Genomic DNA, 72,089 nt, shown 5'->3' with positions numbered 1-72,089 from the left:
GGTTTCTTGAAGGAATACCTACAAGAACTGCAGAGGTCTCCGACGTCAGCAGCCCCAACAGGAGATCAGGGGCACGAGGTGGCCATCCACGGAGAGATCAACACAATCTCTGGAGGATTCTCAAGAGGAGGGTGCACCGTCTCCTAACGCAGGAAATATGCCAGAGAAGTGATGGCAGTAGAAGCCCAGAAGTCATACCAGACACCCGAGCCCGACCTCATCTTCACCAAGGCCGACTTGCAGGACGTGATCCCACACGACAATGACCCAGTGGTGATCTCAGTGGTAACGGTGGGAAGAAAGGTACACCGTGTTCTTGTCAACTAGGGAAGCTCGGCCGAGGTAATGTTTTGGTCGACCTTCAACAAACTGCAGCTGTCTCCTGACCAATTGAGACCTTACGATGGCTATTTGTATGGTTTCGCGGGAGACCAAGTAGAAGTGCGTGGATACGTAGTGTTGAGGACAACCTTCACTAACGGCACAACTTCCCGCACTGCTAACATAAGGTATCTTGTTGTTAATGCTCCCTCAGCCTATAACATACTTTTGGGCAGATTCGCTTTGAACAAGATAGGAGCAGTAGCCTTTTCGAGGCATATGAAGATGAAGTTGCCTTCCCTTGAAGGAACATTGATCACCATCAAATTTGATCAGAAAGAGGCCAAAAGGTGCTACGAGAACAGCCTCAAAACAAGAAGAAGAGTGTACGCCGTCACCACCCAACCTCCATGGGAAGAAGGGGTCACCCGTATCGAGATCGCCCGAGAAAGACTACCCGAGCCCGTAGAAGAAGTACCGGAGAGGGAGATTGGGGGTAAAATGTTCAAACTTGGAAAGTCCTTAGGCGAAGAAGTGTAGGACCAGATTGCCGAGGTCATAGCACAACACTTAGATGCCTTCACATGGTCTGCCTCAGACATGCCTAGCATTGACCCCGATTTTCTGTGTCATCATCTCACCATGGACCCACAGGTCCGACCTGTCCGCCAAAGAAGGAGGAATTTTAACGATGAAAGGCGTCAGGTCATCCGGGAAGAAACCCAGAAGCTGCTGAGCGCTGGCCACATCAGGGAGATCCAATACCAAAAGTGGCTGGTGAACGTAGTGTGAGTCAAGAAGGACAGCGTGAAGTGGAAGATGTGTGTTGACTTCACGGACTTGAACAAAGCCTACCCAAAGGACTCTTATCTGTTGGCCAACATTAAGCCCTGTTAGACAACACGTCAGGATGCAAACTTCTTAGCTTCCTGAATGCCTTCTTTGAGTATAACCAGATCCGAATGCATCCCAGGGACGAGTGCAAGACGACGTTCATGACAGAGCTCTCTTGTTACTGTTATAAGGCAATGTATTTTGGGCTCAAGAATGCAGGGGCAACCTATCATAGGTTGATGGATAGAGTGCTCGCGCCCATGATAGGGCAAAATGTCCAAACATATGTGAACGACATGGTGGTCACCTCCCAGGTGAAGGACCAGCACACCGCTGATTTGGATGAGCTATTTACCACGATAGCCAAGTACAGACTGAAGTTAAACCCCAAAAAGTGTGTGTTTGGGGTAGAGGCAGGCAAGTTCTTAGGGTTTCTACTCACTGAGTGTGGGATAGAGGCAAACCCTGAGAAGTGTGCCGCGATTATAGCCATGATGATCCTAATCTCAGTAAAAGAAGTGCAACAGTTGACAGGGCGGATGGACGCTTTGTCCAGGTTTGTCTCAGTAGGAGGGGATAAGGGGCATCCCTATTTTCAGTGTTTAAAGAGAAACAACATGTTCGTATGGACCAAGGAGTGCGAAGAATCATTCCTCAAGTTGAAGGAATAGCTAGCCAAACCTCCAGTACTATGCAAGCCACAACTAGGTAACCCGCTTCGTTTGTACTTCGCCATCACAGATCGGACGATCAATTCGGTCCTCATCCAGGAGCAGGATCAGGTGCAAAAGTCGATATATTTTGTCAGCAAAGTCTTGCAAGGGCCTGAGGTAAGGTACCAGGCCATAGAAAAGCAGCCTTGACAGTTGTGTTTTCAGCGCGAAGACTTCGCCACTACTTCCAGAGTTTCACCGTAATAGTAATGACAAACCTCCCCATTTACAAGGTCTTATAGAAACCTGATGTGGCAGGACGAATGGTGCGTTGGGCGGTTGAGCTATCAGAGTTCGATGTGCAGTACGAACCAAGAGGACCTATCACGGGCCAGGTTTATGCCAACTTTGTAGTAGAGCTCCCCTTGGCAGCCACACACCAAGAAGAAGCAAATTTCATATGGGTCTTCTCCGTAGACGGGTCCTCCAACCAATAGGGTAGTGGGGCTGGTGTCATCCTAGAAGGACCAAATGGGCTGTTGATCGAGCAGACCCTACGGTTTGCCTTCAAGGCCAGTAACAACCAAGCAGAGTATGGGGCCTTGATCGTGGGAATGCTATTGGCCAAGGAGATAGGCACTAAGAGTTTGTTGGTAAAGAGTGACTCCCTGTTAGTCACAGGGCAAGTTACGGGAGAATACCAGGCTAAGAACCCTCAGATGGCCGCATACTTATAGTATGTCAAGATTCTAAAGGATACTTTTGCGGTGTTCAAGTTAGTACATGTTCCTAGAGAACAGAATGCCCGAGCTGACTTGCTACCAAAGCTCGCCAGTTCGGGCAAGGGGGAAGACAAAGGACAGTCATACAGGAGACCCTGAGGACACCTCGAACCACCACGGGTAGCACAAAAAAAGTCCAACAAATAAGCACCTCGGAAGGCGTTAAGAGGAGTCACCGGTCGTTGACTCAAGAAACGCTGAAAATGCCCAGAATAAGCGCGTACACATTATCAAGGGAAGAGTCGTTGCACGTTTGCCTAGTTGAAGGAGGCGAAACCTGGATGACACCCTACATATGCTACTTGGCTGATGTGATACTTCCGCTAGAGCCCACAGAGGCCAGAGTAGTAAAAAAGAATTCAAGCAGGTATACCCTTGTGGATGGGAACTTGTTCAGACATGGGTATATGCACCCTATTTTGGCCTGTGTAAGTGGTGAGCAATGCACACACATCATGACAGAGCTCCACGAAGGGATATGTGGGAGTCACATCGGCAGCCATGCTCTTTCATCAAAGACCATTCGCACAGGATACTACTGGCCAACCATGAGGTAAGATTGCATGAGGTATGCACAACGATGCAAGCAGTGCCAACAACATGCTGACTGGGAAAATGCGCCCCTAGAGGAGTTACGATCGATCCACAACCCATGGCCGTTTCATACCTGGGGATCGAAATTATGAGGTCAATCCCTTTAGCGGTGTGATAGATGAAGTACCTTGTGGTTGCGATTGAGTACTTTACGAAGTGGATAGAGGCCGAGCCAGTTGCACAAATCACAGCCCACAAGGTCCAGCACTTTGTGTGGAAAAACATAGTATGCCGTTTTGGAGTCCCAAAATGTTTGGTGTCCGATAATGGTACCTAGTTTGTGAGCCAACAGTTGGGCAAGTTGTGCACCAAGCTTGGAATAAATAAGGTGTTTGCATCAGTCGAGCACCTCTAGACAGACGGGCAGGTCGAGTCTGCCAACCGAGTTCTGCTCAGAGGTCTAAAGAGAAGGCTGGAAAAAGCCAAGGGGGCCTGGGCAGAAGAGGTTCTTAGAATTGTATGGGCTTAGCACACCACTCCCCAGTCCACTACCAAGGAAACACCCTTTAGCTTGGTGTATGGTTCGAACACGATGATTCTTGTGGAAATCCAGGAGAGCTCACCACGTTTCCAGAACTTAGTGGCTGAAGAGTCCAACGAAGAAAGAAAGGTGAACCTAGATCTACTGGATGAAGTCAGGGAGGAGGCTCGCATCAAGGCTGAAGCCTTGAAGAGAAAGGTGGAGTACAAGTACAACTTCAAGTTGAGACCTCGGCAGTTCCAGGTCACCGACTTGGTAATGCGGAAAGCCCACCCCTATCAGCTAGAGAACAAGTTATCACCCAAGTGGACTGGTCTATTCCGTGTGACAGAGGCACTTGGGAACAAAGCAGACAAGCTCGAGACCCTCGAAGGTGGGATGATCCCTCGAACTTGGAACGAAGCAAATTTCAAGTTTTATTTCAGTTAATTATTTCATTGTACACAGTTTAGGGGACACTCTTTTTCCTTTATCAGGGTTTTTTAACGAGGTCACCCAATAAAATTTCAGTTAAAAATAAAATTTTGCAAATGTATTGTATAACAGAGTAAAGTGAACCTCTCCCTTGGGTAAAAACACCAAGATTGCAAATAGTATGGTTCTTAGTGAGCCTCCCTCTTGTGTTAGAACGCCAAGGTCGAGAACAGTATGGTTCCCAACTAAAACCCTCCATTGCCTCTATACGGCAAGGGCGAGGTTAGTAAAGTGAACCTCTCCCTTGGGTAAAAACGCCAAGATCGGGAATAGTAAGGTTCTTAGTGAGCCTCCTTCTTGTGTGAGAACACCAAGGTCGAGAACAGTATGGTTCCTAGCTAAAACCCCCCTTGCCTTTATACGGCAAGGGCGAGGTCAGTAAAGTGAACCTCTCCCTTGGGTAAAAACGTTAAGATCGGGAATAGTAAGGTTCTTAGTGAGCCTCCCTCTTGTGTGAGAACGTCAAGGTCGAGAACAATATGGTTCACAGTTAAAAGCCTCCCTTGCCTCTATACAGCAAGGACGAGGTTAGTAAAGTGAACCTCTCCCTTGGGTAAAAATGCCAAGATTGGGAATAGTAAGGTTCTTAGTGAGCCTCTATCTTGTGTGAGAACGCCAAGGTCGAGAACAATATGGTTCCCAGTTAAAAACCTCTCCCTTTTCTTATAAGACAAAGTCGAGAACAGTATGGTTCCCAGTTAAATATCTCCCTTGCCTTTAAACGCCAAGGTCGAAATCAGGAAGGCGAACCTCTCCCTGGTCTTTACAAGTCCAGGTCGAGAATAACATGGTTCAAACCGAGATGTCTCCCTAGTCCTTATACACCAAGGTCGAGAACAACATCTTCCTTATATGTGTTTGACAAAGGATAGGGCTAAGTGAGAATTCAAGCAAACACCACCTCTACCTTAATGCGTTGAAGAAGGGTAAGATCAAGCAGGTGGTAAAGAAGCGTGCTACTTAAGTAGGAGTGGCCCTAAAGCGTTGTTAGGCTAATTCGATACAATCAAGACATAACCAACAACAAACACAAGAAGCGAATCAAGAAGAAAGAAAATTTCATAAATAGAAATATATTTATATGTAAAAATTCAAGTTCACCAAGCTACCAAATAAATACAAGGGGAATCGCCGCTAATCGACGTCCACTAACTTTCTATCCGCGATAGTCTTCGTCAGCTCGGTCTGGGAGAGATCCACCCTAGGATGCACACAGGCAACCTAGGCTATGGCATCTTCGAACCCCGCTGCGTAAGACTCCGCGGCATCACAAACAAGTTCATCTTTGGTATGAACGAAGAGTTCATCCTTGCGGGCCAACTCTTCCCTCAGCTTGGAAAGCTGCTCTTCTAGTTGGATTGATTTCTCCCTCAGCTGTGCTGATTCCTCCTTCAGTTGGACCACCTCTGCTTCCTTGCTCCCAAGCTTCCCCATCAAGTCATCCACATCAGCCCTCAGATCAGTATTCTTGGCATAGAGACTGAGAGTCTCTTGGGACTTCTCAAATAAAAGCTTCTTAGTCGCTAGGTCAGACTTGCGAAGCTCCGCCATCTCCAAGATTTTGCCAGTCTCGCGGCACGTAAGCTCTTTGATTTGAAGGGCGTCCTGGTTAGCTACCTTCTTCAACTTCTGCATCTTAGACAAGGTGAGGTTGGATGCAACGAGAATATCCTCAAGGCACTTTGACGCGTGCTCCAGCAAAGGGTCCTCCTCCATGTTCTCCAGCCTCTCCTAATTCTGGAAGGATTGCAGGGCTCGCTGAAGGAAGGCAGGCAGGTCAGTAGGAGGTGCACCGCGATCGCCCCCTAAAGCACTCTCCCCCCTACCCTCTTGCACCACAAGGTCACGAGGGGAAGAGGCATTGGGAGGGTGCTCCTTGTAGGTAGGGGCACGATCGTCCGAGCCTGAAGGCACAAGAACCGCAACTTTAGCCTTCTGTTTTCTCTTGAAGATGAAACCTGAGCAGGTGTCTTTGTCTTCGGAAGTAGTGGCCTTAACCACCCCTTTCCGCCTTTGGTCTATGAGGGATGGGGCAGAAGGGTCTGGAGCATAGGTATCTGGGGCAGAAGGGCCTGGAGCAGAGGTATCAAGGGCAGAAAGGCTAGGAGCAACCTTGAGTTGTGCCGCCACAACATCCAACTGTCTCCTCTTTCAGCGTTAAGTACCATACCTGTACAAGAAGAACAAAAGAACGTAAGAGTTTAAACCAATCAAACACACAACTAAGGAGACACTTAAACAAAGGCAAGGGGAAGGGGAATACCAATATAACTCTTAAGGGATTTGGGGCTATACTCAAGCTTGATCAACTTGACGGTGTTAAACACCCCTCCCAGGTTGGAGAAGAACTCACACACTTATTGGTCACACGGGGTCAGGTCCTCTAGGCACCTAGGTTTCTTGAGCCCAGGTTCTTTCACCCAGAAGAGAGGGAACCCGTCCAACAGGGTGGGGTCGAATTTGCTGCAACGAATTTTGAAGAACTTCCCTTTGAAGCCCTTGTATAATTGTTGGAAGAGGGATAACAGTACTATTCCAGCTGTTAGAATGTATGACTTTAAACTAGAGGGGGGTGAATGGTTTAAAGAGGGTTTTCGCAAACTTTTTAGTCTAGAATGAAATTCCTTTAAGAAAACTTGATTCAGAATTCATTTGGCCAAAAACACAAAGCAATTTAACACAGCACCAGAAAAACAATCAATTGTTTCGCAGAAACAATCAGTTGTGTATACCAGTTAAAACTATACAAACTGAATTTAAAGAGTTTAAGGGAGAGAGAGATTGCACACACAATTTATACTGGTTCACTCTTAAACCAAGAGCTACATCCAGTCTTCCCAGAAACCACTGGGAAATCCACTAAGTAACCAAACCTAGATTACTTACTCATACCACCAAAGAAGTGACCTTGATCCCCTCAAGACACACACTTCCTTTGGCTCAGCACATACACCACCAAGAATGTTGATCTTGACAACCTCAAGAGCACACAACACTTCTCGGCCTCACACACCAGAGTTTACACAAAGTACAAAAGGATTACACTTGTTACAGAATTATCTGAAATCAATACAAATGAAAATTCTATACCACTCTCTCTTGATCAAAGCAATCTTTAACTCTTGAAAGCAAAATCAGTGAAAAACTCAAATATGTTTTTCTATGATTAAATCTTAGTTCTTGTTTGTTACAAAAGATGAACAAATATAGCTTTCAAAGACTGGTCAAAGCATTTAAAACAGGATCGCATTCAGTTACAAAATCATTTAAAGCTCAGTCAATGCACAAAACAGTTTTCTGTTATAATTTGAAAACAAACAATCGATTGAATGTGCGAATCAATCGGTTGTTTTGGTTTGACAGCAAGTCAACCACCAAAAACAGTTTTCAACCTTTCTCAAAACACCTAAGAGTAATACAATCAATTGTTTTGACAAAACAACAGGTTGTTTTTCACTTAGTTTGAAAAACACTTTCAATTCAAAAGGTTTGAAAATAGTTTAAGCTTTGGATTCAATCAAGAGTGGATTTACACAGATAATCTACCTCAGATCCTATTCTAAAGCACCTCAGCAACAATAAGCACATCCAGCTTTCCATCAAACTCAAAGGATTTGGATTCTTCAAAGCTTGAACACAGTTGATTCAACACTAGCGACCCCTTTGAAGCTCATCAACAACTTCTTCCCTAAACTCTTAGCCTCGAAGAAGTACAGAAAGACATCCACAAGTAGCCTGATGAATAGAGAAGACCCTGATGAATGCCCAACTATTGGGATGTAGCTGGGCAGGGGCCATGTTGACCTTGGTAAGAAGGGCGCGTTCGAAACCAGTGAATTGTAGGCGAAGCTTGAGCCTTTTGAAGACGGTGGAATATATGAAGAAGAAGGGACCTTCTGGGTCCGAGGATTCATCAATACACACAGGTTCGCCTTTCTTACAGGGCAGGACCTTCACGAACCTGTCATGCTCCTTTTCGAAAATACAAGTTTTATGGCTAGTGTCGCCCTCCTTATATGTTGTTATATCTTCAAAGGAGGTGATGTTGGAGGTTTCAGTTAGAAGGCTGTCAGGAGCCTAGTGGTATAGAGATTTGTAGTCGATGGAAGGAGTTAGGTTTTGAGTAGGTTTTGTTGGAGCCATCTCGAGAAGAAAAGCTAAAGAAGGGGAAGGAAAGAGGAAGAAAAGGGCAGAGTTTAGAGAAATGAGTTGGTGCGCTTTAGAAACATTCAAAAAATAGAGAGATGCGAAAACGAAGAACATAAATCATAAAGTGCAGAAAACATAAATAGTCCCAGAACAGTTAAAACATGTTATGAACAAGGGAATAGTAAGATAAAGAAGATTATGAGATAAAGGGCATTCCTTGGAGTGATCCTCGTGGGACAAGGAGTTGACCTAGATACAACCTATATAAAGGGTGGTAAGAACCCTAGAAAGGTACGTCGTTTCTAAGACTGAAACTGCTTTACATATTTACTGTTTCTTAGCCCAGTACTGACTTGATCGTTGGAGTGCAATCAACAGGTCAGGCCCCCTCTGTTTTAACGGAGCCACTCTCGACCACTCGAGGAGGGAGCAAAAACCACTAGGAAATAGGAGGAGCCACCATCTGCCTTTGAAGTCAACGACGGTTGAGTCAACCGGCAAGAACAAAGGTCCATTATCATTTTTATAAAAAGTTTGAATATAAAAAATATTCAAAAATATTTTTATTCACTTTATGTTGTTCATTGCCCAAACTAGGCAACAACACCAGAAAGTGTTTTTTTTTTTAGTTTTTCAGAAGAGTTAACAACATGATGTAATTGGAAAGAAAAGTTCAAACTATTACAATTTCCTTTTAAGGATTCTTTCTTAGCTATTGATAAGCATAATTCTAATAATACTTAGAGTCCCGATATTTGGACAACTCCAAATTGGAGTTCCCCGGATACAATTGCCCATGTGGCAAAAAATAATAATATTTTAATTATGTTGTGGGGCCCACAAAATGTGCTGTAATATTATGAAAATATTTAAAATTTGGGTGCTTGGAGTTACGTTCTAAATTTAGGTTAAAACATTTTGGGGGTTACGTTATGAATTTAGTTTGTCCAGTTCTTCTCCACTTCTCCAACTTCAGTGCCTTCTTCTCCTCCAACATCTGTTTGGTCTTCTCCTCGAGCTTCTGTTCTAGGATCTCTTCCACCGTCTGTTCTAGGTTTTGTAGGTCCTCCACCTTTCTTTATAGCCTTTCTCGTTCATCTTCTTCCTCGTCAGTGTTGGCAAGCGGGAACCTAGGCATCCCTTTTCCCGGTGGTTGGGTGGCGTTATTGGTTGCCTGACATTTAAGTGTTCTATTTAGTTTCACCAAAGGTAATACATATTCTATTAATTGGTTTATTAAGTGAAAAATTGATCTTATTTGATTTTTGTTGGGTGATGAATAATCAAAAGTGTGTGTCCCTGTTATCTGCCTTGTGGTGACCCTTGTAACATTATAGGGTGATCCTTGTAACATTATATGGTGATCCAAAGTTTGTGTACGGATGTATGTTTTTTCTCCAAGAAAAGGCCTTTTCTGAAGTTATGATATTGTGAATTTACTCAGTGTTGAGTATACAGAGAAAGAGAGCGGTCACTACATATTGTTACCGTAGATAGATAATCATGTGAGTGATTATTGAATATATGTGTCTTGGTGTATAATTAATGCAAATTCATTCTTTGTAGTCTTAGGTTGATCAAGTACCAAATTTTTTAAGGAAAATATTTAATCTTGACTTGGATAAGAAAGGTAAAAAAAGAGTGTTAACAGCAAGACGATTAAAAAATATTTATTTTTAGCTAACAACAAATTTAAAACTTATTTTTCTGGAAATTTGAAGTTTGTGTTCCTGTTGGTTGGATGGGGCATGAGGTGGGCAAAAAGTTAGTTAAATGAGGTGTTTGGATGCCATGAGGGAATGACATTGTCAACTTAGAGAGTGCCACTATGTGGTGACCTTAGTAGGAATATATGGTGACCCACATTACTCTTCCTACACAGACCTAGAGAAGATTTTTCTCGTAATTTCAAGTTAATGTTCCTGTTGGTTGGGGTGTGGCATGAGATAGGGAGAAATTCAGTTAAATGAGGTGTTTGGAGGCCATGAGGGTATGGTAGTGTCAACTTAGAGAGTGCCAACATGTGTTGACTCTAGTAGGAATATGTGGTGACCCATATTACTCTTTATGCACAAACCCAGTGAAGATTTTTCTGGTAATTTCAAGTTAGTGTTCCTATTAGTTGGGGTGGGGCATGAGGTAAGGATAAAGTCAGTTAAAGTAGGTGTATGGAGTCCATGAGGATATGACAGTGTCAGTATGTAGTGACTCTAGTAGGAATATGTGTGGTGACCTATATTACTTTTCTTACATACATGCAGTGAAGATTTTTTTGGATATCTCAAGTTAATGTTCCTCTTGGTTGGGGTGGGGCATGAGGTGGGGAGAAAGTTAGTTAAATGAGGTGTTTGGATGCCATGAGGGAATGGAATTGTCAACTTCGAGAGGGCTAGTATGTGGAGACCCAGATTACTCTTCCTACACATACTCAGTGAAGAATTTTCTAGAAATTTGAAGTTAGTGTTCTTGGTGGTTGTGGTGGGGCATGAGGTGGGGAGAAAGTCAGTTAAATGAGGTGTTTGGAGGCCATGAGAGTATGGAAATCTCAGCTTAGAGAGTGATAGTATATGGTGACCATGGTAGGAATATGTGGTGACCCACATTACTCTTTTTACACAAACGCGATGAATATGTTTTTGGAAATCTGAAGTTAGTGTTCCTGTTGGTTGGGATGGGGCATGAAGTGGGGAATAAGCTAAATTGTTTGTCCCTGTTATTTGCCCTGTGGTGACCCTTGTATTATTATGTGGTGACCCAAAGTCATTTTTTTATAAAAGCTCTCATGTTAGGCATCACTATGAAACTTGACATCTCAACTAGGCTGACACCTCAAGTAACAATAATCATCTTCCACCACATGAAAAAAGATTATTAAAAGAATAAAAGGAAATACAAGAAAATATGGGAGACTAGACCAAAACCCATGTATTAACAAAAACGGTACATATGTAATCTATACCTATTAATAAAGAACTCTAAGAAAAGACTAGATGGAAGCCTATTATACCAATAAAAATACTCTCTATGAATAAAACCGAAGTTAGCAAGCTTATCAGCACATGCATTCCCTTCACGAAAAATGTGAGAAACCCTAAACCTGATTTTCCGCAGTATTTAAGACAAGTGTTCCACCTATTACAAAGCATCCAAGGAACATTAGTCCCAGCAGTAAATGCAACACAAACCAAGGCAAAATCACAATCAAGCCATAAACTAGTAAGACCCATTTTTGAGCTTGTTCAATACCATGTATAACTTCATAAAACTCAGCAATCAAAGCATCCTGAACACCAAGGAAAGAAGAGAAACCACCAATAAATTCCCCCATACTCTCACGGAAAATACCTCCACAAGTAGCAAGACCAGAAGAACCCTTAGTAGCACCATCAATGTTTATTTTAACCCAGCCTGGAGAAGGAAACTCCCAGCGAAAATGAAGAGGAGATAGAACTTTACCACTAGGAGTATTAATACCAAAAAACTTAAGCACATTGAATCAAACATATAATTTCACATAGAACTTTTAGACAAATTACCCACTAGACAAGTGAGATCTTTAATGACTGAAATGACCCTAAAAACATCAATTTTAACCTAAAATCTACCATAATTCCTCATGCGCCATATCATCCAAATAGAAAAGGTTATCACAACAAATTTAATTAAATTAACCAAAGGACTACCATCACTTTTAATAAAAGAAAGAAGATCATCCACATTAGACAAATGAGAAGTAAGGAAAATTTGTCGAACCCAACTCCAAATATGCATAACATTAGTTCAAAAAAATATATGGTGAATAGAGTCGTCCTGCTTTTCACAAAGCGTACACATAAAACATATATGCAAACTTATATGCTAAATATATTGATCTATAGGTATTCATGCATGAAAAACTTTCCATAGAACTAGAGTTTTGGAATGAGGTATATATGAAGACTAAATGAGTTTACCTCAGCCACAGGGAATTCCAAGATCCAAGAAAAAGTCTTAACTGACTTAAGAGTGAAATGCCTAGAATCTTCCAGAATCCAATTAGAAATATCTTGTTCCAGCCTAATCATGATATGTTCAAAAAATGAGGCACCTGCCGTAATGGCAAGGGAATACTCCAATCACTACCAGTCCAAAATTGAGAAGCTGTATCCGAGATTCTAGAACCATTAAGTACCCCTGCAATGATTAATAAAGAAGGAGTGTAACACCATTTATCATTCTAAAAATTGTACTTGTACCAACAGTCCAAGAAGTATGTTCAAGAATAGTGTCATAAAACTATTTAATCCCAAGCCATATAAAGGAGGATCTATAAATCATTCTAAACTGGTACTTTGATTTAAGAACTCTAACTTTCAAGAGAAGAGACCAATGTTTATTACTATAAGTAAAATTCCAAGTAAGTTTAAGAAGGTACGCATTATTTTCATGATGGAGATCAATAATCTTCAATCATCCATTCTCAAAAGGAGAACAAATCTTAGCCTAATTAACTGTAGTTATGCCTTTTTTCATAATATCACCAGTCCAAATAATTTTTTTGCTCCACTGCTCAACTTGCTTAAGAATAGAAATCGACCATTTATATATGTTAAAACTATAAGCTAGAAAATCAGTAATCACTATATTAACCAACTGGATCTGACCCATCATGCTAAGAGATTTCCCTTTCCAAGATGCTAACTTCAATTTGAATTTATCAGCCAAAGGTTTAAAAAATCGACACTTTGGATCACCAACAAATATAAGCACCCCTAAATAATTAAAAGGTAAAGCTCCACGACTACAAGAAAGAAGACATTGAACTTTGGTAACAAATCTTGCAGAAGTATCCATGATGAAAAAACTACTTTTAGAATTATTAACATATTGACAAGAAAAATTACCATAATTTTAAGGAAGATACTCAAATTTCTAAGAGACTTATTATCTACCTTATAGAAAACAAAGATGTGATCAACGCATAAGATGTGAGAGGGAGTGAAGTAACCTGTAGGGCTAGCCATATGATGAATCTTCTAATCATTCACAAGCTTAGAGATTCCTCTACTCAGAACCTCCTATGTGAGGCAGAAAAGCAAGGGAGATAAAGGATCACCCTGTCTCACACCTCTACTACAAAGAAAAAAACCCACCAGATTGCCATTTATCCTGATAAAAAGCATATATGAATGAAGGATTGTACTAATCCAACTGAGAAATGAGGAATGAAAATCAAAGCGTGTTAAAAATAACAATAAGAACTTCCAATTCAGAGTGTCAAATGCTTCAAAGTCAATTTCTTGCATACACACATGTACAAAATACATTTTCTTTGAATTGGTTTATTTTTGAAAGATTCATGTTGTTTGATTTTTTTTGGGTTTTGAATGATGTATTCATTGTTGAATTAATATGTTTTTTAGGATATAATGACAACTAATGAAAGTATTCATGCAAAATCGGTTGTGGATGATAAGGTTTGATTTAGAAGATGGTTAATTTTTTAAGGAAGACGATGACATCACATTCTTAGTAAATTGTATATGTATTTATGAATGCATGTGTTTAGGCATTATTGCAGGACAAAGTTTTTTGGAAGTTTGAACAAAAGTTTAGGTGCTGAAGAAAAATGTGATATTCAGTCAACCCCATTTGGTTGGCTAATTTTGTTGGATGTGAAGCTGAAATTGAGTCACTGCCTTTTAAGGGAGTTATGTAGTAGGTGGGTGGAGAGGAGTCATGGTTTTGCAGTCAAGTCTACACTTGTCCTATTCATTGTGTTAGATGTTTTTTTAGGTATAGGTCTCAAAGTTGTGGGAGAGAAAATTGACTTAGCAAAAACAATTTTTTTTTAAGAGTATGAGTTTTTTTTCAAACAATTAATGTATCTGTTAAAATAATTTATGGTAAAATTGTCAAACGTCGCAACCAAGGTTCCATAAAGGACTTTTGCAAGTTGTAGATTTTGTTAGGAACGTAAGAGGTTTTATTTCCAAATAGAATGGGTTTAGTTCTTGGTGGGTTGTTTAATGTTGTGGATGATCTGAGCCAATTGGGTAGGTTTAATTGGGGGGTTTAGTTTATGACTTTCTAGTTGATAGTTTGTTTTTTGCTTCTATGTGTATGAGGAGGAAAAGTAATTCGTCATATATCCATGTTGGTGGTTGTGTATACTTGATGCAGGTAATTTAAAAGGTTTAGTTGGTATGTGTAATGATTTCTTATCCATTTTGTGGTTACTAACATGAATTTATGACATGAACTATGTAGATATGGGTTTTTGAGCATTTGTTCCCTTACAAGCGTCAGGTGCCGAGAAGTGGAAATAAATATCCTCGTCAAACCTTAAGTATCACTGAATAACATTTTTTTTCTTTTTTGTACACTCATGATGTAAAACTGTAAAGCACTTCCTTAATGTTAAGCAATGTTAATGTAAACCATGACACTATTTTCGAGGTATTTATTGTTGTTGGCAGAAAAGTTACATAAACTTAATGGTAGTTGGGTTGCAATAATGCATCTCCTTTCCTATAATTACCATTATAAATTGGCTTTACTCCACACATGAGCCAACATCAAATTGAAGAATAGCGCCTGCATTCTCATTTTCCAACGTGTTGCATTTAATTTTCTCTGTTGTTCTTCATAGCGGCACCCACAAGTTTTGAATATCTTCAATCTCCACCTCCTTCATTCCATTTGTTGCAATCACGATGGGATCCATGGGTTTTCAATAAATTTAATACACATGCATTTATTAGGGTTCTACACATGCATTTATTAGGGTTCTACACATGCATTATTAGGTTTCTTCACATGCATTTAAATATGTTCACAAAAAAATGATTTTGTTGGTGCATTTTAATGACAATATTGAATGTTTGGTTGGAGGTGATGCATGTAGGTTCATATTTTTTGGCAAAGCATGAGATAATGGACATTTGACTTCCAGAGTCAAAATAATCCCTTCTTGTGATTGAAAATAAAAACCCTAGTTTTTCACAATGTGTTAAAAAAGAATGTGTTAAATGTGATGACAATATCAACTTTGGTTGCACATGATCATGTACCTTACTTATTTTTGGAAGCAACTATTATGGGACATTCTTTGATATTTTCGTTGCACAGTCAAAAAATAACCATAGTTTTCATCAACTTTTGCATAATCTTGTTAAAAAAAATAAGATGTGTTAATTGCAATATCATATGTTTACAATGCAACTTTGGATATATATGGATAATATTTCCCTTGATGACATTTCCTTGTTTGAAGATAGTCAGCCTTCATAGGAATTTAATAATATATTTGTTGATGTTAAGGATGTGATTGAATTGGTTCCTACAATTGGCATGTCTTTTGATAATACAGATGCCGTTAAAAATTTCTATAGAGAATATGTCATCACAAAGGTTTTTGGAATTAGAACAAGTTCAAAGAAAGGACCAGACAACAAATTAAGATACTTTATGTGGGTTTGTGCAAGAGCAGGAAAATATACGTCATCAATTTCCACCACACCCTTCCAACTCAGAAGCATGAATGTCCAACTCGTATTACTGTTGGCATAAAAGACAGGAAGTGGTATAAAATGTCGGTGCACGAAGAACATTCACATGACATCAGCCTAACCAAGTCTAGATTGGTTAGAGGAAATAGAAGAATAAGTTTACACGCAAAAAGAATGCTTGATATAAATGATGATGCTAGAGTTCAAATAAATAAGAGTTTTCAGTCTTTTGTTTCTGCAGCCGGTGGGTATGACAATATGGAACGATATATCCGTAAAGAAAGCATTGGGGAAGGAAGGGGATGACAAAACACTTTTAAATCATTTTTATCGTATGAAGGAACTTAACCCCCAATTTTACTTCGACATAGATTTGGATAATGATAATCACATACATAATGTATTTTAGGCAGATGCAAGAAGTCATGCATATGGGATAGTTTGGGAGATGTTTTTTGCTTTGATACGACATATTTGACAAATAAGTATGATATGTCATTTGCATCATTTGTCAGTGTTAATAATCACGAGCATTTTGTTGGGATGTTGACTCCTTTCTTCTTAAGATACTGATGCATTCGTTTGACTATTTCAAAGTTGGGTACATTGTATGTCACACAAACCTCCCCAAGGCATTGTCACAGATCAATGTAGGGTAATGAAAAATGTAGTTGACGTTGTCTTTCCCAATGTGCAACACAGGTGGTGCTTGTGGCACATATGAAAAAAAATACCTGAAATGCTTCAAAGATATACACAATATAAACAAATGAAACATGATTTGAAAACGGTTGTGTATGAGTCGCCAAATATTGATGTTTTTATGTCCTTGTGGGGTAATTTCATAAGTCATTATGAGTTAAGCAAGAATGATTGGTTGAATATATTATTTGAAGAACGGGCATGTTGGGTTCCTTGTTACCTTAAAGGCTTTTTTTTAGCAAGCATGTCCACAACACAACCATGTGAGAGCATGAATGCATTTTTTATGGGTATATTAATTTCATCTCATGTCTCCAACAATATGTGCACCAATATGATAATGCACTGGAACATAATGCAGAATTGGAGTGTGAAGAATGTTGAAGATGGATGAAGCTTCTTCTCTGCCAAGTCTTTGTGTGTGTTTGGTGTAGAAAATAACTAGTTTGCTTTGAAGGTTGTAATGTGTAATTAGGTGATCTTGTATATAGGTTAGAGTGAGTTTAAGGTTACCTTTTGCTTCGTGACCTACCCTATATGGCTAATCAAGGTGGTAAGATCAAGCACAAAAAGTGATTCAATGTTTTCCAAAAAACTCCTTAATGTTTTCTCATAAAACCAGGTTACTGCACAAAAATAAATCTGTTTATTTGTGAAACAATAGATTTATTTTTTATCTGATGAAAGGTTTTTCAAAATTCTGTTAGGGCGCCAAAAAGTTTGTTTCATGGAGTTATTTCAGTTAAGATGAGCTGACAGTCCTTCATAAAACAATCTGTTTGTTTTAGAATTAACCTGTTCTTTTTATAACAGTTTTCTAACTGTTTTTTAAAAGTTGTTAGAAACTAATTTCTATATAAAGAAAGACACTTATCACATGAAAGGTGGTTGAGTTTGTGTTGGCGAAAATTTTATAACTTCAATTCACCCTTTCCCTCTTGAACTCAGACTCTAATACACCCAACAAAGAAGACTTTGTTTCTCTGGACACAATTATTCCTTGTAGGTTTCAAGCATAATACACTTGCAAAGTTCAACGAAGTCCAAGCTGAGTTCTCAAGAAAGATGAATTGTGCTATTAATAATTTATTTGTTGTGGACACTCCAGTCGGTTCAATGTTATGGAAGAGTCATTCTGAGATGGCCGAACAAATCACTCAAATTGTGTAGTGTTATTTGAGCATGAAAACTATGATGTTCGTTGCACATGTTTTTTATTTGAATTTAAGGGAATCTTGTGTCGCCATTGCTTTGTTGTCCTTGCACAAGAAAGAGTGACAAAACTGCCGACAAAGTATAATTTGATCAGGTGGAGTAAAATTGTTCGTTGCAAGCACACATATATAAAAGATTCATATGGGAGTAAGGATAAAGATTTACAAGTTAAACGATATGATGGGTTGTGCAAGAAATTCTATGATATAGATAAAAGTTCTAGCAGGACAAAGAATACAACAAAACTTTTGCACAACCATCTTGATGCTTTTGTCGTGAACCACGATCAACCAATACACGACAATTCTAGAACAAAAACAATGTTGGCCAACACTCATGCTTGATGAACATGGACAAAAAATGTCATATACTCGTACAACTTTGAATTTCTCCGTCATTGAAGTGTGTAGCCCTATGGTTGTGAAACGAAAGGAAAGACCACACTCGACACGAAAAAAATCATGCTCTAAAAAGGGTGGAAAATGGAAAATCAGAACACATTTTGATTATGCACTTACACAACAATTCCATAAATACAAGAGATAGAGAAAGGATTACACCTGATCAATATCCAAAAAGAAAAGATTACAACAATCCTATTCCACTCCTTTGTGAAAATCCAAAAGCTTGATGCAAATCTTGAAAACTCAAAACTGTTTTCTCAAGCTCAAAAAGTTTAAAATGTTTCTCAATTCTTTAGGAGCGTAAAACAAACTTTATATACTCCAAAGGTTTGTTAAACCCATTTAAAGCAGGAGCCAAAACAGTTAGAAAACATTAAAAGCTGATTTACAAAGTATAACATAATTTTGTTATGGATTTTCAAAAAACAATCAGTTGAATTCTCAAAACAACCAATTAAATCGGTTTGACAGCAAACTCAAGCAAGTCAAACAACTTGAAACCCTTTTCAAAAACCACTAAGTGTCAAACAAACGGTTGAAACGACAAAACAACAGGTTGTTTTTCTACTTGTTTGGAAAACACTATTTTTCAAAAAGGTTTTGATTCAAATCAGTTATAGATTCAAACAAGGAGTGGATTACACTTTAATATACCCAGAACCCACCCACACAAGCAGCAACTCCAGCCTTCCATCAAACATAATGGATTTGGAAACATCAAAGCTCAAGATCATCCTTGATCAACAATCTCCCCCTATTTATGAAGACAAATCCCTGGTTGCTTGTGTTGAACTGTTTGAATATGAGTCAGCACCTGCAAAACATAATATATGCAAACACATAGCATATATAACAACAGGTTATGAAGGCACACAAACCAGTTTTCTGCATAACCAATTTGAGCAGAAAAACTAGTCAAAACAGTGTGTGCAACAACAAATTTAACATGTTGAACAACATAATATAAACCATTCAAGATTAGAGTTTTGCAGCAGGTTACACAACACATAAACCAACACCTTCTCCCCCTATTTGTCTTCACTAATAGAATGAAGAAATGGTAAAACAAAATCAAGAAAGAAACTTTCCAGAAATTTAAAGCAATAAAAGCATAACACATCTTTAGTCTTCCTTTCCATACTGCAACTCAAATAACTGGTTCTGCACAACTTCTATTTGCTCATCCAAGTTCTAAAAACGTGCATCCATGCTCTGTAATCTGTCATCAAAGTTCTGAAAATTGGTAGCACAGTATTCATGGACATTCCTTTGGTTCTCTGCAAAGTTGTCCATCCTGTTCACCATAAACCTTTCAAAAGGAGACATTGATGTTATGCGATCTCCTATGTTCTCAACACTTGGTCCAACACCAAAATCAGCAGTAGGTTCATTCTCTTGAGCATCAATTCCAGCACCTTCAGCAACAACAACTTGTTTTTCCCCTTCATGTTCAGCTTGCACACAACTTGAGGAACCACCTTGGTCTCCATCCTTGCTTATCCATTTTCCACCAATTTTGGTGAATCCCCATCTTACTAAGTGAACCATTGTTCACTTCATGTGATGATTTCACCACTTCAGTTTGTTCTTCCCCAAGATCCACTTTGCTTGAGTATTCTTCAATCAATTTTTATTAAACTAAATTTGGTTAAATTCTTCCACCACACCAATATTTCCTTTATTAATTTAGTCCAGTAATGGCATACCAAACATCATGTGTAATTTCCATCTCAACTCCTTTAACATGAGATACAAGATTATTACCAACAAATTGAAGGTTGGTGTAGAAAACCCTCACAAGATCAAGATATATGTTTCCTGACATTTCCAAGAACCTCTTTAGCAGCTGCTCTATGAGAAGACTCCTCACCTCAGCCAGCTTTTGCTCCCTCAACCAATTGAAAGAGATGAGCTTTGGATTATTTATAGCTTTCCTATTTGTCTCATGTAAATATTTCTCAATCTTTTCATCTTCACCCGAGAACCATGCTACAAGACGTCCTCCCCTCCTAATTGCCCTAGTTTTGATCCTTTTTGATGAAGGGGATGTGGAATCCATGGAGGTATCCTTTCTCCTTTGAATTTTGTTTTCTTTTGTTCTCATTGTTAGGACACTCTGCCTTGATGTGTCCCTGCTCACCACAACAAAAACAGGTATACTTATTAGGATTGAAATCATCCAGTTTCTTAGAACTGTACCTTTTAGAAGATTGGCCTTTGTTGTTCTTCTTCAAGAATTTGCTGAACATTTTTCATAGCAAACTCATTGTGTCTTCTTCACTATCACTTGAATCTTGATGGCTTCTCTGGCTAGCTGCTTTCAGGGCTATCCCTTTGTTGTGTTTATCCTTACTTTCTTGGACAACCAACCGGTTCATTTCAAACTCATGTTCCCTTAACTTACCAAACAATGAGGCTCATGTGACCTTTGGCAGCCAAGACTTGTCAAGCCACTTTAAAATCTTTATGTTCAACTCCTATTTGTCAAAGCTTTTTCCAAGACTCATTAGGTGATTCACAATGTGAGAAAAACGTTTCTGCACATCAGAAATTGTTTCCCCTTTCTGCATCCTGAACAATTCATATTCTTGAATGAGAGCATGCTTTCTTGCCCTCTTCACAACATTGGATCCCTCATGTGTGACCTTAAGAATATCCCACTTTCTTTTGTAGAATTGACACCCTGAAAAATTCATCACAGCTCAAAGCAGAAGTTATAATATTTTTTGCAATCTCATCAAACTTAGCTTTCTTGCTGTATGACTTAGTTCATTCAGATGGGGGCTTATCAACAAACACATCATCCTTTTTTACTTAGGGAATAAAAGGTCCATTTTCCATTGCTTCCCAAATTCCTTTATCTATAGAGTGCATAAAAATCTTTATTCTAACTTTCATGAATCGATAGTTCACACCATAAAATAAAGGTGGTCTATTAATAAAGGCTCCTTCCCCAGAAGGTAACTTGTCAGCCATTAAAATAGTTTTGAAAAAACAGAACTTGAATAAATTTCAAGAACTTAGCTCTTGATGCCAATTGTTAGAATTAATGGCCTACACAAGACGGGGTGAATTGTTTGAAAAAAGATTTTTGCAAAGATTGGCTAAGAATGAAGATTTATCAACAATCACAGAAAGAGCAATCAGGGAAGCCAAAAAATCAAAGCTGTTAAAACTGTTTGTAGAAAAACAAACGGTTGAAATTTCGTTTTCACCGGTTGTTTATAGCAGTAGAGACAAAAACCACATCAAACAGTTTGTAATGAGTGAGAGAGAAAGAAGAGATTACACAATCAATTTATACTGGTTCACTCCTTACCAAAGCTACATCTAGTCCCCAAAAAACCACTGGGTATTCCACTAACAATCAATCTAACAAATTACAAACACTCAACACCACAAAGAGGTGATCTTGAAGACACAAGAACGCTCACCATTTTTGCCTTTCACACAACCACTGTCAGAACAATCCTCTGACCTCACAGTTTTACAAACTTACAAGTTTAAAAAAAAAACAACTACTAGAATTAAAAGGAACAAATTACACCTGGTATTCAGGAAATCACAAAGCTCCTAAAATCAGTTCTTGAACCAATGCACAACCATTAGGAAATCTTGCAAAACTTTGAATCAAATCTCTTCTCAAGAAAACATTTTCAATCTTACTTTCTATGTATTTTTTAATATGGAGGGTAACCAAATTTATAGCTCTTAAATCTAGTCGGTTTAGGCAATTAATCACGAGCCAAAACAGATTCAAATCAATTCAAAACAGATTTAACAGGTTTTTCAAAAGATGTTAAGAAATTTGAAAATAAACCAGTTAAAATGTCGTTTTAACTGGACGAATTGGTTTTGACAGTTACTCAACCAAGTCAAAATCAGTTTTGAAAACCCTCAAACAAGTTGGGTGTAAAACAACCGACTAAACCGTGAAATAAACCGTTTGTTTTTCACTTGGCTTAGAAAAACATTTTTATTTTTCAAAACAGATTGATTCAGCTGTGCATTGGATTAATAATGATCTTTAAAAAAATTCTAAACACCCTAGAGCTAAGCCCCAAACAAAGCAACACATGCATGAAGCTCTCTTCACATATTTGGTTTCACCAAAGCTTCATTTTCTACAGAGAATATCTACTGAACTCCCCTGATTCAGTAGTGTCTTTATAATGGTGAATTTGTCAATATCAACTAATATCACCATAGAGTCTTCCTATGAAGGGTCGACACCTTTGAAGTTCTCATCGGTGAAGGTGATGGGTGGCATTCTCGGTCGAAAATAAATGGTGTTCACTTGTTGTACTACCCTTGGGTGTTTCTTTCTGGCCGTGTTGCAACTTCCTCCTGCAGTGAAGCCCCCGACAATGGTGTTGATGATCTCTCGGTCATCTCTTCCTGCTCCTTCCTTCCATGAAGGCTCCTCCCTCCTTGGTCGACGCTCTGGTTGGCGATCATCCTCTCTTGTCCTCTGAAGGGTGTAATCCCTCCGTCCTTCTTCCTCTCTCCATGGATACCGTTTCAAACCCCGGTCTCTTTGCACAAATAGGAAGAGATGCCCGGCCTAGATAAGATATTCAATCTTATCCTTCAGCGCCTGACACTCCTCGATTGTATGTCCACTATTCCTGTGATACCGACACCTACGAGTTCGGTCGTTGTTATCAGGGCTTGCCACCCTTCTTGATGGTGGGATTAACTCGATGCTCAAAGCTTCATCTAATATTCTCCCCCTGTCGGTGGTCAAAGGGGTGTACCTCGTGAACTGGGAGCCCCGATTATCCTTGTGCCTATCTCCCCGACCGGCACTGGGTCAATTCAAGCGTTCATTCTCTTTGTCTCTCCCTTTTTTACCTCTGGCCTCAACTCTGGCCTGATTTCTGAACTCTCTCAGCTCTTCCAACTGCATGAACTTAGTAGTTCTCTACCTAAGCTCATCCAGGTTTGCAGTTGGCTCCATTCACAGACTATCAGCGATCGACCCTGACCGTAAGGTAGTGATCATGTGGTGCATGGCCACGTCCAGACTCAGGTTCTAGATGTTCAGGGCTATTTTATCGAACCTCTCCATAAACAGCCTTAGAGACTCTCCCTTCTCCTGAAGAATGTTGATCAGGGCGACGGAGGTTAGGTGATGCAATCGGCTAAAAGCGAACTGCGTTCCGAACATGGACACCAGCGTTTCGAAGTAGTCAATAGAATTTGAAGGAAGCCTCGTGAACCAACTCAAGGCTCCTCCATTCAACGAGGTCGGAAACACTCGACACAGGACTGTGTTGTCTGAGGTGTATAAGCTCATTTGCGTGGTGTACACGTTTATGTGCTCATTGGGGTCAGTCGTCCCGTCATGCCGATCCATGTTAAAGCCTTTCCACACCGTTGGCAGTTGTGCCCCCATTATGTCATCAGTGAATGGATTTCGGCGAGACACATCGAGGGTGTTGGTCGTACGGAATGACTTGTTCATAAAGGACTTGTTAGGTTCAATAGTATCAAAGTTCAAGGGGGGGGGGGTGAAGTGAGCTTTTAAAACTTTCGCACAGATTCAGTTTTTATCACAGTACAAACAAAATAAATCGATTTATTTAACAATGAACAAATTTATTTTTTATACTGCTTATGTACATTAAGGTGTTTATCTCAGTTGAATGATTTTTTATTTTAAGATTGAGTTAGATGATATGTAGGCAAAGTTCAAATTGATTTTCACAAGATAAAATCAGTGAGTTAATCACAACCTTTGAATAAAAAATCAATGCTTGTTTTTAAAACAATTTACAGGTTGAATTAATTTTCACAGAACATGAATTCCAATTATGTTTCACAACACATATAGATTTACACAGAAGTTCTTCAGAAGGTTTTCCAGAAACTCAAGAACAATATACACGTACCCAGAAAGAACAGATTAAACCCTAAACACAATTGAATATATTTATTTCTTGACAGATTAGTTTGATCAACGATTATTGAGTGCAGAGATTAAGAGACAATGAACACAAAACAATTATACTGGTTCACTCAAATGAGCTACATCCAGTCTTCACCTAATCCAAGGTGAAATTCACTAAACCACAATTCAAAACAATTACAAAAACCACTGTTCTTGAACCCTACAAGAACATGGCATACCTTGTTGAAAAACACTATTCCAGCACACACAACTCTTCAAGAAACCCTATCAAGAAGAGTTTACAACCACACTTTACAAGAAATTGAAGTATGAAACGAATACACCTGATAGACAATGCAGAAATTTGCCTTAGACCAGTATAACAGATTGCTCACACAGTGACAACACCTCTAACCAAGCCTTAGAACCAACCAAGAACAAACACACTTTGTGATTTGAAAAATCTTTCAAGAACTCGTGCTAATCCTTTGAAATCTCTTATATCTCAATTGTAAAACCAGTTTTCCCAATGACATGAACAACGTTTTAAAGTCAGAACAAACTCTCTTTTTATAGGAAAACATTTTATAACAAACTTTCAAAAAACAGTTAAAGCTGTTACAAAAAGAACAAATTGAAAATAAAATGAACAGACTTATTTTCAAAGGCAGTGAGAGATTTTGTTATATGTAGGAGACTTAGTCAAAATCCTTGGTGCAAGGATAAAACAGTGAAAAACCGTTTAATAGAAACATGGCACCAGACTAAAAAGAATCTATTTATTTACAGAAGAGCAGATTCATTTTCAAAACGATAACAAGAACTTTTTACCAAGTGAAACACAGTCGTTTTGATGGAATGAAAACTTAGTTAAGATACTTGATGCATAAAACATGATTTTAAAAAACAACACTTAATCAAAGCATCAGTTTAAGAAAAGAATCTATTCATTTAGAGAAGAACAGATTCATTTTTTGTGCAGTAGAGGATACTTTGTAAAACATGTGAAAAATAGTTTCATAAAACTTGTGCTTGCTCTTATCACATGATCAGGGGTTAAGAGGTGGGTTACCCAGCAAAAAGCCTACTTTAAACAACCTCTAATCTATACCTGAGACATCCTTTAAAGAAAATACAAACACTAAGGAAAAATTACACATTTGGCTTCATCAAACACTTTGTCTTGAAGGGGCAACATCTATCTTCAATAATCTCCCCCTGTTTGATGGAGGCAAATCCCCATAGCTCAGTTGCTTTAAGAGGAGGACAACACATGTACTTCACGAAACACGAAACTACAAAAGTTGAAACAATTCATAACATGAAACAGTTTTAAGGTGCAAGGTGTAACTCCCTGTATCACCTAGCTTTACCTAACATGGTGAGCTATTTTCCCCCCCTTTGGATTCATCAAACATCATGGAGAAATATAAATCCAAATAGCAATCAAAACATAACAGTTCATAAAACATTACAGATTGTTCAACAGAAACAGAATGCAAGAACATAAACTAGGCAAGAGCAAAGCATATAAACAAGACACTTCTAATCCTTCTAGTACAGTTTGCCAGCTGCAATTGAACACCCTCAATCTGATCATCAAGATGCTGGAACCTGGCTTGAGTTGTCTCGAAATAGGCCCTCTGTTCCTCTAACATGACATCAAGACAATACATAACCTTCCTCTCAAACATGGACATGGGTTCACCTCGGTATTCTGGGGCTTGATAGGCAACGAGAGCATTTTGGGGAGTTTCAACAACATCTTCATTCATTGCTTGTGGTGCAGGTGAATCTCCTCTGATTTCTGTAGATGGAGAACTCATCCTTTGACTCCCAGCATGACCAACAGGTGACTCTTGTCTGTATGAGTGATGGATTGCATAGCAGGACTGTTCTGCATCTTGAACAGTATCATCTTCCATAGGAACAACATCATCTCCATCTTCATTGTTGAGATTTGAGGCTTCACGTTCCTCTCTATGAGTCCTGCTTCTGTGAAATACCCAGCTGCCTTCCACTTTGTGAAATCCCATCTTAATGAGAGTGGCATTGTCAATCTCACTCACAACCTTGATGGTCTCGTTCCTCTCATTAGAAGTATCAACACCAAAATAGTCAATCAATTTTGAAACAAGGATAGCATATGGATATCTGTAATCAGCTAACCTTTTGGATTTTAGCATGTGTTCAATTATAATGTAAACCTAGTTAACTTTTATCGTGTTCATAATGCAGTATAGTAGGATTAAATCTTCCTCATGCAACATAGCATGATTTGTGCCTCTAGGAATGAGTTGCCATGCAATGATATAGGCAAGTAATCTTGGGGTTAAATTCAGGTTACCTGCATGGAACCTGTTCACACTTAGGGAGGGATCCCTTACACAGCTTCGATAGTACTGTATCTTGTTAAATTCTTGAATTCCATTTGTATTTCCTTCGCCCACCTTCAAACCAGCATACTTGATTCCAACCACTAGATTCCATACTTCATTGGTGACTTTCATCTTATCCCTTTCACGTAAGACACCAGATTTTTCCCATCCAGAGTCAGATTGGTGTAAAACACCTTCACCAGATCAGGGTATACGTTACCTGTCATTTCCAGAAGCTGCTTAAGCCTTTGATGCTTCAATGCAGATTTGGTTTCAGCCAGATTTTTCAGTTTTCAACCATGAGAACTCTAGAACTTTAGGAATGTTGATTTGCTTTCTACTCTTCTCACGGATGTAGGCGGTTATCCCCTCATCATCTCCAACAAACCTGTTCTCCAACACTCCTTGAAAATTGTTTTGCTTGTTCTGTTTCTTCTTTTTCTGACGTGATGAAGAAGCCATGGTTGAACCAGAGTTAGGTCTTTTGATTCAAATGGTGAGCAGTGAGTATGGGCAGCACATTTACACAGATTTATATAGGAGAATGGAAGCAGTTAAGAGTAGATATGCACGAGGATTTTATTCTCTGTTTATGCGCAGAGAATCTTTGAAAAGGGGCAGCAAATATTTTGAATCACGATCCATGCATATCACACCATGATTTAAGCAGCCAATGCATCAAATCAGTTACAAGACCATGACCCAAACCGTCAAAGATTCAGTGCTTAATACCCACTAAGTCAGTCAATCAGTCAAAGATTAAATTTTTTCTTTCCTCATCATCAATGTATATCAGTACCAAAAATAAACACGTTTAATTGCAAATAAACAGATTTAATTTTTCACTGCGAAGCACAATTAACATTTATAAAGCCCAATTCATTCAGCAGAAAATTAAACCTATCTTTGGCCAATGGTTTTGTAAACAAATCTGCAAGCTATAAATCTGTACCAATGAACTTAATCTCGCGTGTTCCATTAGATATGTTTTCTCTTAGAAAGTGATGCCTAATTTCAATGTGTTTGGTCCTTGAATGCATGAGATACAGTAGGGATCCTATAAGTCCTTTGTACATAGTTTCATCAACAGAAATTCCAGTTTCATCCTGATCCAAGTGACAGCTAGTTGAGAAGGGTGTGGTGATTGGTTTGCACTTGTCCATTTCAAATTTCCTCAGCAGATCTTTGCAATACTTGGCTTGATTTAAGAATATGCCATCCTTGAGTTGTTTGACCTGCAAGCCTAGGAAATAATTCAACTCACCCATCATAGACATTTCAAAGTCACTCTTCATGATTTCCACAAAAGTTTCACACAATTTTCCATTGTTTGATCCAAATATGATATCATCCACATAGACTTGCACTAGAATTATGCCATCCCCTTTCTTCTTAATGAACAAGGTCTTATCGGATGTGCCTCTGTCATAGCCTTGTGAGGTAAGGAAATCACTTAGCCTCTCATACCATAGCCTAGGAGCTTGCTTAAGTCCATAGAGAGCTTTCTTGAGTTTGAATACATGTCCTGGATGTTGATGGTATTCAAATCTTGGTGGTTGTGAAACAAATACCTCTTCATTTATATAACCATTCAAGAAGACACTCTTCACATCCATTTCGAATAGCTTGAATCCTTTGATGCAGGAGAAGGCAAGGATCAGTCTAACAACTTCAAGCCGAGCCACTGGTGCATATGTTTCATCATAGTCTATTCCCTCTTCTTGATTATACCCTTTAGCCACTAGTCTAGCCTTATTTCTGGTAATCACCCCGTGCTCATCCATCTTGTTTTTGAATACCCACTTTGTTCCAATGATGTTCATTTCAGGTATTCTAGGAACAAGAGTCCATACCTCATTAAGAGCAAATTGATTCAGTTCCTCTTGCATAGCCAGAATCCAGTTACTGTCCTTGAGTGCTTTATTCATATTTTTAGGCTCCACTTGAGATACAAAGGCCATTGTCTCACAGAAATTATTCAGGGACTTCCTAGTTGAAACTCCTTTCTCAATATTCCCAATGACATTATCAAGGGTTAGATCTCTTGGAGTTTTCCATTCTTTTGGCAAACCTGCAGAAACAGTAGGTTCTTGGACAACATGTGAGTCAGCAGTATCAATATGAATCAATTCATTTTTATTTAAAACAGATTGTAATCATCACATTCCAGGTCATCTGCAACAGTTTTAGGTATGCTATGATCAGTTTCATCAAATACAACATGCATTGATTCTTCTACTATGAGCAATCTTTTATTGAAGACTCTATATGCATGACCATTCAAGGCATAGCCAATATGGATACCTTCATCAGATTTTGCATCAAATTTACCCAAATTCTCTTTGCCATTATTCAATACAAAGCATTTACACCCAAACACTCAAAGGTGACTCACACTAGGTTTCCTGCCCTTATACAATTCATATGGTGTTTTCTTAAGAATGGGTCTAATTAAGGTTCTGTTTAACACATAAGTTGTAGTATAGACTGCATCTGCCCAAAAATAATTAGGAAGCTTAGATTTGTTTAGTAGAAACAATGTCTTTTGAATTGAAGGAAGATCTGATTTGTTTACCTTTCACACAAACATCACAGAGTCTGTTATCCTGAAATTTAATGTTAGGCAAACCAGAAACAAGATCTTTGGATTTCAATTTATTTAAGTGATTAGTGTGAATGTGAGCTAACCTCCTGTGCCACAGCCAGGACTCATCACTTCTAGATAGTAGACACTTATTTGAAGAATCAGTTTCCAGAATATCCAAGAGATACATGTTATTCACTCTCTTACCAGTAAACAACACCTTACCAGATGAGTCATTTGAGATTGTGCAGCCATTTGACTTGAAGTTCACCTTGTATCCTTTGTCACATAGTTGGCTGATACTAAGAACGCTATGCTTGAGTCCTTCCACATAAAGCACATTCTCAATAGTAGTTGAGTTTCCAGTTCCAACAGTTCCCCTGCCCAGAATTCTTCCACGGTTATTGTCCCCATAGGTTACATGTCCCTCTGCCTTGAGCTTCAAGCTGGTAAATTTTTTCAGATCACCAGTCATATGTTCTGAACATCCACTGTCCAAATGCCATTGATTTCTCTTGCTGCCTTTCTACAAAACAGAGCAAAACTAATACAAATGGTACCTTTTTCAGTATAGGGTCCAACAAAGATTAAAACCTTCCCTTTGGTAGCCATTTTGCTAAGTTTTTAGGAAAAAGATATTTTCTAGCAATACATGACCTAGAGGTATGACCATATTTCATACAATAAAAGCAGGTAACATGAGATGCCTTTTTGCCACTGTTAAAAGATGAAAAACCTGATTTTGCTGGAACAAAAAAACTTGAAAGCTTTTTAACATTGGTTACATTTTCAGTGTTATAACCAATACCATTCTTGTTAAAAACAACATTCTGTGAACCAAGGAGAGACTCAAGATTCTCTCTTCCCTTAGTGAAATTAGATAGATTTTTTAGCAAATACTCCACTTGTTTTTCAAATTTTTTACAGTTTTCACAGGTTTTAATAGAGGCATGCAAGCATGTTAGTTCAAGACTTACAAGATCAATTTTAGCCTTATGCAGTTCTTCCTCGAGTGTTTTTACTTTAGGTGCAAGCACATTATTTACCTTTTGCATATTACAGCCAATCTATTTGCCTCATCATGTATTTCTTTGAAAGCAGCAAGCAATTGATCATAGTTATCAGATTCCATAGAAAATTCACTTACTGAATCAGAGGTTGATCCTTCATCTTTCAACATGAAGCACAGTTTGGTTTCCTCACTCTCAGTTGAAGAGCTACTGGTTAAAGATACTTCATTCTCTTCCCAATAAATGTAAGCTCTTCTACCCTTGCTCCTTTCAACTTTCTTGCTGGCTGAATTATCCTTTGATTGATTGTTTGGACAGTCCATCTTGATATGCTCTGTTTTACCACAACCAAAGCAAGTGTAGTTAGAGGAATTGGATTCATTCGGTTTAGGATACCTTTTTTCTGTTGGTTCCTATCTCTGCTTTTCTTCTTTAGGAATCCACTGAACCTCTTTGTGAGTAGGTTGATTGTTTCATCATGTTCAGCATCTTCTTTCTCCTCATTGATGTCACTCTGTGCACTTGCTTTCAGTGCAAGTCCCTTGCGTTTCCTTTCCACTGTTTCTTGCTCTTTGAGTCTCTTGAGCTCCAGCTCATGCTCCATTAATTTCCCAAATAGTGCAGCAGTGGACAGCTTTGACAAATCACAGTTTTCTGATATGGCAGTCACTTTGGGTTGCCAACTTCTGTCGAGGCACTTCAGCACTTTTATGTTAAGTTCCTCTTTGTCAAATACCCCAATCTAGTAAGATGATTCACAATGTGGGTGAACCTTTTCTGTACATTAGCAATGCTCTCTTCGGGTTGCATTCTAAAAAGTTCATACTCTTGGATGAGATAATGTTTTCTTGATCTCTTCACATCCTCAGTGCCTTCATGAATCACTTCCAAGACCTCCCACATCTCCTTAGATGAACTGCATTTAGATATTCTGAAGAACTCATTCATTGTTAATGACGAAGTTATGATGTTCTTAGCTACAAGATCATATTGAGCCTTCTTCTTTTCACTCTCACTCCATTCAGATATTGGTTTTGCCACTTCTTCATCCTTGACAACCTGCATTGGCACATAAGGTCCATGGACCACAACCTCCCAAATACACAAGTCAATAGATTCCATGAAAAACTTCATTCTAATTTTCCAAAAAGCATAATTCATCCCATTGAACATAGGGGGTCTAATGATAGACGATCCCTCAGCAAAAAGCACTTTAAACTCAGACATTATTGTAAACAAACTTGAGTAAAATACAAGTCCTAGCTCTTGATACCAATTGTTGGGTTCAATAGTGATAAAGTTCAAGAGGGGGGGAGGGGGGGGGGGGGTGGTTGAATTGAGCTTTTAAAACTTTCGCACAGATTCAGTTTTTATCACAGTACAAACAAAATAAATCGATTTATTTAACAATGAACAGATTTATTTTTTATACTGCTTATGTACTTTAAGGCTTTATCTCAGTTGAATGATTTTTTATTTTAAGATTGAGTTAGATGCTCTGCAGGCAAAGTTTAAATTGATTTTCACAGGATAAAATACAGTAGTTAATCACAACCTTTGAATACAAAATCAATGCTTGTTTTTAAAACAATTTACAGGTTGAATTAATTTTCACAAAACATGAATTCCAATTATCAAGAAGAGTTTACAACCACACTTTACAAGAAATTGAAGTATGAAACGAATACACCTGATAGAGAATGCAGAAATCTGCCTTAGACCAGTAAAACAGATTGCTCACACAGTGACAACACCTCAAACCAAGCCTTAGAACCAACCAAGAACAAACACACTTTGTGATTTGAAAAATCTTTCAAGAACTCGTGCTAATCCTCTGAAATCTCCTATATCTCAGTTGTAAAACCAGTTTTCTCAATGAAATGAACAACGTTTTAAAGCCAGAACAAAATCTCTTTTTATAGGAAAACATTTTATAACAAACTTTCAAAAAACAATTAAAGTTGTTACAAAAATAACAGATTGAACATAAAATTAACAGGCTTATTTTCAAAGGCAGTGAGAGATTTTGTTATATGTAGGAGACTTAGTCAAAATCCCTGGTGCAAGGGTGAAAAACTGTTTAATAGAAACATGGCACTAGACTAAAAAGAATCTATTTATTTACAGAAGAACATATTCATTTTCAAAACGATAACAAGAACTTTTTACCAAGTGAAACACGGTCGTTTTGATGGAATGAAAACTTAGTTAAGATACTTGATGCATAAAACATGATTTTCAAAAACAACACTTAATCAAAGCATCAGTTTAAGAAAAGAATCTATCCATTTAGAGAAGAACATATTCATTTTCTGTGCAGTAGAGGATACTTTGTAAAACATGTGAAAAACAGTTTCATAAAACTTGTGTTTGCTCTTATCACATAATCAGGGGTTAAAAGGTGGGTTACCCAGCAAAAAGCCTACTTTAAACAACCTCTAATATATACCTAAGACATCCTTTAAAGCAAATACAAACACTAAGGAAAAATTACACATTTGGCTTCATCAAACACTTTGTCTTGAAGGGGCAACATCCATCTTCAACAGGACTCACCCTCGGTTTCCTAGGTGTGGATACCCCTCGACTTTTAGAGAGTTCTAGAGCTGGTAGGATGGATGAAGGACTTCCCAGATGGATTTCTTGGTCCGATAGATAGACCTCCTTCCACCATTTCCTCTTCACTCTTTCGCCGCATCTCCTCGTTTTTTCTCTTCATCTCGACCATCTCTCTCTGCAGTGACATCAAGAACGTCATCTCCTCAGCATCAGACATCTTCTCATTCACCGTGTTTCTAGTCGACACCATCTACTTCCTTCTTCACACTTATTTTCTTGGCCTCATGGTGAGCGCCAATTGTTCTCGAACGGGGTTGGAACCAAGAGAACGATTCAGACTACTCCTTTGATTGGTCGGTACTTCGCTCCTCCTTCTCGGATGAACTCTCTCACTCGCTCCTCCATTCCTCTTCACTAGCTTTGGATTCGAATGGTACCTGCAAAAGGTACTTCGACGCTTAAGTCAAATTTCAGCACTCGACACTCTGTATTTAGGATTATATGATTGCGTACCTGACCCCTTGGGATCTATGCTAAATTATACAATTATTATGGGCCCATTAGGGTTAATGGGTCTAATAAAAGGAGATTAATAAACACTGGGTCATTAATCAAACTCGTTGTTGGTCAAATCGGTCGATTTTAACCGGGTGTCGAGTCAAGGTCTCGGTTGTGCGAACCCTATAAACCCTATATATATATATGTGAGTGTGTGTGTGTGTGTTTATATATGCATGTATTCGTCGGGAGTGCTTGGGACCTCGGTTCAAGCATCTAAGTATAATCAACTCGGTTTTGGGCGAGTATAGGCCGAAAGGCGGGTTATGAGCTCGGCCTAGACACTAGTGGTTAGCTCAAAAAAGATAATTAAAAAAAGGGAACATTTATTTTGGTTATAATACAAATGTTAATTAAATACAAATAAAATATGTTGGAAATAATGTGATTAGCACTCGAGAATAAAGGTGCACATGCGTAAAATGTTTTGTTGTTGTTAAACACCCGAGAATAAAGGTGCACGTAAGCAGTATGTTTTTCTGTTATGATTTTATGCTTCTTGTTGAGATTATATACTCCCTGTTGAAATCTTGCTCTGTTGAGATTGGAGAAAACCGTTGAAGGGATATCTATAAAAAAGGCTTGAGACCCCGAGTAAAGGTATGTTGTTTCTGAATACTTGAGATTGAAACTGATTTGATACTTTGAATCCTCTCACTGACTTGAACATCGGAGTGTGATCAATAGGTAGAGCCCTCTTTGTCCCAGTGTGGCATCTCGAAGCACCAAGTGGAGACGAGTCAAAGCGGAGCTCACCACCAAGATCTGACCCAGGTCAGCTGACGAGAACATTTGGTGCCCACCATGGGGCCCGATAAAACATTATCCCATCCACATTTGCGACTGAGCCTTCCGACGTGATGAGAAACACAAAGGAAGGCCCGCTGGGATCCGAAGGAAGCGATGCCCCTGCCTTACAGCAACTCATGGAGGTGAACGAAGAATATCAAAAAGGTGCAAGAGAAAATCAAAGAGGAAGCCAAGCGTAATAGGAATGACTACAAACAGAAGCCCGAGCTGAGCAAGAGCTCCTTTAAGATCGTTTGATGGCAGAAATTGAGGCCTCCTGGATAGCTATGGAGGAACACGCACAAACTAATGAGGAGTTGTGCAAAACCAATGAGGAATTGTGGAAGTGCCTGCACCGACATGATCGACGTTCCACCAAGGAACGTTCTCCAAACTTGTCAATGAGAGATGACCCCAAGCCATTTTCGTAGCAAATCATGGTTGAGCCTGTGCCACCTCATTATCTCCCACCTAAAACCGCCCTTTTCTCTAGCGTAGAAGATCCTGAAAGTCATCTCGCGGCATTCATGGCTCAAATGATCATCTCTGGAGGATCGGATGCCATCCGATGTAAGATACTCATGGGTACTTTTACAGGAACAACCCTACAATGGTTTAGTGGAATTCTGGATCGCTCCTTCAGAGTCAATGAAACCTCCGTCGAGAAGAGAATGGACTCAAGGTACATCCCATATATAGCCAAGAGGGATGAACCCAAGACAAAGACCAGGGAAGGGTCAGCAACCAAGCCCAAATTCCGAGTATCCTATAAAGAACTCTTGAGCATGCATGGGGTAGCGGATAAGCTAAAGTTTCCCCAGAAGATAGATTGGTTCTTGGGATCGCAAAGAGATGCTTGGCGTGAATTCCACCGAGCATTTGGGCAGAACGTCGAACGATGCATAGCCTTAGGTTTCCAACTGGCTACCTTGGTCAAAGAGAGATTCTTGAAAGAGTATCTTGAAGCTAACCAGGAAGAACCCAAGGGAGAGGTTGTTATCAAGGACCAAACACATGAGACACCAATCCACGGGGATTTGAACACCATTGCGAGAGGATTTTTCGGAGGAGGAAGTTCGGCCTCTAAACGTAAATGATACACACGAGCAGTGATGTCCCTGGATACAAGGAGACCTGATCATCCTCCGGAGCCCACTGTCTGTTTCCCAAGTTTTAATTTCCAAAATGTGTTTCCTCACGAGGATGATCTGGTGGTGATATGCGTTCTCACCGCAGGGCGAAAGGTACACTGAACTTTGGTTGACCAGCGAAGCTCGACTGATGTGATGTTCTGAGTAACGTTCACCAACTTGCAGCTATCCCCTGATCAGTTGAGGCCATATGACGGTTGATTAGTCGATTTCATGGGAAATCAAGTAGAAGTTCAAGGGTACGTTGAACTAAGGACAACCTTTTTTGATGATAGCGCGACCAGGACAGTTACCATCAGGTACATCGTCGTTAACGCATCTTCTACCTACAACTTACTTTTGGGACAACCTTCTTTGAACAGGTTAGGTGCGGTAGCCTCAACCGCCCATATGAAGATGAAGTTGCCTTCTTCTGAAAGAGGGGTGATCACCATAAAGGTCGATCAGAAGACGGAACGAAAATGTTATGAGAGTAGTTTGAAGAATCGAAGGGGAACTTACGCAATCACCATCTAGGCAGGAGAGCCAGGATGGATTGTGGAGGCAGATGTTATCAATGACAGACGACCTGAACCTGCTGGAGAAGTTCAGGACAGAGAGATATAAAAGGGAAGAAGTTCAAGCTCGACACCTCATTGTGCACGAAGCTAGAAGATAAGATAGCCAATGTGATATCGAAGAACATGAATGCTTTCGCATGGTCATTCGCAGACATGCTTGGGATAGACCCAGATTTTCTATACCATCGGCTCACCATGGATGAAAAGGCCAAACCCGTGATTCAGAGGCAAAGAAAATTCAATGAAGATAAGCGCCTCATCATCCGAGAAGAGACTCATAAGCTCTTGGATGTTGGCCACGTGAAGGAGATCCAATACCCTGACTGGTTGGCAAATTGTGTTGGTTAAGAAGGCTAGCGGGAAATGGAGAATGGGTGTCGACTTCACTGATTTGAATAAGGCTTGTCCCAAGGATTCTTACCCACTTCCGAGCATAGACTCCTTGGTTGACAATGCCTCAGGTTGTCGGTTATTAAGTTTCCTATACGCGTTCTCAGGGTATAATCAAATTCGTATGCACCCGAAGGACGAGAGTAAGACGACCTTTATGGTCGAGGTTTCCAGTTACTGCTACAAGGTCATGCCCTTTGGCCTGAAAATGCTGACACAACTTATCAAAGGCTGATATATCGGATCCTTGCCCCAATGCTTGGGAAAAATGTTAAAGCATATGTAGACGACATGGTTGTCACGTCAGAGAGGAAAGATCACCATATTGCTGACCTGGAAGAACTATTTGCAACAATAGCGAAGTATAATCTAAAACTTAATCCAGATAAGTGTGTGTTCAGGGTGGAAGCAGGGAAGTTTCTTGGCTTCCTGTTGACTGAAAGGGGCATAGAGGAAAACCCTGACAAATGTGCGACAATCATTGGGATGAGAAGTCTGACTGATGTGATGGAAGTACAGCAGCTAACTGGGCGCATCGCCGCCCTCTTTCGTTTCTTGTCGACTAGTGGAGATAAGGGGTACCCCTACTTTCAATGTCTTAAGAAGAACAACCATTTTGAATGGACTAGTGAATGCGAAGAAGCTTTCACCATGTTGAAGGAGTACTTGGCCAGTCCCCTTGTTCTTGGTAAGTCAGTCCCAGGAATCCCTATTCGTCTTTATTTTGCGATTACAGATCGGCGATCAGCTCGATCATTCTACAAGATCAGGATAAGGTCCAGAAGCCAGTCTATTTTTGGAGTAAGGTACTACAAGGACCAGAAACTCGGTATCAAGCTATCGAGAAGGTCGCCTTAGCTGTCGTGTTCATAGCTCGGTGACTTCGCCATTATTTCCAAAGCTTCACTATGATCATGATGACCGATCTGCCCATTTGCAAGGTCCTCCAGAAGCCCAATATAGTAGGGCAAATGGTCTGTTGGGCAGTGGATTTATCTGAGTTCAACATACGGTATGAACCACGACGGCCGATTAAGGGTCAAGTATACGCCGACTTCATGATAGAACTTTCGTTCGAGGACTCCCAATTCAATCTCAATGACCTCCAGTGGGTTCTTTCGGTAGATGGATCTTCCAACCAACAAGGGAGTGGAGTTGGGGTCATTTTAGAAGGACCAAGAGGGCTCTTAATCGAACAAGCCCTTAGGTTTGCGTTCAAAGCAAGCAACAATCAAGTCGAGTACGAGGCCTTGATAACAGGGATGTTGCTAGCCAAAGAGTTGGGAGCTCAGAGCTTGCTGGTGAAAAGTGACTCATTGCTCATCACCGAGCAAGTCAGAGGCGAGTACCAGACCAAGGACCCGCAACTAGCTTCATACCTCAGGTACGTAAGGATCTTGAGAGCAGCTTTCTCCATATTTGACCTTGTTCATGTTCGTAGAGAACAGAACTCCCAAGCAGACCTATTGTCTAAGCTAGCTAGCTCGGGGAAGGGAGGTCGGCAAATGTCAGTGATCCAGGAGACATTAAAGTCACCCAGAACAACTGTAGAAGGATATTCAAGGTCGACCACTTGGAGGTCTTAGGGATCAGCTTAGGAAAGGGAAGAAGGCATCGGTCGATGATTCAAGAAACCTTGAAAGTCCCAAGAATAACCATCCATGAGTTATTCGAGGATGAATTTCTTGAAGTTTTGCAGGAAAACAACACAAAACTTGGGTAACAACCCTACAAGCGTTACCTCGTTGATAGATTACTTCCTGTTGAACCTAGGAAGGCCAAGATTGTTAAGAGGAATGCATGTCAGTATACCCTGATAGACGGGAACCTTTTTCGTCACGGTTATACCCATCTGATCCTCACATGCGTAAGCAAATATCAGTGCGCTCGCATGATGGTCAAGCTTCATGAAGGCATTTGCGGCAGTCACATAGGAAGACGAGCTCTCTCGTTGAAAGTCTTTCGAGCAGGGTATTATTGGTTGACCATGGAGGAGGATTGTGTGAGATATGTCCAACGTTGTGAGCAATGCCAGAAGCATGCTGATTGGTGCCATGCACCAGCCGAGGATCTGCGATCAATTTATAGCCCATGGCCTTTCCATACATGGGGATAGACATTTTAGGCCCTTTCCCTTTGGAAATACGACAGATGAAGTACCTCATTGTGGCCGTTGAATACTTCACCAAGTGGATTGAAGTTGAGCCGATTGCAGAAATAACTGCTCATAAGGTCCAACATTTTGTGTGGAAGAACATTGTGTGCCGCTTTGAGGTTCTAAGACACATAGTGTCTGACAACGGAACTCAGTTCGCTAGTCAACAGTTGGGTAAGTTGGGCTTGGAGCTCGGGATAAAGCAGGTGTTCGCCTCGATAGAACACCCCCAGACAAATGGTTAGGCTGAGTTAGCTAAAGAATTCCTACTAAAGGGGTTGAAGAGGAGGTTAAAAAAGGCAAAGGAAACTTGGTCAGAAGAAATTCCCATAATTCTATGGTCCTATCACACCACCCCGCAATCGACAACCAAAAAGATACCTTTCAGTTTGGTATATGGGTCAGATGTCATGATACTAGTGGAGATACAAGAGAATTCTCCCAATTTCAAAGCTTTGTTGTTGAATAATCTAATGAAGGAAGAAAGGTAAACCTAGATTTGTTGAACAAGGTGTGTGATCATTCCCATATCAACTCAAAGGCTTTAAAGAGAAGGGTGAAGTTAAAGCACAAGACCAAGACAAAACCTCGAAAGTTCAAGATTGTCGACTTATTGATGTGAAACGCCCACCCCTACCAGCTGGAGAACAAGTTATCTCCAAATTGAATTGGCCTGTTTTGCGTAGTTAAGGTGCTCTGGAATGGAGCGTATAAGCTGGAAACCTTGGAAGGAGGAGCCATCCCATGAACATGGAACGTGGAAAATCTCAATTTTTACTTAGTTAAGACATTTAGTTTTCGATGCTTTTCTTTTGAACAATATCTTGTTTAAGGTGATGCTCTTTCTCCCTTAAAGGGGTATTTTAACGAGGTTACCTAGTAATAAATTTGTTCTCAGAAGATGATGCATGAAGTAAATTAGTTTTGATTTAATAGCGTTGATTTAGTACATGGTAAGTCAACCTAGCTTGGCGTAAGTATGTCTACCCGAGCGTAGCCGTCCTGTGAGATTAATTTGTTTATTGATTTATTTGACTCAGTACATGGTAAGACGACCTAGCTCGGGGTAAGTATGACTACCCAAGCATAGGCGCCCTACGAGTTGAATTAATGTAGAGGAATTATTTGGTATGGTAAGATGACCTAACTCGACGTAAATACGACTATCCGAGCATAGGCGCCCTACGAGTTGAATTGATAGGAATGTATTGTTTGATTTTATGCATGATAAGATGACCTAACTCGGCGTAAGTACGACTACCCGAGCATAGGCGCCCTGCAATACGAATTTATTTGTTGAGTCAGTTGATCTGGCACATGGTAAGACGTCCTAGCCCGAAGTGAATAGAGTTAGCTGAGCATAGACGCTATGTGGAGGTAAGGTTATTGGGATTCATACATGGTAAGTCGACCTATCTCGAGGTAAGTATGACTACCCAAGCATAGGTGTCCTGTTAGATGAATGTATTTGATGGGTGATCTAGCTCAGAATGATTAGAGTCGTTTGAGCATAGGCGCTTAAGGGTAGACGTTTGGTCAAGGTAAATAAGTTATTACTTTCACGCTTAAGTTAGCAGAATTTCGTTATAAGAATCATGTTAAGATAAAGAGAATGAGTTAAGCATTGAGGCATACATTTGTAAAGGTCCCAAAATCAGTACACATAGAAAAGATCATAAGCGAAGAATAAATGTAAAAGAATTTTTCAAATTGTCAAAGTATCAAGAGAATTTAGCATGTGCATAAATATTACAGACCATAGAAAAGTTTAATTTAGTCCTCCCTTAATTGACCATCAACCATCGTTTTACCCGAGCCGAGTTCTGAAAAGTACAAGGTAGGATGGACTATTGCTTCCTGTTCTAAAGTTGCCTCGAATCCTATGAGGTGGGATTGATCAGCGTCTTGTTTGAAAGATTCGATGGCCTTGGTGAGGGTCTCCCCTTGGCAACTTACCTCCTTCTCCAACCCCTCGATTTGGAACATGAGTTTGCTCCTTTCTTCGGTTAGGCTCACTGCCTCTTAAGCCTTCTCTGCCAATAGACGTTTGGTTTCTTTGTGCAGATCTGCAAGGCGTTCGATCTCGATCCAGAGGTGTTCTACCTCCCTCTGAAGCTCCACGACCCTTTGATCTTCGACAGATTTTTGGTCTCATGTCTTAGCAATAACTAAGCAACCCATGGCAAAGACCTGACCGATTTGCTTCTTAGCGTCACGAAGCAAATGATCTTCGTCGTGGGCCATCATGAGCCTATTTTTTCCTCGTTGGGCAGGAAGGTAGTTTCAGCATAGGTTGGGACGTCGAAGTTTGGATCCCACAGGCTTTTTCCCCTAGAGCTCTCAGTTTCGCATTCTTGAATGACAATGATGTCTTGGTGCGAAGCTCGACCATCTGAGTGAGAATCCTCGGTAGGGGTAGTGGTCACTTTCCTTTTCCTCTTGAAAACGAGCCCGAAGGTGGTCTCCTCATCTTTATCGGTTGGGGTTTTAGTGACCAAAGTTGGAGCCTTCCACTTCTGCGTCAAAGATTCCTTGGGTCGACTAGCATCCGCCCTCATCTTCTTAGCCAGCTCGGCTAGCTCCGCCTTGCTATTGTTAGACAACATTCTCTGTGCAAAGAAAGCAAATAAATGGTTAATGACAGTAATAGAGTTATCTTTAGAAAGGGTAGGAGATGAGGAGTACCAATATAGGTTTTCAAGGCACCAAGGAGGTACTCTTTGGTTGAAAGGTAGGAGGTGTCAAAGACAATCTTCAGGCTCATCAAGAACTCGTAGATCCCTTGGTCTTTTGGTGAAAAGTCTTTTAAACGTCGAGTACTCCGAAATCTGGGTTCAGGGGTCCAAAATAAGGGAAATCCGTCCAGTAAGGTCATATCTCCTGTGGAAGCTTGGATTATAAGGAATTTGCATTTAAAATTTTTGTATGATGACTGGAGAGGGTGAGGAAATCTCTTCCAGGGGCACCGTTTAAAGAAACCCATAACTAACGGCTCGTGTGCTTAGCCTCGAAGAAATAAATAAAAACTTCCACAATTGGCGAGATGTCGAGTTATGAACACAAAATAATAAAAGCTTGGATAAATGTCCAGCTATTTGGATGTAGCTAGGCAGGAGCTACATTGAGCTCGGTTAACAGTTCTTTTACAAAAATGGACAGGGGAAGGCGAAGAAGAACCCTTTTGAAAAAGGTGGAATAAATAGCAAAATAGACCATCAGGGTCCAAAGACTCGTAATAGCAAACGGGTTCACCCTCCCTACACTCTACGTTTTTGACAAACCTCTCGTATTTTTTACTCATGATGCATCCTTTTTCTCTTAACTCTCTAATACGTGAATGGGTTTGTAATAAGAAACTTCTTTCAAAAGCTCTTTTTTAGCCCATGGATACATAGAACCATAATCCATTATAGATATAGCTAGAACACAAGCATAAACACAAACAAAATACAAGCACATTTCAGGTTAGGCAGAGTAAGGGAATTGAAATGAAATTTCAATTCAGGCAATGCAATCGGCAAGATGAATAAACAGTTCACAATAGAGATTAGTGGAGAAAAAATACCTGGTGTGGTAGTGATGGGAGATAGTTTGACGGTGAGAAGAAGTGCAAAAAAAGGTTTTTGGAGTAAGAGAGGTTCTGAGAATAGAAGGTTGCATAACAGTAAGGGATGAGGAAATGGGTTTTTAATTATTTGAAAGAGGAAGATGAAGCGACAGTGCTTTCTCGTCGTTGATACACGTGGACGCTTCAGATTTAGTGTGGTGAGATGTCTCATCAGGAAATGCTTCAGTAACCGCGTCTCACCTACTCTCTGCGAAAGTGTCACATCGGTTGCCAACGTTGGAAAGACTTTTTGCCTAGACAAGCTCCGCTCGAGCCTGGGGGGGCTTGTGTATTGGTCGGGAATGCTCGGGACCTCGGTCCAAGCATCTAAGTATGGTCAACTCGATTTTGGGCGAGTATAGGCCCAAAAGGTGGGTCATGAGCTCGACCCAGACACTAGCGGTCAGCTCGAAAAACATAATTAAAATAGAGGAAAAAATTATTTTGGTTATAATACATATGTTAATTAAATACAAATAAAAGGTGATGAAAATAATGTGATTAGCACCCGAGAATAAAGGTGCACATGCGTAGAATGTTTTGTTATTGTTAAGCACCCAAGAATAAAGGTACACGTAAGCAGTATGTTTTTATGTTATGATTTTATGCTTTTTGTTGAGATTATATTCTCCCTATTGAAATCTCGCTCTGTTGAGATTGGAGAAAACCGTTGAAGGGATATTTATAAAAGGAGCTTGAGACCCTAAGTAAAGGTATTCTATTTTTGAATACTTGAGACTGAAATTGATTTGATATTTTTGAATACTCTCACTTACTTGATCGTTAGAGTGTGATCAACAGGTAGAGTCTCATTTGTCCTAGTAGAGCGACATCTCAAAACACCAAGTGGAGACGAACCAAAGTGGAGTTCATAACCAAGCTCCATCCCAAATCAGCCAACGAGAAGAATATATATATATATATATATATATAAAACTATCATTAATGGTATATGATTAAATAATAGTGTAATTAAACTATTACAATATATTTTAAATTAGTTATTATAAATGTAATAAATTTGTTTTACATATAACTTATAATTAAACAATAGTATAAAGTTATTTTTTGGTAAAATGCTTCTTGAATTCGATTCCAATACCTCTCGGAATTCCATTCCAATTCCTCTGGGAATTCAATTCTTATTCTTTCTCACATGTTTAGTTTCTTTTCTCTCCCACAGTTTTTCAGTAAACAATATTTCAGTTTCTCACTCATTCTTTTCTTTTCTTCCCCTCTAATTCTAAGGTATGCACCTAACTCATTAGTTATTGCTACTTGCTAGAGTTGAAAAACCTTTTTTTTTTTTCTTTTATACCATTCTCAGTAGTTTAATTTTGTTAAAACAGTAAATGCAACATTAGTTGGGAGCATAATGTCAACTAAAATTTCGTCATTTTTGTGACAAATTCAATAGCATCGTACTATTATAATTGTTATACATTGTATCTTTATCTGTGCGTTTTGCATGTTTATGTGAGAAACACGATGATCAATTGTACTACATTGCCCACCAAGTTGAAAAAAAAAAATTAACTTCTCTTCTTTTTCAATTACTTTCGACAAATTCTTCTTCATATTATAAAGCAAATTATTATATACTATTTTAAATATTAAAAAATTTATTGATATTGAAATTAATTTTATTCTTGATAAATGGTTTTTAAATTTATATTTAATTACTTATTAAAATTGTGACATTTTATTAATTTATTTTTTTAGAAAAAAATTATTTGAGGCATTTTAAATTTTTAGTATTTTTTATTTATATATGTTATTATTAAAAAATTAATATAAATTAAATATTTTGTTAATTTTAATTTATACTTCAAAAGAAGAATTTTAAAAAGTACGAAAGTGTAAAAGAAGACAAATAGGTGTTTGGAGAATTTGTCTTACTTTGATGGTTTCTTTTCTTGGTTTTTTTTTCTGTCTCCCATTTGACTATCATGATGAATTTTATTCATTATTATCCTTTAGTCCATTTACTTGCTTAATATTAACTATCTCTTTTGATTCCCTTTACTTTTCAAAGAGATTGATTATCATTGACATGGTATTGAAAGTTTCACCTTTAAATAGTTAGAAGCTCAACTCAACTTTAGCTCATAAAGGAAATAAATTATTAACACGTGTAGATCCAAAACTTTGTGATGTTAGCCCTTCAAGAAAATTCCTAAACCAATTCAAAACTTTTAAGAACTTATTAAAATAAAGTATTAATATATCTTAAATCTTTTTTCCTTAATCATGTTATTACAACTTTTGGCTCTCAATAACATGAACTATCTTTAAAGATGTTTGGTGTGGAAGAAAATTATTCATATTAAGAAATATTAATTTTTGTGAATCACGCATTCTAGAAATTGTGATTTTGTATATAAGGAGGATTTGTTTTAAGTTATGATTTTATATTTTGGTTTGTAAAGGAATATTATAATAGGAAAATCATTTCTGGACATGTGTTTAAAATATGTTTGGTTAGTTTTTTATATTCCTAAGAATATTTTTTTAAATTCTAAATTCATTAAAATAGAAAATGAAAGTTATAATAGGGGTTGGAAAATATATTCATTTATTCCAATGAGAATATAGCTTGCCCACTCTTAGTGTGGGAATAAAATATGTACAATTAGGGAGATCTAACTTTCCTAAGAATAAAACATATTCAATAATGTTTTTTTATAATTTTTTAATGCGAAAATACAAAAAATAAATATTCCGTGAAATAAACGTATGGTTAGGTATAACAAAAAAAAAATGGTAAAAAGAATATTATTAAAATATTCACATAATTTTTCATGAACTCAAATAGTAATTTGTTATTTAAAAATATATTATCACAATAAATTATTTAATAAAATTAATATATCTCTTTTTTCAACAAGTTTTTTATTTTAACTCGGAAAATGTTCATTTTCAAAATCCTTTTCAAAAGTTTGTCCTCTAGAAATATTATTTTTTTTAAAAAAGTAAATCAAATATAAGAAACATACCTTCTAAGCACATTTTAGAAATCTAGAAAAAGGGTACCAAACGCATCCTAACATTCTTGAGTCCTATCAAATAAATTGAGTTTGAGATCTAATGAGTTCATACTCAAATTAAAATCGCAATAAAAAAGGTGAAGAAGAAAACATTGAAGAAACTAGATTGAAAATGTTATGCGAAAGGATTAACATCGTATACCTAATTCTTGGAAATTGGGCCTCGTGTCTTTAAATTGAGCCCACGGATTTTGACTTTTAATTTTAATATTTTGATGACGAAAACTCTTTTTTTCTTCGAACACGGTATGTGTATGTTGAATGCACTTACGTATGAACGCATGCATCTCACGAGTAAGAAATTTCAATTTGGTCTCTCCTATGGTCTCTTTACTAATATATTAAAAAATATATATTTTAAATTTAATTATTCTTTTAATCTCTGTTAAGGGTGCAAAGTCAATTTAGTTCCAAGATTTTTAAAAAGTTTAATATGATACCAAATTTTTTTAGACAATTAAATATGGTTATTTATCTTAAATTATTTTCATTAAAACAAATTTACTTTATGTCACTTCACATCAAATTAAAGTGTTGTTATTATATTGAATTTTTTTTAAAAGTTGAAAGTGAAATTGATTTTTTAAAAATTTTAAAGATGGAATTAAAAAAATTAAATATATATTTTAAAATACATAAAATAATGGTATTTCAAAGATATATTAACGTCAAACATCTAACTAAAAATTCAGATTATACTTTTAATTTAGGTGGGTCTTTATGTAAAAGATAATAAAAATATATATAAAAAAATGAAAATTAGGTTTTCTTTATAAAATTAAATTATATATAAACTAATTTATAAAGATTTCTCGTATCAAATTTTTAAATTTTATTTTTAATTTATTTATACCTTAATTTTAAACCATTTTCATCCCTATGTTGAAGCACTTACTTTCACCTTCCTTCATGTATGAAGAAAAAAAATTATTCTTCGTTTAATACATGCAAATTTTCATTTGAAGCTTTTAAAATAGTAATCTAAACCTAATTTCAATTTACACACTAAATATTAAAATTAAAAAATATAATTAAATCAAAATGTCAAATGAACCATTTTTTTTTCAAAACTCTATATTTAATGTCTGAAAAACACTTTATATTAAAATGTATTACAGCATACAAGCATCTCAAGAAAAAACAATTGTTTGGATCAAGCATTGTATTGAGTGGAAAATGAAGAGAAATATAGTAAAAAATAAGGTTATTTAGATTAAGAAAAAGAGAGTGAAAAATAACAGAAATAAAAAGAAAATAAATAATTTGATTGATATAATAGATAAAAAAAATAATTAATAAATTTGTAAGATTATTATTTATATGTTTAAAATAAATTTAGAATAAATAATGATAAGTTATTACCACTATTCACATTTGGTTAAAGTCATCGCAAACTTAAGCTGGAAAATAACTATAAATTATCTTATATTATCAATACATATAAAAATATAGAAAAAAAATATTTTTATTAAATAAATTTGAAATTAAATTAAATTATTATTGTTTATTTTATTATTATTAGTATTTTATAAATACTATTATTTTATATTTTAATATTTTTATTCTTATAATTATTGTTTATGATTTTGTTATTATTTTATGAATTTATTTTGATTATTATTATAATTACTAATTTTTTTTATTATTATTATATTCTGTAATTATTATTTAAAATATTATTATTATTATTATATTATATTGCATTATATTATTATATATGATTATGTTATATTTCTTATATGATATAATTATGTTACATGTTATAAGTTAAATTCTTAACCACTTCTTGTACACTTTGACTTTCTTCGAAACTTTTGGTCAAAAGACGAGAGGGCTCAACTGCATCCCCTCGCACTTTTTTGTTTGTACTTTTTCACAAACCATTCCAAATAAACTTTCATCTTTGTTCAAATAAAAAATATTCATCCAAAAACAAATATATATCTTAATTTCTTTTCATGATCTCAAACTCTTACAATAATTTATAAAAGATTATTTTATTTATTTATCTCTCTCTATAAAATGCAAAATTGAAAAATCATCTATAATATATATATATATATGACAATCTCCCTTATATATTCAATTTTTCTTTTTTTATTCAATTTTCACTGTAACATACATATAAAAATGAATAATTTTGGATGAGTCGAAATTGAAAAAAAAAATAGAATGCAGAGAGTGATTAAAAGTGAAGGTTATTTTATTTTAAATGTGAGATTTGGTCTGAAAATGTGTGAGAGTATACTCTCTTTGTTGTCTTAAAATAAGGGGAACTAAGAAAAAAATGGAAAGTCATATAAAAGTTGTACATTAATATTAATTTAAAAAATAAAAAATAATTTTATTTTTTAAGTAATTCATATAAAATGACAAAATACTGTATTGTATTAATAAAATAAAATGAAATAATTGAATAAGGATAGAATCGAAAAAGAATTTGTGTGCACCAAAAACGGGTTACGATGGAAATTTTTTTTATATATTTATAAATAATATATATTTATAGGAAAGAGATTAAAAAAATTAAAACCTATGATAAATGGTCTCGGTGTAATTCTATTTAATTTCACGAGTCAAATGACAAAATTATGTTTTACTTCGTTATATATTATGCCAATGAACTATTTTGATATGGTTTAAAGGAAATATATATATATATATATATATATATATATATATATATATATATAAATTATATAAATAAATTTAATTTCCAAATTTTTAGGAAGTGATTTTATTTATAAATTTTAATTTTTATATATATATATGTTCTAATAAAATAATTTTTTTAAGAAAATTATAATTATTATTTAAAGATAATCCGTTTCAATCGATTATATAAATCTAGAATATAATCGGATAAAGACTAACCTATTTCAATTTAGACTACTATTTTTTTACTTTAATTTAATCTATTTTACAAACTATTTAGAATGTTCTATCAAATTAGACTTATTTTCTCATATCAAAATATTTTATATAAATTATTTGAATAATAATTGTTCTAATTGTGTTCTCAACGTGGATGGAGTAAAGGAGAGAATATATTTTCCCAAAAATCACAATCAATGATGATGAAAATCATTGACCACGATATATGTATCTTTCCAAAAAATCATGCTCAAACCATATCATTCTTGCTATAATCTTTACTAATTATTACTTGTTGAAATTTTATATACGAGAGTTTTATAAATAAAATAATGTATTACAAGTTCTTAATCTTCTTAAATTGCAAAAAATATCATGGTAAAACCTAAATTAATAATAATTAGCGTACTAAATCTTAAAAAACAGATATATTAAAAAAACTAAAACAAAATAACAATGAATAAAATGAAAAATAAATAAATATTACAAAAAAATAACTTTATTAAAAAAATATGCAATATATTATAAGAATTGAAATAAGAGAATATTTAAGTAGAAGAAAGGAAGAACTCTTGGTGTTCGGGAATCATTCTCCTAAAGTTCATGAATTCTATAAATTGTGATTTTTTTTAGAGTAACTAAATATGATCTGAGTTTCTATAATGTTTGTGAATTTTATTTATGTTTTTTTTTAATTAAAGAATAGTTTGATTTCTTTAAATCTTAATTATAGATCATGTTTAATATTTTTATAAGAGCAATGCCATATTTTTATATTAAAATATTTTTAAATTTAGAAAATTTAGATTCTCGCGTGAAATAATTTTGTAGAAAATGTAACTTTTTAAAGTTTTCAAAAATATGATGTATTGATAAGATTGTTATTAAAAGAGTAAGTATTTTCAACTTTAGAGTATAAGTGAAAATCTTCATTTATATACAACACATTTATGAGAAATTATATCTAATAATTTATTTTAATTGAATAGCATTTGCCATTTAATTTTTGTTGTTGGGTTCTTAACAATAACAAAAGAAGAAACACAATAACGAGATTGATGAGAACACTTATACTAATATCAGATAGTTTATACACAAAGTTTACTCACAATACAATAATAGAATGTGTTTGTTCAAAGTCCACAAAACCTTTATATATAGACCATATATTAAAGAGTAATATAAAATAATCCAAAAACAAAAAATCAAGAAGAATGTTAAAACAAACACGATCCAGACAATTTGACTTGTCTTAACATTAATGGACAATTCTTAGTAGATTGTGTTTTTCTCCTTCACATGAGACGGTCTAACCAAACCATTTGACTAAACTCGTCAACATATGATTTATTCACAACAACAAAAATCAGTATTATGTACAGATTTTTACTCACTGATCTGAATCCGTAGATAAATTCAACATTACCTACTGACATTACCTACAAACAACATTACCTACAAATATTATCCACATATATGAATCTGTAGGTAAATTCAGCATTACTTACTAACTATTACCCACGAATCTCTATTGTCTACCAACTATTACCCACAAATCTCTATTACTTACCAACTATCATCCATGAATCTTTATTACCTACCAACTATTACTCACGTATCGCTATTACCTACCAACTATTATCATAATAATTATATACAAAATATTAAAAATATTATTATAAAATCATAACTAATATTCGTAAATAATAATAATAATCATAACTAATAGGTATACATATTATTAATATTATAAATTTAATAATATTATTAGTATTATATTAATAACATGAATAATATTAATATTAATAATATTAATATCATTTAATAATATTAATAAAATTTAATAATATTAATAATATTAATGTTCTCACCGGTTGACCTCGAGTTGACTGGATGGGCAAGCTCCGCTTCTAGTCTGTCTCCTCTTGGTGCATTGGAACAATGCTCCGTTGAGACAGAGAGAACTCTACCTGTAAACAACCTACCTTTACCGGGGGTCTCAAGCCCTTTTATAGTTATTCCTCTAGTAGCTTTTACTCACGAGAATATAATGTCTACTGAAAGCAAAAAATAATTACAGAAAATCACCTACTTACGGGCACCACTTATATTCAGGTGCTAACAACAGAAAACATTATGTTTAAAATGTGCACCATGTGCTCCTCTTTTATTCTCAACAACTATTAATTAATATGTAACTAATATGTATTAATTAATATATATAACTAACTTGCATATTATCAAAAGAGATAAAATATCTCTTTATCTTCAGAATAATATGATAACAGATTTAAACAGTAACAAATGATATCTTTCATCTTCATAAGAATATCACAACAACAGATAAAATATTTCTTTATCTTTTATCTTAATTACCTTTTCTGGACCGACCCTACCTGGTAACAATATTTAATAATATTAATGATATTTAATAATATTAATTATATTTAATAATATTAATAATATTTAATTATATTAATAAGATAAATAATATTAATAACATTAATAATATTAATAACATTAATAATATTAATAACATTAATAATATTAATAACATTAATAATATTAATAACATTAATAATATTAATAACATTAATAATATTAATAACATTAATAATATTAATAACATACTCTCACACATTTCCACATCAAATCTTACATATCAAATGAAATAATTCCTTATTTTAAGGCAACAACAGGAAGAAAAAGAGATTTTAATGAAGGCATGAAGGTCCACATGTCCTCTCCTCAATGGAGAGGATTTTAATCCAATGAAGGCATGTCACTTGTCACTCTCCCAATGGATTTCTGGCAACTTCATTTAGTGAATATTAGGATAAACAAACTTCAAATGGCCATAAAAAACGTCGAATGGTCATAACTTTTGACAGAGAAGTCAGATAAAAAATGAAAGTTATCCTAAACCCTAAACCCTTAACATGCAAATAAGAGTATCCTTATAGTTATAAGGTATACAGGTCGACACATACATGGTGTAAAAATGAGATGATTCATTACAATATCATGAACACTAATAAATTGCAGAAACTAGGGTAAAATTTCGCAAATTTAGAAAGAGGAGCGCCTTGGAATGCAAGAAGTTTCTGGAACATTTTTCAAAAAAAATTTCTTGTTGATATCTTATATATGTTAAATTTCTATCATCGTGAAAGTTGATTAAAAGAAGAAAATGCGGATACACAGGCGCTACAGGGCCTATGTTTCTGCTAGTACTTAATAATATTAATAATGTTAATATTTATTAATATTAATAATGTTTAATAATATTTAATAATGTTTAATAATATTTAATAATGTTTAATAATATTTAATAATGTTAATAATATTTAAAATATTAATAATATTTAAAATGTTAATAATATTTAAAATATTAATAATATTTAAAATGTTAATAATGTTAATAATACTAATAATATTAATATTATTAAAAATATTAATAAAATTATTATAACAATTAATAATGTTATTAATTTAAATAATAATAATATTAATGAAATTAATACTTTGAATGATATTAAATATATGAATAATATTAATAATATTTGTATTGGACAAGAGTACTCGAGGACTCGGGGGACCTTGGTTACTTGGCTCAAAGGGTGGGTCATGAGTTTGGCCTAGATGTTGGTCAACCCAGAAAAGTTAATTAAGATAAAATATATAATTGTTATTATCATAGTATTTTGAAGATAACATATAAAGAGATATTTTATCTGTTGTGATATTATTCTAAAGATAAAAGAAAAAGAGATATTTTATCTCCGGTGATATTACTCTGAAGATAAAAAGATATAATTGTTATTGTTTAAGTCTGTTATCATATTATTTTGAAGATGAAAGATATAATTGTTATCTCTTGTGATAATATGCATGTTAGTTGCATAATAACTAATAGTTGTTGAGCATGAAAGAGGAGCACCCGAGAATAATGGTGCACATGTAGAATACATGTTGATAGTTGTTGTTAACCCTAAAAGATAGGGACGTGCAGTTAAAACAAAATGTTGGCATGCGGTTTAGCACTTGAAGATCATTGGTTGTTAGAGATAAAAAATTAATGTGCTTAGTATATTTCCAGTTAAGATTTTATTCTCTCAAGTGAGAAACTGTTCCATGTGCAGTTATAAAATGGGCCTAAGACGCCAGATGAAGGTACGTTGTTTTTGCACACTAGAATGAAACTGTTTTGTGAGCCCTTACTAACTTGAGTGTCAGAGTGCAATCAACAGGTAGGACGCCCTCTGTCACAACGAAGTCACGTTTCAATTCAATAGAGAGACACAAGTTAATACTCAACTGCAGCAGATCCAAGAGAAGGAGTTCGACCTCGTCAATCGGTGGGAGAGTCAACCGACGAGAACAATATTTATATTATTAATTATATTAATATTGATAATTATACTTATAAGTATAATAATAATCATAATGTGACAACAAAACTTGACTGGTGCAATGATTAAAGATTCTTTTATCATTTTTCAAGAGACTTGGCTTCGAGTTCCACATGCTGCATTTTAGTTCTAAATTTAATAATAATTGTCATATCATATATAATAATTTACCTACAGATTTTGGCTGTTACCTATAGAATTCTTCGATAGATAAATTGAGTTTTTCTTGTAGTGATTGTACATGATTTAGAGTAAATCTTCACAATTCTCCAATTTGACTCCAAATCATGGAAGAACTTCTACCTTCAACTTCCTTTCTCCTTAAATGAAAAATTAGCCAACTTTAGTCACGATTTTAACCTCGATCTTGGCAAGGACTTCATGAACACATTTGCTTGATTTTCTTTCAAAGCTATCTTCTCGATCCTAACCTTCCCAGACCCTATAACGTCTCTCACGAAATGCAATTTGATGATCACCTAGATGTATGACACTTTGACTATCACAGTGAGCACAAGTCATGCACAATACCTAACTCTCCAATCATCCCATTTAACCACAATGCCTCATTTACTTCTTTTTTAGCATGATATACATTTCCTGTATAGTAGATAAAGTCATCATTGATTGCAAACTAGATTTCCAGCAAACTCCAATACCAAACAATGTAAAACACATACCTAAAAAGTGATTGGTATCAATGTTCCCTGCATAATCAGTGTTCATATACCCTTCTATAACAACTCTGTCAAGGGTCGACTTTGTATACACCGTATCAGACTCCTTTCAAATATCTCAACACCCACTTCAAAGCCTCCCAATGAACTTGTCAAGGATTTGTCATATACCTGCTAATGATATTCTCAATGTCAAATTTGGTGGTCATTTCTTTAACTTCTTGATTTTTTTTCTTGGTCGCAAAGACAAGAAAAATTGTTAGGTTCTCAACAATAACAAAGCAGGAAACACAAGATTAAGATTAAAGAAATCACTTTTATTAATACTAGAGACCTATACATAGAGTTTACCTACAAGACAACATGTTTGGTTTAAGCACATAAAGGTTTTATATAGACTTTATATAAAAGGAGTATTACAAAATCTTTCAAAACAAAAATCATCATTACAACAAACACGTACCAAATGGTTTAACTTATCTTAACACTACTAGATTGTTTCTAGTAAATAGTCTTCTTTTCCTACACATTAGACTATATAACCAGATCCTCTGACTAAGCTATTCAACATACAATCTAATATACATGATTTAAAGTTAATCTTTACATTCTTATTTGTACCTTTATGGATAAAGAGAGGCCTAGATAATACTTGAAACTAGTTGTACAATTGCTGATGTGTCGGTATTTCTCCTTCCTTCAAGTCCCAATTGTACTTGTATGGACAAAGAGGGTCATAGATAGTACTTGGAACTGATTGTACAATTACTGATGTGTCGGTAGCCTCCTTGCTCATTTATTCAAGTCTTCTCCTTTTGTTATTGGTGCTCGGTCAGGGTGGACCTGAAAAAAGTGCTTCGACACTCAAGTAAGTATTTTGTGTAAAAAGTGTATATTGTAAAGCTGATTAAAGCATACCTTACACCTTCGCAAAGGGTTTTAGTTATAGTGTTGGTAATGGGCCCTTGCCATGATGGGTCAGATATCAATTACAGATATGCATCGTGATCCTTGATTAATGGGGAGATATATTGGTATATTGAAATATTTAGAGAATGTTTGTAACATATTTTATTTAATCAGTATTTAAATGATTTTTCGAAGATATTTCCCGCATATTTCGGGAAATGAATGTGACTCATTAAGTGTTATTGTAACTATCGTTATTGTTATTTATTGCTTGACTTGAGGTGTTCTTTGACTCGGCCGATCAATCACCAGGTTTGAGACTGGCTCGTTCAGTACCGATCGGTACACTTGTTCCCTAGGCTCGAAGAGATTAAATTTCAAAGAGTCGTAAAATGGTCGTTTGGGCTTCCCGAGGAGAGATGTGAGTGTTAGGCGTATTTAATATTTGTCAGAGATGTGATGCGTGCTTTTTTATCGCACGAGGCGATAATAATTCTAATCGCACGAGGCGATAATAATTTTGATCGCATGGGGCGATAATAATACTGATAGCACAGGACAATAATAAATCTGATTGCACGGGGCGATAATATTTGCTGATTGCGCGTGGCGATAATGTTTTGATGATCGCACGTGGCGATAATGTTTTGATGATTTCGCGGGGCGATAATAATTTTTGTAGATCGCACGAGACAATAACATTTTGCTGATTGCACGGGACGATAATTCGCTCAGTAGGTCTTCTGGTGTTCTTTGTAGATTGCGTGACTTGAGGTGTTCTTTGACTCGATCGGTCAATCACTAAACTCAAAACTGACTCGTCCGATATCGACCAGTACCAACCGGTATATTATTACCTTATCCTGATAATTTCTTCCCAGATCGTTGGACAACTAGAGAAATAATAATTTATGGCTCATTGCCTTTTCATCACGTTTTAAAAAAGTTATGGCCTTTTCATCACGTTTTAAAAATGTGATTTTTTTCAGCATAAAAAAAGTTGGTTTTATAGAAAAGTTACTTTCTCCTGTAGAATTTAGTTTCTTAGATATATGGAGAGTAACATACAAGTACTTAGAAAATATTTGGGCAATTTATAAACATTTTTTAGAAAAGTAAAAAAATTAAACTAGATTTTTCATAAACTAAATTACTTTGTCCATAAATAAATTTGCAAGGTATTAACTCCTTAAAAGATTATTTTTAGTTTATGAACAAATCAATTTTGATTTATAAAAACTTAATCATTTTCACATTATTAACTCTCAAAAGTATTTATAAAAAAATTATTTCACGGTATCCTTTCAATCTTGAAAGTTATTTGTGTTATTTGTTTATTTTTAAAATAACTACAGTTTTGACCTTATACACAAAAGTTCCAAATTCAGAAACATTCTTGGTTTTAATTAAATATTAATTTTTTTTCCTGATATGACTTTAAATTAATTATTTCCTTCAATATTTTAAGTAACGCACGCGTTTATAAAAAAAAAAGTATGATTTATAAAAAGAGCAAGATTATTTGATGGTAAATTTTTATGAAGATGTGGTGATAATCATTGTTTTGGCCACCATATTTGCTGACTTTGATCCACGTGGTGTGTCACGTTGATGTGGTTATCCAAGTTGTCTGTGAAATTATTACCAACCTTTTACTAAAATATTGTTTTGTTGACATTGACTTCAGAGGTTGCTTCTGCACATTTCCCACTTTTCTGGCACAAATAGGTTTCAATTTTTCTTTCCCTTTTTCCTTCCCATGATACCTATAAATACCCTTTTAAAAATTGTAACATTGCACCGTCTATTCTCCGCGTTTTCTGTATTTCCCTATAAGACATTGAAATTTTGTGTTTGTCTTTTCATTCTTTTTGAATTGTGTGAAGGGAACAATGAATGCACTAGCAGCCACCAACAGGAACTTCAGGTTGGCCTCTAGGCTTCTGGGACTGGATTCCAAGCTTGAGAAAAGTTTGCTCATTCCATTCAGAGAAATCAAGGCAAGTAAACCTTCAAATCGTTTGCTCTTATCATGGTTTCTTTCTTTGTTTTTTTCCACTGAAGTGTTGAAACTTTCATGCACTCATAAATGATGATCATATACCTCGATTCTTCATTAGTTGGTTCTTATTCTCTTTTGTTTTTATTAAATTTGATGTTAACATCTCAACCATAAAACCTGATATTTCAGGTAGACTGACAGCCAGATCCAACAATTCTGACATTACTTGAAAAATATTATTAAACAGGATGGTTCTTATTTGCTTACTGATTGAAAAGAGTGATGAAACTGATTTCATTCATTGAGCTACCTATTCCTCTATCAAGTTTTTATGGTTAAAAATTCAATCTTGGAAATTTTTGTAGAAACTCTTTTGTACTAAATAGCATTATGTTATGTTTGTCAAATCACCACCATTTTCTGGAGATGGCGTTGTCTTGATGACTTCTGTTTTGTGCTGACTATGTCTTTGCCAGATATGACAGAGATCAACAACTAGTGTTCTAAATCTTGTTCAATGAAAATGCAGGTTGAGTGTACCATCCCTAAAGACGATGGCACTTTGGCTACTTTTGTTGGGTTCAGGATTCAACATGATAATGCCAGAGGCCCCATGAAAGGAGGAATCAGATACCATCCTGAGGTGAATTATATTCTGACTTTCAAGTACCTTAGTTACTGAGCAACAGATCTAAATTGAAAACACAAACTAACAATAGATTTTTATCAATAACAGTGTTTACTTTTCTTTACTCTATAATTTGCACCTTTTCTGAAGAGTCAAATGCGTTTTAACTCCCTCAATTTGCGGTCAAAATTGGTCTTAATTCTTATCTTTGGTTTTCATATCTTTTAGGATTAATGAATTTCATCTTTCATCCTAGTATTTTAAATTCCATGAAGAAGAATGAAATCTACCAATTATAAAATAACATGGCGACCAAAATCATAGTTTTTAAATATAAGAACCAAAACAATTTTTTACTGAAGATTCAGCACCTAAAACACATTTGATCCTATATTGAATACTGGGATGATTCCATTAATAACCAAAGCAGCAATTGAATGGGCCTAAAAGGGCTATTATGATTGTTTATAGGTTGAGTTCTCTCATTCAATTATATGTATTGGCTTGAGTAGGTTGAACCAGATGAAGTGAATGCTTTGGCACAACTAATGACATGGAAGACAGCCGTGGCAAATATACCATATGGTGGGGCCAAAGGAGGGATAGGATGTGATCCTGCAGAATTAAGTGTGTCAGAGTTAGAGAGACTTACTAGAGTTTTCACTCAGAAAATTCATGATCTAATTGGAGTTCAGACAGATGTACCTGCACCTGATATGGGAACAGGACCACAGGTGTGTACAACAATTATGCTTTGAGAATTGTGCTTATGCATATGCTGAAGAAATTACTTGATACTAACAAATCACACTCTTACGGTATGGTTTTGATGCAGACTATGGCATGGATACTAGATGAGTATTCCAAATTTCATGGCCACTCTCCTGCAGTAGTTACTGGGAAACCTATTGTAAGCAGATTAAAACGTTTATATTTGTCATTGTAATGGCTTTTGAACTGTGCCACAACAGCACCCTATGCTAAAGAAACCAATTAGCAAAACTAGGAAAACACTTTTTCTAACACTTTCTTTATAGTTAGATTAGATTATTAGTTGAGTTTCATGTGAATTCCATTAAGGAGGGTTCCACTCCCTATTTAGTCATTCAAACAAGAATTTCAACCAGTAACAAAGATTGTGCTTAGAAATATCTGTTGATAATATTTCCCAAAACAATTCCTATCTCTAACATTTCGTGTTGAAAACAAGGATCTCGGTGGATCTCTAGGCAGAGATGCAGCCACAGGAAGGGGAGTCCTCTTTGCAACTGAGGCTTTGCTTCAGGAGCATGGGAAGAGTGTATCCGGACAACGGTTTGTCATACAGGTACTACTTGTTTTTATTATCCTTGATTTCTATGCAAAATGAAAACAACATTCATTATATGTTATATATGGACTGCAGCCTCTAACATCATGCATAGTAGTTTGAAAATAATGTCCACAACAATGACTAATAGATATATACTAGTTAAGTGTGAAAATGCTCCAAGAAATGTTCATCAATTCTTTCCTAATAATTTTGATGAATATGAGATAAAATCATACAATTAATCCTGCTGTGTCTCTTCAGGGTTTTGGAAATGTAGGGTCTTGGGCTGCCCAGTTGATCAGTGAGAAAGGTGGCATAGTTGTTGCTGTGAGTGACGTAACTGGGGCCATAAAGAATAGCAATGGTCTTGACATACCAAGCCTACTCAAGCATTCTAGAGAACACAGAGGAGTGAAAGGATTCCACGGTGGTGATGCTATTGATCCCAACTCAATATTGGTTGAAGACTGTGATGTTCTTGTGCCAGCAGCTCTTGGCGGAGTCATCAATAGGTGCTTTTACTTAACTACAAAATTCTTGTGTGCTTAGTAAATCACCAATTTCACTGTATTTCATCACATCCTACCTCACAAACTTTTTACTTTGGTCTTTGGCTTTGAACAACATTTTATTTCCAAATGTCAGTGAAAAATGTAACATAAAAGGACTAAAATGAAGTTTTTCTGCGTTACGTCACACAGGATCTTGACAATCTTCCTTGTTGCATAAATTTATTGCCTGCATTCCTCAAGCACCCTAAACATCTATCTGTGTTCAAAAGGGTATCTATAATGAATATAATCTTTTAACCTTTTTCTCTTTCTCTTTATATGGTTGAAGGGAAAATGCCAATGAGATTAAGGCCAAATTTATTGTTGAAGCAGCCAATCACCCAACTGACCCTGATGCTGATGAGGTTAGTTTGCATTGTATTCTTTCTTCTCCTTCATATAAACAAAATAAACCAATGGAAGAGAAATTAGAAGAATTATGCACTGTTTTTAACTCTTGTTTTGCAGATTCTGAAAAAGAGAGGGGTTGTGATCCTGCCAGATATATTTGCAAATTCAGGAGGAGTGACAGTTAGCTACTTTGAGTGGGTGCAGGTAACTATTTTGATAATTAACTGTTATGATCTCACATGGATTCTTATTATACTGATTTGTTATATCATGAGACATAACTGCAGATAATTACTAAAAGCAGAGTTAGAAACACACTAATTCTAATACTGTACTACTTTTCATTGGTTGAAATTGATGTGTATCCCATTAATTCTGAAATGAGAACAACTTCTCATCTTTAGTAAGATTTACATTAATTTCATTCAAGAAAAGAGACTGTCTCAAGCAAAAACTTGGAAAATCTGTTGTTAGTATTACCTTCTAACCATATTTCTCCAGGGTCTCTAAATTGCCTATACATTTTTTTTTTCTTTCATGACATAACTTTGTCAAATAACTTTGTAACATGTCTGGTTCCAAATTCATTTACAGCTATGTTAATTCAGTTGATGAAGGCATTATAAGATTAACTAAAAATGATGATCATTGTGTTATACACAGAACATACAAGGATTCATGTGGGATGAGGAGAAGGTGAACAATGAATTAAGGAGATACATGACCAAAGGGTTCAAAGATGTGAAGGAAATGTGCCAAACCCATAATTGTGATCTTCGTATGGGTGCATTCACCCTTGCAGTTAACCGTGTGGCAAGGGCCACTGTCCTTAGAGGTTGGGAAGCTTAAACACCATAATACTATTGCTGCTTTGGACAAAGAGCTCCATTTTTCAGCCTCAGCAACATATTAGTCAACTCTAGCACATGTCTCTGAAATTGAACAAGAAAATTCAAGAAATTCATACCAATTTCATATGTTTCTTTCTTTATTTTTTGCGTCAATTATTGTATTTTTATCATTCTAAGTTTAATGATGTTAATTTTATGCCTTCGATATGTTTTTAGAGCATAATCAATATTTGAACAATGACCATTGCAAAATTTATAAACTCAAAATAGTAAGTTACAAAGGTTCGAGGCTTTTGAGCATCTTTGTCGTACGATTAGGCACTAGATTATACGATTTCTTGAAAGATTTTTCGAAAGGTTATATATTTACAAAATCCACTTTAAGGCTCTGTTTGGTAGTGTGAAATGGAAGAATGGAGAATAAAATATGGACTTGGCTGAATAAATATCTAATAAATTTATAATCTTTTAATTTTTTTATAAAACAACTTATTTTATTATAAAACAATTTAAAATTTCTATAGAAAGAGTTATTCACTACACATGATAAAAATGAATCATACCCGTATTCATAAAAAGGAATATCTTTCTGAATTTCTATATTTTCTTTATGAACCTTCAAAAATATGAAAATCTTCACGTTGTCTTTCTCCTGTATGAAAAATTACTTATGGAAATGATTTTTGAATTTTGTAATCAGCAGCTAGATTTTGTAATATGGAATCGGATTTTATAAACTATTTTTTTTTTTACTTTTAAACATTGCAATTCAGAAATTATTTTTTTTTCATAAAAAAATTAAGAATTATAGAATTCAAAAGCAATTTTTTTTCGTAAAATAAGCATATACAAGGATGGTGGGACATCAAGGGGACGATGATGTCAAGGGTAGCGACAACAATGGGTTATTTTTGTTTTTTAACCACCTCCATGAGATACACATGGAAACTACGATTATACGATTATGCAGAAAGAAATGACTCCTAAATAAGTTTTCTTCAATTAAAACTTTGATGAATGTCATTTATGCACCTTAATAAAATTTGAAATTTAAATTTTACCTTTTGAAATTAAATTATCAGTTGTGTTGTGAGCATTCGGTTCGGAAATGTGCGACTTTTCAAATTGTATATTCCAGAACTTTAAAAATTACATTTTTATATTTTGAAATGTATAATCCAGAATACTAAATATGTATTCTAGAATGTACAGTCTAGAATATATATTTTTGTATTTCAGATTATACATTTTAAAATGCAATTTTACTTTAAAAATATAAAACACGGGCAATTTTGTTATTTAACCACCCCATGGGGGTGCAACTTGTAACACCCCGATTTCTTTACTTTACTTACAGGCCCAAAAGAAAGACTGTATGCATAATGTTGTATCGTCAGACAGACAAAACACTTGTATCTTACATGATATATTGTTGACACCATTTTTCTTATAGTCTTTGATCACTGTCATTTTAGCACTAAACTAAAAATAGTTTAGTCTAATGTAGTGTTATACCGTCTAACATCAAAATGATGATAATATAATCTTATTTTCTTTCTGTCCATGCTAGTAATGGCTAACATGAGTTGCTAATTCCACCATTTTGAATTGGAAGTAATCTGTTCAAACTTTTATGTATTATTTAAACACAATATTTTATAATTGATTGATGATTGATATTGTCATTTTATTCTTAACGTTTGTTTTATCATGATTTTGATCTTTAGATTTGTCTGAAAAGTACTTCTAAGCATCTGACCTAAATGACAATGCTTAACATATTTGAATGCTAGGAATATATTTGAAATGTTAATTGCTATCTAAAATATGTTCGTGATGTGAGGAATATATATTTAGGAGTTTTTATAAATATGTGAGGAATATATATTTAGGAGACTATCTTAATAATTGTATATGTGAGGAATCAATATAAATGAATTTTATATGGGCATCAATATCAATCAATGATAGAATAGTATTATGCTTTTCAAAATACAAAAGAGTGAGAAGGATGTACCCCAATCCCAATTTTCCCAATTGAATCAAAAATTGTATCTCCAAATCAAATTCTTGGAGTAGTAGCATCCACCTAATCAACCCGAGTTTGGAATCTGTCTTTTTCAGCTAATAATTTATAGCAGCATGGTCAAGGAAAATAACTACCTTAGAGCCTAAAATATGGATCTAAACTTATCCAAGGCAAAAACAATAGCGAAAAATTCTTTCTCAATGGTAGTATAATTGGCTTGGGCTACATCTAAAGTCTTGGAGTCTTGGATGCATAGTAGATAGCATGAGATAGTATTTTTATCTTTTGTGATATGATAAGTCTCAATGCATAATCAGATGCATCATACATAAGCTCAAAAGGAAACGTCCAGTCAGTTGGTTGAATGATGGGGGTGTGATAAGAGTTGTCTTTAGAAAATGAAATGCCTCTCCATATTGTTCTCCAAAGTCAAATGGAACATCCTTTTGAGGAAAAGCAATCATGTTAAAACTCTAGATGAACTATCTATAGAAATTTGGATGTCCAAGAAAAGACCTAACCTCTCGAACAAAAGAGGTGTAAGGTAAATGTGATGGAGTTCTCCTCGAATCATTCTTCGGTTAAAATTGATTTATGGATGAAGATAGGGAAGGCAACAAAAGTACTGAATCAAATGCATGTATGAATAATAGGAGAATATTGCTAGGAAGAATATTAGGACAACCTGCTAGCTATTTCTTTAGGCTTCTTAACTAAGAAAGTGATAGCAAGAGATTAGAGAGACTAAGAGAGGAATTTTGAAACCAATTTGGTAGAAATTCAATACTCATTCATAGTCTAAATGTTACAAAGTAAGCACTCTTATTTACAGTGTTTAAGTCTTACAAAGATGACTCTTCGACTCCTAAGTCCTTTCCATTAATGGAATAACATGTGGCACTTGAAGTCCTCTCCATTAGCATAATGACATGTGACAATACTTGCTTCAAGAAACTCTCCAATAAGAAGATGACAAATGGCACCAAGGACTTGAAGAGTCATGAAGGAAGCGCTTATGAGGAGAAGACATCTGGCACTTGAAGAGGAAATTTGGAAGAATGAAGAGTGCCTACTTGGAGCAATTAAAATGGTGCCATGTGGAGTCTTGATAGGAGGCCATGTGGATGTTTAACTTGGCCTTAAGTTGTAGAACTTAAGGCCAAACATCCTATTCTACTTGGCCCATAATACAAGGCCCAAAATCCTATTCTACTTTATACTATTTTTATAGACAGAGGTCTTGTAATTTTTATGATTCCAAAATCTTCTAGTGTGATTTTCTTCTAAGCGGCCTAAATGCCTTATTGGAGGCCCAAAAAATCCCAATTGGGCTTAAGCTCATAATAAATTCTTAATCAAATTTCTAGATCTGTGATCTCTTTATTCTCGATTGCAGTCTCTCAAATGGGTTCCATCAAAATGCGATATAACATTCAGTTTAACAGGGTTTACCTAGATCCTTTCACAAAAATTATATGGCCTAAAACGGCGCCTTGTGAAACCATAAAATGACATTTTTCATAGTTCAAAACAAGGTTATTCATTATGCATATATCAAGCACCTCAATAAGATTGGTCTAAAATTCATCAAAAGAGGAGCCATAAATACTGAAATCAAACATGAAAATTTCTATGCAATGATCAATCAAATTAGAAAAGATACTCTTCATGTAGCGTTGGAAAGTCCCAGGGGCATTGTACAAACCAAAATGCATCATTCTATAGGCAAATGTTCCAAAGGGGCAGGTGCAGGTAGTCTTGTGTTGATCTTTTGGTACAATACAAATTTAGAAATAAACAGTAAAACACTGAGAGAAATAGTAATGTGTGTTACTTTATAGACACCCAAGTATTTAATCAATGAAATAAAGGGGAAAATGTTCCTTTTGCATGGCTTGATTCAAGCATTTATAGTCAATTGAAACTTGGACTATTCTGCACTCTCTTGGGAATGAGTTCATCGTGTTCATTCTTTACCACTATTGATACAAACCAAGCCAAGAAGGAGATGACCAAGGAAGCACATTCCCATTCACACCATGAGTAGTCATCTCAACAATCAAGTGAAGACCTCACCAAGGATCTAGCAGACCTCACCAGAGGAAGAAATGGACAAAAACCAGAGCATCTAATGTTCTTCCTGCTAGTCTTCTTAAGAATTAAACAAGTTGTAAATAAATTGGGCTCACTCTAGGGGTCCAAATAGCAAGATAAGCTAAAGTAGGTTCATATAGCATAATATGGGAGGTGTGCTTATCACTTTAGCTTGTTTTTGACCTAGTTTCTAGAAGAACAAACCTAAGGTGTGGTTTGACTTAGTCAAACCTTAAAGGCAACCCCATTTTTAGGTTTCCCATCCTACCCTTGCTTATTGTTTTCCAAGGCACCATCTCCTATAAATAGGGTGTCATACTCCTTGTATTTTACATGTTAATTTTGAAGAGAAAAGTTACTCTGCACAAATTGTGTGAGAAATGTGTGAGGTTTGAATCCTCTTAGCTAGGTCTTATCTTGAGTGGTGTGAGACTCTCAATTGGCGGTCCTTCACTCATCTTGGTGGCTACCACACCCCAAGTGGCATGAATCCCTCTCACAACCACTCCATAAGCTAATCTTCTTCCACTATTTTCAACTCATTTCCATTTCATATATGTCTTTGTTTTGCTTTAGCTAAATGCTTATGGTTCATCATTTGGTTCGGCCTTGACCACAATTGATGTTTACCTTATTGCTATGTCCATTCTACATTGCATTCCATCTATCACTTTGTAATTGATTTTCATCTTTGCCTTTGTGAATTGCACTTTCACATTTACTTAAACATTTGGTTATGTTCGTGTCCAGTGGTAATCTTCCTTAGGTTTTCACCATAAATTGCTAAAATCCCTACTCTAAGTAAAAGTGTCACCATAAAATGGAACCATCTAAAAATCAACTCACATCAACTATTCTCCTAGATATCTTGGAAACAACTTGAACCGGACTCATCCAAAATGTTGTCAGAGAGAAGGCATATAATACGATCTTGTAGAAACTTGGTGGCCTATTTTTTCACCACATCAAGAATTTGTGGATTAAACCTACGTTGAGGCTATCTCAATAGTTTCGTCCCTTTGTCCAACAGAATACAATACATACAGATCGAAAGGTTAATACTTGTGATATCTGTGAGCGTCAACCGATAACCTTCTTACACTCTCCAATCACTTGTAACAAGTTCTTCTCTTGTTCATCATAGATTAGTGGAAATAATCATTGAAAGTTTCTCCCCTATATCCAAATAAGCATACTTGAGATGATTAAGGAGCGACTTCAGTTCTAGTGATGGTGGTTGGACAATATATGATAAAATTCTAATGTTGAGAGTGACAAGTGTCATAATTCATTAATATTTCATACAAAAAGATAGACACTTATGGACTTTAATTGATAAAAAAATATAATTCAATCTCTAATTTAGAAATTTTAACCTTTTTACATATTTTTGGATTATGAGATGAATAAGAATTATTTATTCCCAATTTTGTGTTATTTACCGAAATTTATGAAGCATATAAATATATAAGGAGTATTTATAAGTATGTGAGGAATCAATATGAATGATTTTTATATGCGCATCAATATCAATCGAGACTGAATATTATGATCTTTTGAAAAATACGGAACAGTGAGAAGGATGAACATCAATCCCAATTTTCTCAATTGACTCATACACATCTTTTACTTTGCTCTATTTAATTTCTTGCAAACTCATCATACACACAACTTTCCAACAAACCTGTACAAATTCTCTTATATTTAGTGAACATTATACTTGAGAATTTAACTATTCCTTGTGGGTTTTATATCCGTACTTAGGGATAAATTATTAATTCTGACATGGTACACTTACCGTAAAATAGTCATAAAAGAGAAACTTTAGCAACCTTCAAAGCAACAAAATTAGACTCGTCCATCGTTGTTGAGTATTTATCAAGAACTCCTACTTCAGTTGCAGAACTTGCACAACACAAGTTAGAACAGTTTATATTGACATCTGTCTAGTTAGAAAATTAGAAAAATCACAATCTCCTAGAAAATCCAACATATTATTGTCCACAATAACATCCAGAATGTTAAGACGATACACAAAATAATCTTTAACGAGATGTTTAATAGCTTATAGGACGTTAAATTGGACTAGATTGTCTCCAAAATCCTTAGTTAAGGTGTCTGCATGAGCTCCAATCTTGGTTCAGGCTATTTGCAAGAAAGGTCTGCCCAAAATGATGGTAGTGACACTAATGTGCAAATCTCCTACACCCATATTCAAAATGTAGAAATCTGCAGGAAAAACACTTGGATAAGTACATCTTCTATAAGTCCTAGAGGTTGGTGGAGCTTTTGGTAGCCAGTTGAATAATAACACATGTGGGTTTCAGAGGACCAAGAGACAACGAGGTAAACACATATAAAGGCATAACATTTTTTAGAGTGTTTTTCTCACTTGTTGAGAGGTCTTAGTCTCAAGGGGAGATTAAAACTTGGAGAGGTGTGTAATACTTGTGTACTTGGAGAGGTGCAAAATATTTGTGTACCTGGAGAGATGTAGAATACTTGTGTTAATAAAGGCTCTTAAGCGGGTTGCTTAAGGGAACTGGGCGTAGTCCAAGTTGTGGGTGAACCAGTATAAATTTTGTGAGTCATTTTCTCTCTCTCTCTCTTACTCTCTCTCCCTTTATTTGGCTTGATATTTTTGCAGGTACCAAAAATTGTTGATTTTATGAAATTTAAGGTTGTTCCAGATAATTGATTAACCCAATTTTTAAGCGATTAATAACATTTTGATTTGATATTTTTTACATTTTTTTTTTCTCTAGCACATGCTATGTTATATGATCTTATATCTTTTGTATAATTCCCCAGGGGGAGATTTAGGCATGGTTGTTAGAACCGAGACGGTCCTGCCTGATGTAGAGTCGAGTCGACCGGGCCGTTGTTGAGCCAAGTCGGATGGGTTGAAGTCAAGCCAAGTGGGCCCGAGTCCATGTGGAGCCGAGTTGGTTCGGGCCCATGTCGAGTCGAGTCAGTCTGAGCCGACTCAGTTTGACATCGGTCCAGACCGACTCGGCTCCACATGGACTCGGAACAACTCAACTCAACTTCGACCCAGACCGACTCAACTCGACATCGACCAAGATTGACTCGACTCGACAACGACTTGACATCGGCCCGAATCGAGTTAGCTCAACATCGACCCAGACTGACTGGTCTTGACATGGGCTAGGAACAACTCGGCTCAACTTCGACCTGGACTGACTTGGCTCGATATCAGCCAGGATAAACTCGACTCGACAACGACTTGACATCGACCAGGACCAATTCGGCTCGACATAGGTCCGAGCCGAATTTGTTCGACATGGGTCGGGCTTTCTTGGCTCGACTTTGGCCCGGACCAACTCGACCTGACATCGGTCAGGACTGACTTAGCTCGACAACAACTCGATATGGGCTTGGGCCGACACAGCTCGATCTCAGTCTGAGCCGACTGAGTTTGACATGGGTTCGAACCGACTCAACTCGACATCGGCTCAGGAAGACTCCAGTCGACATCGGCCTGGGTTAACCGAGCTCAATAGAGATACGAGATGACTCGGTTCAACATGGGTCCGAGTCGACTTGTCTCGACATGGGCCCGGTCGACTTGCGTGACATTGGTGCGGTGCCGACTTGACTTAGGCTTGTGCCTACTCATCTCGACTTGGGCTAGGGTTAACTCGTCTCGACTTTGACCTGGACTGACTCTACTCGACTTTTGCATGGGCTGACTGGGCTCGAGATTGGCCCGGACTGTCTCGGCTCGACTTTGGCCAAAACCGAATCGGCTTGACTTTGGCCGGGCTGACTAGGCTCGACATAGACTCATGTTCACTTTGCTTGACCTAGGGATGAATTGACTTGGTTCAACCTAGACCGGGGTCAAGTCAAAATCCAATCCAAAATTCATTTTGGATAATCCAAAAATATATTCAATTTATATCTAATTCATATCCAAATAAATAAATTAGTCTTAAAATAAATAAAAAATTTAAATTTAAGATAAATTTATTTAAATGAATTAATAATAATATAAAATAATAATTATGAATTGAATTTGAGAGATATTTTTGTTCACCCATTAATTAGAAAAAAGGATAAATATATTAAGTTTTCACTTTCTTATTTTATTTATATTTTTATTTTCATCCATTCATCCAACCCTTCCATTCTTTCTTACATCTAATCCTTCATTAATTTAATTTTCCAAAAAAAGGGAAACAATGTCAATGGATTAGTAGAATATCTGGATTAAAAAAAAGCAAACGTTGTTTTAACACTAAACCAAAGTAGTATATTTTCTTCTATTGATAGCAAAGAAGCCATTAAGAGCCAAAACATTTAAAGTAAAGTTTACTTTTTTTTTTGTATGAAATCATATGATGGTGTGAGCTGGCCCCAATATTTAATGCTTATCTTCTACATGCACGCCAACCTCCAAAGTTGACTCCCTATGAAAAATTACAAATACGCGCATACTTTATCAGCATATGATGGATAAATTAATAATTTATTCAACTCACGTAAATCAATTATTTTATACATAATAGATATACTAAAATATTTAACGCACCTGTTTCATTTCAAGTTAAATTTTAATTTTCTAGTTAATTTAAAACAATTTATATGCGCAATCATATTTATCTGTACTAACTTTTCAGTAATCTTATTTTTTAAAATTAAATATTGTTTTCTATCTTTATACTACAACTGAAATTGGTTTTTATTTTTAATTTAAAATTTAAACTTTCTCTTTGTAACAAGAAAATTATTAAATTAGATTTTTACAAGTATTTTTTATATAATACACAAGTTTTTAGTGTTGAGTATTGTAATAATATAACAGTCAATAATTTTTTATTATAAATATTTTAAAATACGAAAAATATATTTTATTTTATTAAAAAAACTAATGACTAGTTTTAATAGAATTTTCTTTTTAAGTACCTATTTTACTTTCTAATAAAAAAGTTGAAAACTCATTGCTAAATATTTAAAAGATAAATATTATTGCAAATATTAACTAACATCCCGTGTATCTAGCGATAATAATAGATCAATTTGAAATAAAATCTTTATACATTACTATTATTATTATTATATTAAGAATTTTGTGTATGATTGGCCAAAAAAGCTGACCCAATATACAAACGCAAGAAGCAGTTGGAGAAGGTAGCTTTTGACATTGTAAACAACTCTCGTTCTCAAGCAAACTATTCCCAAAGTCACGAAGTGGTTGTTCAGAATTTTCTTTTTCCAAACAAAGACAAGGGAACAACTCAACACGTTCTGGTTTTTCTCAGACACCCCTTTTACTATTTCCCATTTCCTTCTTAAAAAAACACAAACCCAACATTCTCGTACCCTTCATCCTTCCTGGGCTGTCAACCATTTTCCCTCTTTCGTTTCCGATCGCCGAAAAATCATACCTTGAAATTCAAACTTTTTTTTGGTTGAGGCGTGTCGTCAGAGATGTGCCCTTTGAGGTTTATCTTGGTCTTCTTCTCCGCCGTGCTAGCCGGTTATTTTGCGTGGAAAACAGTGCGTTCTGACCCGAAGATCGAGGTGTTTTCTGAGGATTCTTCTGAAGAAGATAAATCCTCCAAGAAGGAAGCTTTTGATTTCAGAAAGGTACCCTCAAAATCATGTTGTTTCTACAATGATCCTCGTTAGAAAATAGGACAAACCAATTCATCTAATGAAATTTTAGATTAGTTACGTAGGAAGAACAATTGGGGTTGTTAAGGTTGCTGTATAATTTTTCAAAGACAGCTTAATGGTTTTTTTTAGATTAAAAAATTAATGTCCGACAGCAGTTAAGTTAATTTTTGTTTTAATGCAAAATTTCTGTGGTTGATATTTATGATTTTTAAGGATTTACGAGAGTTGACTTTTTTTTCTTTCAAAAAGATAGGCTACGAAATTCGGGTTTTGAGAAGTTTAGGGACATTTAAGTTAACTTGTTTGATTCAACATTTCTACAACTGGTATTGAATTTGTGTAATTTTCATTTTAATGGATTTCTGCGAATTTGGGTTTGAGTTCACCGGAGAAAGTTTGCATTTTTCTTGCATATTATATTTTTGCACTATTTTTAATGAATACAAGATTCTGGTTTAAGGTTTATGTTGGAACAGATTTAGAGATTGTTAGATAGGGGAGATGGAATAAACTCCCTTGTGAATTGGTTAATTATTTTAAAACACAATTTCTATAGTTGTTGATATCTGTGATATTTGAGGATAATAATGTGCTTAGCACAGAGGTTTTTATTGTAAGAAATTCAGAGATTTTGTTGTGGGGGTTTAGTTTATTGATGAGAATGTTGATTTATTTTTCAGATGATTGAGAATGGATTTTGGATTTTGGTTGATATGGCTAGTGGGAAGTATCTGTGGAGGAATTTGAGGCCAACCAACAAAGATGCTGAATTGAAGAGCTCTTAATAGGGACCCTCTTCTTTAACCATGACTCTTTGTTTCTGATTTGTCTTGTGCAAACCTAAAGCAAAATCTTGTGTTCTCACTTCTTTTTGTGGGTTCAAGAATATATTTTCTGGATATTCTCTCTGGTTTCAAACCCTTATATATCACTCATTATCTCATCTCTATCTTTACATTTTTCTTTTACTTCCATTTCCATTTCCATGGCTTAACATGTGGCAAACTGAGACATCGATTTAGTTTATGAGATTCAAGAACCCTAGATATTGTTTGATAAGGTCATTAGAAAATGTTCACTCTTATTATTTAATCTGTTTCTTTTTGAGATTTGGATAATCGTTAGAAATGACACGTTGACAAGAAAAAATATTTTATAAAAATCGGTTCAAACCTTTATTTATAAATAATATTTTGATATAAATAGGTATAAATTTCATTTTATTAATAAAAAAATTTATAAAACTAAATTAAAATGAAAGTTTATTTCTTTATAATAATAATAATAACATTATCGTAAGTTCATTTCTCTAAAACAAATATTGTTTATATTTAACTTCAATCAGTTTTAAATCTCAATAAATTATCTTTTATTTTTTGTTTCGATTAGTTAATATTTTTCTTTCAAACTACCAAATAAATCATAAAATTTTAGTTTAAGCTTTTGAAAATATATTGTATTTTATCTTTAATATTATTGTCCCTATTCAATTATAGCCCAAATATTTTTTTAGTTTTTAAATTTATTTTTTATCATAATAATCAATAATCTTTTTATCATGCAATGATTTAATACTACCAATATAATATTATATTGTCTTTCATCAAGATTATAGATAATATTACATATCAACATTGTAGATAATATTACATATGTTTCAACTAATCTGAAATAAAGAATATAAAAATTTTTCAACTAATATAATAAGATAACATAAATAGAGAAAGATATCTATATCAAAATGTTTAATTTATTATACATTTTTACTAGCGTTGTCAGAATCTCGGTTCAAGCGTTTAAGTATGGTCAACTCGATTGTGTGAGTTATGTTTAGTTTGGCCTATGTCGGACATGGACCCAAAAGTTTGTTACAATGTCAGTCCAGTGTTTTTTTAATAAATTTATGTGGAAAAAATAATTAAAATGTTGGTAGCCGAAAGTAAGAGGTACACGGTAAAATAGAGTATTGTTGAATGATATTATTGTTGTTGAAAATTATATTCTGGATGTTGAGATTATATTCTCATTGATGAAAATTGTGGAAGGAATATCTAATACAAGGGATTTGAGACCTCGAGTAAAGGTATGCTTTTCTAGATACTTTAAACTGAAACAAATTTATAGTTTAAATGCTTTCACTGACTTGATCGTCGGAGTGTGATCAACAAGTAGAGCCCCTTTGTTCGAGTGAAACAGTATCTTGGAGCACCAATTAATCTTTTAAAACATTCATTTAATTATTGTTTTAACTAATTTCCTCAAGGATATTTAGTTCAACTTTTATTCTTCATTACTTTTAAACTTTTTTAACATTATACAATCTTTCTATTATCTTAAGTTTTTATTCGAAAAATATATTGAAGTTATCATTGATTAGTTTATTTATTATCAAAACATCATGTTTCAAATACAAATATATGACTATTTTATATCATAAATAAAATTTATATTATATTATATTATAAAAAATAAAATAATTCTCATATTTAAGAAAAATATATTTCAGTTTGTGAACAATTACATCGAAACATTCCTTTAATCACTACTTTAAGTGTCAAGTTACTCAATTTTTTCGAAAATAATTGAAGTATATATCCCTAGCAATAGTGATAGAAGTATGTATTGTTGTAAAACATAAAATAGATATTGCGAAAGAAAACAGAAAAGTGGTTTGTGAACGGACTGGTCAATTCAATTTTGAACGTGCAACAATAAATTAAATGCAGTTATGAATGTGCAACAACAAATTAAATGTAGTTATGAACTTGCAACAAAAACAAATTAGTTGTAACAGCAAATTGAAATCAGTTATGGAGATGGAATTTTTTTTTATTCCTCTCCCTCCCTATATAAAGAGGGGTTCCATCCTCTTCAAAATCACATCTCTCTCATTCACTCTCTTCATCTTCTTCGCCCACCACCGTGAAGCTACTTATTTCTCCTCTCATCTTTTCCACTTTTTCTCTCCTCATTTAC

The 72,089-nt window shown here is 35.7% G+C and overlaps 3 protein-coding genes across 3 annotated transcripts; all 3 read left to right on the top strand.

The window, feature by feature from the left end:
* Positions 1 to 38,062: 38,062 nt before the first annotated feature.
* On the top strand, positions 38,063 to 40,288 carry LOC150027931 (uncharacterized). Its single transcript, XM_090300955.1, has 2 exons — positions 38,063 to 38,300; positions 40,191 to 40,288. Exons 1-2 carry the CDS (start codon positions 38,063 to 38,065, stop codon positions 40,286 to 40,288), a joined length of 336 nt encoding a protein of 111 aa, XP_090157081.1.
* A 15,073-nt stretch (positions 40,289 to 55,361) lies between these two features.
* LOC137837390 (glutamate dehydrogenase 1) lies at positions 55,362 to 59,628 on the top strand. The gene is made up of 9 exons (XM_090301247.1): positions 55,362 to 55,652; positions 56,184 to 56,297; positions 56,795 to 57,016; positions 57,118 to 57,192; positions 57,493 to 57,609; positions 57,856 to 58,106; positions 58,435 to 58,510; positions 58,614 to 58,700; positions 59,160 to 59,628. The coding sequence occupies exons 1-9, from the start codon at positions 55,545 to 55,547 to the stop codon at positions 59,343 to 59,345; spliced, it is 1,236 nt and encodes a 411-aa protein (XP_090157373.1). The 5' UTR covers positions 55,362 to 55,544; the 3' UTR covers positions 59,346 to 59,628.
* Positions 59,629 to 68,632: 9,004 nt separating this feature from the next.
* LOC137837389 (Methyltransferase-related protein) lies at positions 68,633 to 70,056 on the top strand. Its single transcript, XM_068646363.1, has 2 exons — positions 68,633 to 69,083; positions 69,794 to 70,056. The coding sequence occupies exons 1-2, from the start codon at positions 68,925 to 68,927 to the stop codon at positions 69,896 to 69,898; spliced, it is 264 nt and encodes an 87-aa protein (XP_068502464.1). The 5' UTR covers positions 68,633 to 68,924; the 3' UTR covers positions 69,899 to 70,056.
* Positions 70,057 to 72,089: the final 2,033 nt, after the last annotated feature.

This window comes from Phaseolus vulgaris, chromosome 4 (assembly GCF_051622355.1).
Source record: "Phaseolus vulgaris cultivar YP4 chromosome 4, ASM5162235v1, whole genome shotgun sequence".
Lineage (NCBI taxonomy): Eukaryota > Viridiplantae > Streptophyta > Magnoliopsida > Fabales > Fabaceae > Phaseolus > Phaseolus vulgaris.
Note: the sequence above shows the minus strand (reverse complement) of the source record. Positions and strands in the feature narration are given on the sequence as shown.

Coding starts and splice junctions, on each gene's coding strand:
- LOC150027931 (XM_090300955.1), top strand. CDS start 38,063: ATGGCCTTTCCATACATGGGGATAGACATTTTAGGCCCTTTCCCTTTG. Junction 38,301..40,190: donor GTTCGCTAGTCAACAGTTGG/GTAAGTTGGGCT, acceptor TTCTTTGTGCAG/ATCTGCAAGGCGTTCGATCT.
- LOC137837390 (XM_090301247.1), top strand. CDS start 55,545: ATGAATGCACTAGCAGCCACCAACAGGAACTTCAGGTTGGCCTCTAGG. Junction 57,610..57,855: donor GACAACGGTTTGTCATACAG/GTACTACTTGTT, acceptor GTGTCTCTTCAG/GGTTTTGGAAATGTAGGGTC. Junction 58,107..58,434: donor CTTGGCGGAGTCATCAATAG/GTGCTTTTACTT, acceptor ATATGGTTGAAG/GGAAAATGCCAATGAGATTA.
- LOC137837389 (XM_068646363.1), top strand. CDS start 68,925: ATGTGCCCTTTGAGGTTTATCTTGGTCTTCTTCTCCGCCGTGCTAGCC. Junction 69,084..69,793: donor AAGCTTTTGATTTCAGAAAG/GTACCCTCAAAA, acceptor TTTATTTTTCAG/ATGATTGAGAATGGATTTTG.